The sequence below is a fragment of the Nicotiana tomentosiformis genome, chromosome 3, assembly GCF_000390325.3.
Source record: "Nicotiana tomentosiformis chromosome 3, ASM39032v3, whole genome shotgun sequence".
NCBI lineage: Eukaryota > Viridiplantae > Streptophyta > Magnoliopsida > Solanales > Solanaceae > Nicotiana > Nicotiana tomentosiformis.
In genome coordinates, this window is record NC_090814.1 from 148,329,156 (window position 1) to 148,401,244 (window position 72,089).

Consider the following 72,089-nt stretch of genomic DNA (forward strand, 5'->3'; position numbering starts at 1 on the left):
TCTTATTCGATCCAGGATCCACCTATTCCTATGTGTCATCTTATTTTGCTTCATATTTGGGTGTATCCCGTGATTCTCCGAGTTCACCTATTTATGTATCTACACTTGTGGGTGATTCTATTGTTGTTGATTGTATGTATCAGTCGTGTTTGATTGTTCTTAGTGGTTTTGAGACCAGAGCCGATTTATTATTACATAGTATGGTTGATTTTGATGTTATTTTGGGCATGGACTGGTTGTCGCCCGATCACGCTATCCTCGATTGTCATTCTAAGACGATGACGTTGGCTCTGCTAGGTCTACCGCGGCTAGAGTGGAGAGGTACCTTAGATCATGTTCCTAGCAGGGTTGTCTCATTTCTTATGGCTCAACGAATGGTTAAGAAGGGGTGTGATGCGTATCTAGCCTATGTGAGAGATGTTAGTGTTGATACTCCTACCGTCGAGTTAGTTTCGGTAGTGAGGGATTTCACAGACTTATTTTTAGCAGATCTTCTAGGCATGCCGCCCGACAGATATATTGACTTTGGCATTGATTTGTTACGGGGCACTCAACCCATTTATATTCCACCTTATCGTATGGCCCCAGCGAAGTTGAAGGAGTTGTTAAAGGAACAGTTGCAAGAGTTGCTGGATAAGGGCTTCATTTGACCTAGTGTGTCGCTTTGGGGTGCTCCTGTCTTGTTTGTAAAGAAGAAGGATGGTTCTATGCGAATATGTATTGATTATCGCTAGTTGGACAAGGTTACAGTGAAGAACATGTATCCATTTCCACGTATTAATGATCTATTTGATCAGCTTCAGGGTACCAAAGTGTTCTCTAAGATTGACTTATATTCAGGCTATCATCAGTTGAAGATTCGGGAGCCAGATATCCCGAAGACAGCTTTCAGGACTCGGTATGGTCATTACGAGTTCCTTGTGATGTCTTTTGGGCTGACCAATGCCCCAGCAGCATTCATTAACTTGATGAACAGTGTATTTCAGCCCTATCTTGACTCTTTCATCCTTGTGTTTATTGACGACATTCTGGTGTACTCCTGGAGTCGGGAGGATCATGAGCAGCACCTGAGGACTGTGCTTCAGACCTTGAGAGAGAAGAAGTTATATGCAAAATTTTAGAAGTGTGAATTCTGGATATATTCAGTGGCATTTTTGGGTCATGTAGTATCGAGTGAGGGGATCAAGGTAGACCCAAAGAAGATTGAAGCAGTGCATAGTTGGCCCAGACCATCCTCAACTACGGAGATCCAGAGTTTTCTTGGCTTGGCGAGGTATTACCATCGATTTGTAGAGGGTTTTTCATCTATTGCAGCACCTATGACCAGATTGACCTAGAAGGGTGCTCTGTTCAGGTGGATCGAGGATTGTGAGGAGAGCTTTCAAAAGCTCAAGACTATTTTGACTACAACCCCAGTGTTAGTGTTGCCTACTGGATTGCGGTCCTACACTATGTATTGTGATATGTCACACATTGGTCTCGACGCTGTGTTGATGCAGGACGGTAGGGTGATTGCCTACGTGTCTAGACAGCTGAAGGTGCATGAGAAGAATTATCATGTCCACGACCTTGAGTTAGCAGCTATTGTTCATGCCTTGAAGATCTGGCGGCACTATTTGTATGATATTCCTTGTGAGGTTTTCACTTATCACCGGATTATACATCATCTATTTAAATAGAAGGATCTTAACTTGTGGCAGCGAAGATGGTTGGAGTTGCTTAAGGATTATGACATCACCATCTTCTATCATCCTAGGAAAACCAATGTGGTGGCCGATGCACTGAGTCGTAAGGCGGAGAGTTTGGGCAGTTTAGCATATCTACCAGTAGCAGAGAGGTCTTTAGCCTTGTATGATCAGGCCTTGGCCAACCACTTTGTCAGATTGGATGTTTCCGAGCCGAGTTTTGGCTTATGTGGTTTCTTAGTCTTCTCTTTATGATCGTATCAGAGAGCGTCAGTATGATGACCCTCATCTGCTTGTCCTTAAAGACACGGTTCAACACGGTGATGCCAAGGAGGTCACTATTAGAGATGACGGTGTATTACGGATGCATGGCAGGCTATGTGTGCCTAATGTAGATGGTTTACGTGAGTTGATTCTCCAGGAGGCTCACAGTTCGTGGTACTCCATTCATCCAGGTGCCGTGAAGATGTATCAGGATTTGAGGCAGCACTATTGGTAGAGGTGGATGAAGAAGGACATAGTGGAATATGTAGCTCGTTGCCTAAATTGTCAGAAGGTGAAGTATGAGCATCAGCGACCAGGTGGATTGCTTCAGAAGTTAGAGATTCCTGAGTGGAAATGGGAGCGGATCACTATGGATTTAATTGTTGGGCTCCCACGGACTCAGATAAAGTTTGATGCAGTTTGGGAGATTGTGGATAGATTGACCAAGTCAGTTCATTTCATTCTTGTGGTTACTACTTACTCTTCGGAGCAGCTGGCTCAGTTTACATCCGCGAGATTGCCAGGCTTTATGGCATACCGGTATCTATCATCTCTGACCGGGGTACGCAGTTAACATCACGGTTCTGGAGAGCCGTACAACGTGATTTGGGTACTCGTGTGGAGTTGAGTACAACATTTCACCCTCAGATGGATGGACAATTTGATATCACCATTCAGATATTGGAGGATATGCTTCGTGCGTGTGTGATTGATTTTGGGGGTGCCTGGGATCAGTTCTTGCCACTTGTAGAGTTTTCCTACAACAACAGTTATCAGTCGAGCATTCAGATGGCGCCGTATGAGGCTTTGTTTGGTAGACGATGCCGGTCTCCAGTGGGTTAGTTTGAGCCAGGCGAGGCTAGGCTATTGGGTACAAACTTGGTTCACGATGCCTTGGAAAAAGTTAAATTGATTCAGGATCGACTTCGTACAGCCCAGTCCAGGCAAAAGAGTTATGCAGATCGGAAGGTTCGCAATGTTGCATTCATGGTTGGGGAGCGGGTCTTGCTCCGGATTTCACCCATGAAGGGTGTTATGAGGTTCGGAAAGAAGGGCAAGTTGAGCCCTAGGTATATCGGGCCTTTTGAGATCCTTGAGAGGGTTGGAGAGGTAGCTTATAGACTTGCACTACCACCTAGTCTCTCTGCAGTTAATCCAGTATTCCATGTTTCCATGATCTATTAGTAACACGGCGATTTGTCTCATGTGTTAGACTTCAGCTCCGTCCAGTTGGACAAGGACCTATCTTATGTTAAAGAGCCAGTGGCCATTTTGGACAGGCAGGTTCGAAAGCTGAGGTCGAAGAACATCGCTTCAGTGAAGGTTCAGTGGAGGGGTCATCCGGTCGAGAAGGCGACTTGGGAGACCGAGCAGGATATGCACATCCATTATCCTCATCTTTTCACCATAATTTTTTGAAGCTTCTTGTTATTCAAATTCTTAGTCATTTCAATTATTATTATTATCTCATGCCTTACTTTTCTTTTAAACCAGTAGGGCCCTGACTTGACCTCGTTACTATTCTAGCGAGGTTAGGCTAACACTTACTGGGTACCGTTGTAGTGTACTCGTGCTACACTTCTGCATATTCTTTTGTGCAGATCCAGGTACTGCTTAGCAGACCAGATATCAGTGAGTTAGCCTGTACGCGGAGATTTCAAAGTACATCTGCCAGCGTCCGCAGACCACGGAGTCCCCCCTCTATTTTTATTATGTTGCTTCTCTTATTCTTTTTAGACTTTGATGTATATAAACATTTAGTGTTTTCTCTTAGAAGCTTGTGACTTATTTCTACCGGATTTTAGGAGTTGAAATTATGGATTTGCAGTTTTATATTTATATATCATGTGTTGAGATTGGAGTTCAGTTTATTATTCATTTATTCCGCAAATTGTTAGGCTTACCTAGTCTTAGAGACTAGGTGCCATCACGATATCCTACAGAAGTAAATTGGGATCCTGGCAAAATCGTGGAAGAAGTTTGTCTACAGACGCTTGTATAAAGGTGTATAAAAGTGTATAATAGTGTATAAGATGTGTTTATACACTCATATACACTATTATACAAGATTATACATAATTATACAAAAAATTGACTTCGTCTTCTTCCTTGCCTCTTTTCTAAAATTTAAGTCAAATCTACTACAAATCACTTCAAAATTAAATTTTGAACTCCTTTAGATATTTTCAATCAATTGGAACAACACCTAATCCAAACAACTAACAAACTCAAAAAATCCTATTTTCGAGAGCGAACCTTTGAATGGCCTTCAATGGTAGACTTCTACTCTTCAATTTTCTTACATTGCAACCGGTCATTTTCAGATGAGTTGTTGGTCCAAGTGATATCTAATGTAATTTTGTCTTTATTTTCCTATCAAATCAATGTACAAATAGTACACCATTCCATTTTTCTTTTTACCTCTCTAAGATCCTCTAGACTCGTCTATCTCATATCAATTTTCCTGGCATACTTCTCGCTGCCACCGCGCTTGAAGTGGATCTGTGGCACTGCCAACAATATATACCTATGTTACATCAATTCATGATTTGTCCCTTGTCAGAGAGAAGTAAGGAAATTACATGTGAATTTGACTACGCTACTAATTTGCTTTGAATTGAAGACTGTGCAAATAGAAACATATTGTAAAAAATATAGAAACATGGGAAACGTTTATGGAAGAATCTCCTACATGTATGTTGTACATTTGTTTTTTTTAAAGATTAAGAAGTAATCTGAATGCACATCTGAATATCAAGATGTACATTAAGATTAAGACATATGAATATGAATATGTATAAGCCAAAAATTTACCCTTAGAATATTTAGCATAAAATGGTATTAATGAATGGCATCAGTTGAGCTTGCCTAATACATAGCGAGATTAATGGCCGAGGTGTCAATATAAGTCGTTGTCGAAATATCAATAGAGATCGCAGTCAAAATGTCAACAATGGTCGAGGTCGAGATCGATTATTAATGATAAGACTTGTAACGACTAATTTGTCAGAATAAGGTATTAAAGAGGGAGTATTCTAGTGAATATTCCTGGTGTTTGTACTATTAGGGTTTTCTAAGAAAAATGACCCCCCATATATATATAGAAAGAATGGACAATGATAAGGGCATGTAATATTTTTTCTCATAAGAATACTTTTGAGAAGAAGACTCCCTCTATGATAAAAACACAAAGACTACCTTTTTGTAAAGATTCTCGTTCATATTATTCCCCCATTTTCCACCAGATCCAAGGATTGTTCATGCAAATCTTGGATCTATCTATCATTCACCGTTGTCAGGCATAATATTCACCTTGTCCATTTATTATCGGGTGAATCATTCTCTTTATTTACATAAATGCAATTTATTGACATTTATTGCTAAATATATATCATTTAATGTTCTTGTTGTAAGAGTATTTCATATTTATCATCATCAATCATATGCGAACTCAGTCCCATCTATTGTGCATCCTTATGCTTAATATCTAGGGTCATTATCCTTAACTAGATTTCACCTTTCATTATATAAATTTAATAGTTTAACCGGAGATTATATTTCTTGGCCAAACAATTTGGCGCCGTTTGTGGGGATTTTCTAACTAAGCTTTATAGTTTCTTCCAGATCTACAACCGGCACTGATTGCTGACGTAAAAAAAAAAGAACCCTTTTCTCTCCGCTTTCATAGATCTAACATGGCAGGTAAAAGAGAAGAAAGAATAGGAATTATGAGTGACCTCCCAACCAACCTCGTGGACATCATCCACGAGAGCTCAGAAGCAGTGGACGAGGACACAATAATGGGGAGGTGGATCACCCCCTCCCCATTGCAGCATCACGAAATCCCTTTGCAAGACAGCCTCCACATCCATGGGAGAGGAGGCACCGCCAGCGATAAAGAGGCTCCTTGAAGCCTGGTTAACCAATACACTGACCAGCATCTTCCATAAGCCCGCTCAGGGCGCAGCCACAATGACTGCGAGAACCTGTGCTACGCCACCAGAGAACGAGCAACATGATCAACTTCCCTCCCTCTGCCTGCAACAACAGGTATCACTCACAATGTTGTTAATAATGCAGGTAATGACGCCCTTATAACCATTCTTAAAAGGATGAAAGAAATGGAAAATGAGAACAAGGTACTTCGGGACCAAATGAGAGAGCACCAAGAAAGGGTCGATAAAATACCGGGTGCTCCTAAGTTATTACCGAAGAGAGATGCCGGTCAGTTCATCGAGCAGTTGTACAGCGATGGCTCTGCCTCGCACGCCATACCGAAGACTTTTAAAAAGACACCCTACTTGAAAATATACGATGGCACGACCGACCCTGAGGATCATCTGACCCACTACGTCACCGCCGTGAACGGCAACAACCTCACAAAGGAAAACGTATCCTCTGTTATGTTAAAGAGGTTTGGCGAAACCCTCACGGGAGAAGCACTAACCTGGCACTCGCAACTACCAGCCCGTTCCATCGAAACTTTCGAGGAAATGGCCGATACATTTGTGACGGCCCAGCCGGAGCCAAAAAGGCCGAGGCAAGAGTGAATGATATCTTTGCTATCAAACAGTCGCCAGGAGAAGGACTTAGGGATTTCCTCGCCCCGTTTCAACCGAGTGAGAATGACTTTGCCCAATGTGTCAGAAGGAATGACGGTGGCCGCTTTTCAAAATGGACCAAACAGGAATGTTTCTAAAGTGACAAGAAAATTATTGAGTCGGCTTATGAAATACCCCCAACAACTTGGGATGAAATACAGAATGCATACTGTGCCGAAGTTCGAGCAGACAAAGACGACCTCAATGGGCCAACTCATCGACTGACCTCAGTACAAGCAGAATCCAAAAACGATCGGAGAAGTGATATCAGAAGAGATCCAGAATCCTCACGGACAAACCGGGACTGACATCTCCCATATGTCAGAACCACCGCTATACTCTCACTCCGCCATGAAGAAGGCCCACCCCGGTCAAGAACAGGTACTCACCGGAATGAAAGAGGTATGCCCCCTTTATTATCCGCTCATAATTTTTGCGTGTCACCTACAGAGATTGCCTACGCCCTGAAGAAGCTCGGGTCAAAGGTGAAGTGGCCGCAAAAGATGAGGTCAGACCCGAATACCAGAAAATCAGATGCCCTTTGCAAGTTCCATCAAGAGCGAGGACACAAAATCAAAGATTGCATCGCCCTAAGACAGGAGGTCATAAATATGCTCCGATAGGGGCACCTCAAAGAACTGTTGAGCAATGGGGGAAGAACTAACTTTGCCAGGGGGTGCGAACAATATCAAGGACCGCCGAAGCCACCCTCGCCAGCCCGCACCATCCACATGATCATCGACGATGAAGATGATGCCTCCATCAACAGCGTAAAGTTCACCACGACCCACAAGCTCAAACGGTCGATCACCCATGAACGGTATGATGAACTCGAAGAAAGTATCATCTTCGATAAGTCAGACACCAATAGTTTGGCATTCCCTCACTATGGCGCTCTTATTATTACTTTACGAATTTTAGATACCGACTTAAGACGGATTATGATAGATGACGGAAGCGGTGCATGTATTATCCATCCCCGAGTACTCACACAAAAGAAATTCGAGGACAAGATAGTACCACGCTGTATCACACTAATGGGTTTTAACAATTGGAATGGAAGAAATAGAAGAAGAAATGATAATTAAACTCATATTGCTAATTAAAATGATAAAATCTATGTTCAAATAGCCCAAAATATGAAAAACTACTAAAAACGTAAAATAAAACGGCTTGACAGGATTGGAAATCTGCACTTTTCTTCAGCTTGACAGGATTGAAAATTTGCGGCCGCATAAATCTGAACTGCGGCCACACAGCACGCTTTCTGCAATCCGCAGATTTGTAACTGCGGTCGCATCTTGCTCTTTTGCGGTCTGCACAATTGTAACTGCGGCCGCACAATAATTGTGTGGTCCGCACTTTTAATGGACTTGAATTGCAAATTCTCTGAACTTTGCTCTGACCCAGCTTCTGCGGCCGCATAATTCATGTGCGGACCGCACTTTGCACCAGTCTCTGATGGATTTTCTTTCATAACCTGCGGCCGCAGATGATATTCTGCGGTCCGCACTTCTGACCTTTTGTGCCTTTTTTGTCCTTGAGTTTAGATTACTTCTTCTTGAGTTGGAATTCATCTTGGGAGTTCATCTTCCAATATTCCTGCAATTAAGCATATTTCATCAGTTTTCGGGAACACAATTAAACGCTTTTGGACTAAAACGAAAGCTAAAAAGGCACTAATAAGTAGTCAAAATTCCCACTTATCAACTCCCCCAAACTTAAGCTTTTGCTTGTCCTCAAGCAAATAAAGTGATTCAAACCTCCACAAGTTAAAAGCCATTCCAGCAAATCAAAGTGAGCCACTCACACATTTGGGACCAACAATTACCCACACCACTTATGAATTATCAACAAGGCAACAAGTTAAACTTTTAAGCACAAATAGTTCTAATGTGATACTTGAGCATCAAGAGTTGATTTTATTCATCAAGGAAGCTCGCTCTTTCATGTAGGTCATTGTGGATCCCAAACTCCTCCTCTTCTACTCTCCTTTTGACTATCTCACTTAAGAATTTAGCACTCAATCCAAGGATTTGCGAAAGGTTCACTCATCTCTCTCAAGGGAATGTCGCAAGTACAACTTTAAGTTCAATAGGCTTGCGCCTCATGTAAATCACAACTAATGTAAGCTCACTCGGCTTGAAATCGGAATGCAATGAACGCTTTTGGACTAAGGATGGATATGCTATGATAGAACTGGTTCATCTTTCCTTAAGCACTCCATTTTCTTTTCTCGGCTCATGCTTTGCTAACTCTTTAAGACATTTTATTTTCCTTGGAGGAACTAGAGAGACTTAACATCACTCTTTCTTGATTATGATGTTCATTTTCTCCCTCTTTGATTTCTCCATGCTTTGTATCATTACTTTTCGTTGAATCCCTTCAACTCTTCAACTTACACTTTCTTTTTACATTTTTCTTTTTTTCCCCTTGACTTTCCTTATCATCATTTCTTTTCTCTTTTTGTGCCTTGATACCTCTTTCAAGTTTCTCGTCTCCCCCCAAACTTACATTTTATCCAATTGTTTCATAAGAGTGTTAAGGAAAGCTCGGGTGCGAAGAGAGGGTCACGACAAAATGGGTAAAGGTTTGTAATATGGTTATCAAATGAGAAAGGTTTTTAGGCTCAAATGGGTTGACTAGGGATAACAACATTGGTGGGAATTGAAATACTTCAAACGGGACAAGGAGAGCCTACAATCACTTCTCAAGCCAAGCAAAACTTAAAATTTCGCATAGAAACACATTCGGGGCAAGTTCTAGACTATTCGCACGGGTATTTGGACTTGCACAACAACATCTCACCTCTCACGCAGCTGGATTGTTAAAGAGGATAGAGTCGAGGGCCCACAACGACCATACTCAAGATTTAAAATCACTATGGTTCGATTAAACCACTCGATGATAGCCTAAGTCAACACAAAAGTCACAAGGTCATTAACTAGAGTTATTTCTTTCCAAATAAAAACTTGTTTTTAACCATAAATATGCAGTTAAGTGTGTTGGTACCAAGTGAATTTTTTTAACTCTTCGAGCATGACTCAATTAGGATTTGTTATTCATTACTACTACTATTATTACCTAAACACCAAAAACGGACTCAATCCCTTAAGTTGTCACGCCATCCATCGTTGGGAAGAGTCACCCGGTTCACACAAAAATCACCTTTGGAAAGAACCGTGGTATTAAACAAAACCAAAGGCTTATTATCAACTAAGACAAAAAAGAAGCTATTAAATAAAAAAGAAGCTACTAATTCAAGAAGAAGACAAACATAAAGATAAAGAAGCTATAAAACAAAAGAACTATTGAAAGCTAAACGAATATACATAATGAGAAAGAGGAAGAAAACAGTAATAAGTTAATTACAGGCCAAATGTCTCATAGTTATCAAAATACAGAATCATCAGAATGTGTCATAGAAACTCCACCTCCCCCCCCCCGAATAAAAATAAGCATTGTCCCCAATGCTTAACAACATAAGAGTAAAAGAAGGGAGAGAGTAAAGAAAACTCCCTATGGATCTGTGGCCATCTCTGTGTCCCTAGCAGTGGCACCGACCTCAGCCTCGTTCAATTGGATCTCATCATCCTCAAGTCCGGGAGTGGTTGGGTTGGTGAACATCTGATGGACTGCCTTGGCAGTGTCAGTAGCAATGTCTGGCTCCTCAGACTGGCCAACTGGTTCTATAGGATCTAGGCCTAGGTGGTGCGGGTCCATCAATATATCAAATGGTATGTCTCCGGCTGCTGCAAGTTTGGTGACCTGTCGCCGGAGCTTATCCACTAACTTCTTTGAGGCCTGTGACTTCCGTATCTTCTGCACTTCCTTGAACAGATCTTCAATCACGGACCCATGCTGTACCAGAGTGGCCATAATAGTGTTTTGATTTTCCAGGAGCTTCTTCAAAGTTTCTTCAATTGTGGGGGGAATTTGGGGTGCCGGAATGGATGACTGTGCTGCAACCTGACTGGATATGTCAGCCAGCTTTGTAGTAGCTGTCTGCATCTAGTTGTCTAGAATCTGGGAGACTCGCAGCGCAGAAAGTAGACCAGAGGGCATAGGCACCGGCTTCAAAGCCGAGGTAGAAGGAACTGAGGCTGAAGGTGGAGGCATGACAGTTGCCTGGTAGAAGGCTCAGCTAAAGTGGATGGCATATCAGTTGTCTCTGTACCCACCAGCGATGGCTCATCAGACTGGCCTACGGTGGTATTCGGCTGACCCTTTCTCTTCGGGTTGAGTGCATCCATCAGAGAACATCATGAGAAGGGCTTCTTATCCTTAAACATCATGTCAAAATCTCTAGGCTCTACCCGTGCATCCGTAAGGTACTCAGTGATGGTGTTGGGATACGGATAGGAGGTATCGGCTTGCCTGGCGACCACTAACATGTTAGCCGATATCACGGCACCCACATTGATCGGGTACTAGGCCATAATAGAGGCGACTAGAACTGCGCGTGGAATAGGTAGGTTGGTTTGCTTCTAGCAAGGGTCTAGTCTGCTACATACGAAGGTCTGCCATCCCTTCACCTCGAAGTTTAAGGTGTTCCGCTGAATAGGAACCCCTGCTGTGATCCATGGTGGAGGTGGCCCCGGGGCTGCAAGAATCTCAGCTAGCCATGGGCGAGCTGCGTCACCCATCGCCAGCTTCTCCAAATACTGTGTAGGCTTCACATCTTCAAACCCCAAATAGGAGTTCAGTGTGTGTTGGAAAAATCTCACATTTATATTTATCACTTTTGTCACTTTGGTCCATTTCTTTATGTGTGCCATATTGGCATAGAACTCCCGAACCAAATACTCCTTGGCGTCCACAACAGTCTGGATGAACCACATCCACCCCTTCCTCTCTAGGAACTGTCTCAACACTGTTGGATTGTACTTGTCGAGATCTTTGAGTTGGAATTGTAGCTCAAGAGTGAGCGATCTCACTGGCCACCATCCACGGAAGCTGGTAAAGGCAGCTAGACTTACGAAACGGTCCTCCCAGACCTCTTTCTTCTTCGACCTCTCAAGGCCGGCAACTGTAGTATCACCCCCTCGGCCATCATCCGAAACATCGTCAACAGTAGCCGCTGGTGCCTCAGGGATAGGTGTAGATGAGGGCTCTGAAGCCTGACTGGCACTCTCTGAACCCTCTGAGGTGCTATGTGAGGAGGAAGGTCCATCCCGGAGTTGATACCTTCCCTGTGGTTGTGATTGGACAGCAGGAAGCTCTTGAACTGAGTAACCCTCCGATGCTTCCCGAGATGGGGCATATGAACTAGATTCAGAGGGCTCTGGATGTCTTTCTCAGACTGTTGTAGCTTTCTTGGTGATTATATTTTGGAGGGCGAGGGGTAAAGTGCTTTTACCTCGACCTCTAGAAGGTTCACCCCTCCCCTTTGAAGTAGCACCGCGGTCGCGAGATCTAACCATTTTCTGTAACAAGCAACAGCAGCAGTCAGTTGTAATTCAAATGCACACAAACAGTATCACATAATGTAGAACATGAGTGCAGGGTAGGGAAATGTGGTTCGCATAATTACAAGTGCGGCCGCAGACTTGGTTATGCGGACCGCATAATTTGAACTTGCGGCCGCAGAAATGGAACTGCGGTCCGCACAATTTTGAGTGCGACCGCATATTTGAAGTGCGGTCCGCACAATTATCATTGCGGCCACACATTGGACATACCAAAATGTCAACTCTCTGAAGACATAGAATAGGCTGTTTTGTGGCCGCACACACTTTTCTGCGGCCGCGGTGGGATTTCTGCGTTCCACACAATTTCGAGTGCGGCCGAAAAATTTACTTGACCAAAGACCCTAAAACTCAACTTCTGCGGGCCACACAATTTCTTGTGCGGCCGCAGATTTCATACCTAAATCGATCAGACTTCCTAGGGTTTTTAATTTTTTGCACACATTCAACATGGTATTAACAAGTAAGCATGCAAATCAACTTACCCAGTCCCCATAAAGCAATTAGCAATTGACCTATTACAGATTGAACCCCACATGGTAGTAGAATTAAAATCTATTAACAAATGGCCTAAACTACCTAAAAATTTGTAAATTAATCTAAACAAATTGAGAAATTCTATGTGTAATTGAAGCATACCAGATATGAAGTAATGCAGATGAGTGATCACAGATGTGGATTGAGTGTGGCAGATGATTGAACAGACAATTTTAATGTTTTAGAGTTTAAAGTGCTCAGAGAGGGGGGGAAATGTACAGTAACCCTAAGGTTACTATTTATACTTAACGATCAGACCTGAGGGACAAGGGAGTAGTGCGGCCGCAGAATTCCTTATGCGATCCGCACTCTGTTACCTGGGGCTCAAATGCTCTTGATGATCTGCGGTCCGTAGAATTTATGGTGCGACCGTAGGTTTTTGGTGCGGACCATATATTTTGATGTGCGGGCGTACTTTGTCCATTTCTTTGACAGATCAAACTTCAGAGAGTTTGCATTTTCCATTTCCAATTTGTGCGGTCCACACTGTAATTGTGCGGCCGCAGTTCCCTTCTGCTGTAGCACCCACAATTGTGCGGTCCGCACAATACATGTGCGGTCCACACTTTTTCCACACTTTACCAAATTTTCTGAGCACAGTTCCTGTAAAGCACACTCATTCCTGCAAAACACTTCAAATCTAGTTAGCACAAAACTAACACCTATCTACAAAAGAAGAAAAGAAAAAGAAAAAGAAACATGGGTTGCCTCCCAATAAGAGCCAGATTTAACGTCGCGTCACCACGCAGATTACCATCACTTCAAATGAATAACTGCCACCACGTGGCCATCATCAACTTGTCCCAAATAATGCTTCACCCGGTGACCATTGACTCGGAATACCTCATCATTTTTGGTCTTCAAGTCCAATGCAGTAAAAGGTGTTTCAAAGGGACCACTCCATTTAGATTTCAGCTTTCTGGGAAACATCTTCAATCGTGAGTTAAACAACAACACAAGATCGCCGATCGCCGATTGCCCACCTTGAACTCCTGTTTTGGATGTATTTGTCATGAAGGTGCTTCATCTTCTCTTTGTACAAGGAAGAAATTGCATAAGCATGATACCGGAATGTCACGACTCAAACTAACCCCTGTCGTGATGGCACCTATCATGGAACTAGGCAAGACGACTCATTTCCAAAACAAACCGATATTTCTATTTCAAAGATAATTTCAATGTTATTTAACATAAAAACCTTCGTAAAAGAGTTCCAATCAAAATAAAAGTGCGGAAAGAAAAGCCCGACATCGGGGTGTCACTAATCATGAGTATCTACTACAATCTGTCTAACAATATCAATGCTAAATCAACCTGGAAAATAGCTAAATACAACTAGAGGAAGATAAGAGAGAGAAGAGCAGGGTTGCGATCGCCAGGCAGCTACCTTGTTATCCCCGAGAAAATCTGCAATCAGAACAATCAACAACTGTTACCGTGTCCAGCTATACCTGGATCTGCACACAAGGTGCAAGGAGTAACGTGAGTACGCCAACTTAGTAAGTAACAACAATAAATAAAGACTGAGCAGTAGTGACGAGCAATAAATCATATAACGTTCATATCAAGAAATCTCAGTAAAATTCCACATCCTTTTAAAATCAATATTTGAATCAAAATATCTCGTTTAAACCCAGTTCCAGTAAAAATCATTTAAAGATATTTTTCAACAGTTTTCAAACAGAGAAAAAATGCAAAGGTGAGAAAAATTGATGAAATCATAAACAGCCCCTTGGGAAAACCTCACAATCACTCTTGCCACTCGGGAATACCTCACAATCACTCATGCCTCACAGTCACTCAGCACTCGGTACTCGCCACTCGACACTCACACTCAGTAAGTACCTGCGCTCACTGGGGGTGTGTACAGACTCCGGAGGGGCTCCTTCAGCCCAAGCGCTATATCAAGACAAATCATGGCAAAAATCACCCAGGCCCTCGGCCGATATCAAACATGCTACGGCGTGCAGCCTGATCCCATAAATAGGCAACATGCTGCGATGTGCAGCCCGATCCCATAAATATCCTCACAAATCAGGCCCTCGGCCATACTCAATCATAAACCTCTCAAGCTACTCGGGCATTTCAGTAAAAACAGGACATTTGGCCCAAAATAACATTTATATGCATCAAAATAGAGTCATAAAACTGAGTTATGCAGTAAACAAGTATAACCATGACTGAGTATTAGATTTTCAATCAAAAACAATGAGAGGATAGTAAGAAGAGGCCCCTAAGGGTCCAAACAGCACTGGCACAAGGCCCAAACATGGCATTTAGTGCAATTTACAGAAACGCTTTCTAAAACATGTAAGTATCATATAGTTTCAACAAAATATGCAACTTCACAGTTGCTACGGGACGGACCAAGTCACAATCCTCAACAGTGCACGCCCACACGCCCGTCACCTAGAATGCGCGTCACTTCAAAATAGTAAAATGATACGAAATCCGGGGTTTCATACCCTCAGGACTAGATTTACAATCGTTACTTACCTCAAACCGGTCAAATCTCTACCCCGTAATGCTCTTGCCTCTACATTCGGCCTCCAAATGCTCTGAATCTCTTCACAATTTGTACAATACTATCAATACCCGCTAATGGAATGAATTCCACAAGAAAAGCTACAAAATTAGACCAAAACCCGAAATTGACTCAAACCCGCCCCTCCGGACCCATGTCTCAAAATCCGATAAAAGTTACAAAACTAGAAAGCCCAATCACTCACGAGTCTAACCATATCAAATTCATCAAAATCCGACATTGTTTGGTCCTTCAAATTCTTAAATTAATTTTCCAAAAATTCCAAGCCATAACCTCTCATTTGTACTAATTACATGATTAAACAACGGAAAAATCACCATATATACGAGTATTAGGGCTCAAGCAACTTACCTCACTGATAGCCCTTCAATCACCCTTCAAAAATCACTCCAAAATCCGACTTGAAAATGGTGGAAATGAACCAAATTCGCGAAGGGTTCTATTTATGGTTTCTGCCCAGGTTTTTCGCACCTGCTGAAAATTTCATGCTTCTGCGCCACCGCAACTGTGGAAGAATCCATCGCAGCTGCGGAACTCACTTAGGAGCCCAGCTTCCGCATCTGCGGTCCAAAACCCCGCGCCTGAGAAGGCGCACCTGCGTGTTTCCTCCGCTTCTGCGAAGCCTGTCCAGCATCCCCCTTTCCGCATCCGCGCCCCAGGTTTCGTACCTGCGGGCTCGCAGATGCGACCTCCAACTCTCACCTGCACAACCTGCCTAGCCCAGCATTGCCCGCACCTGCGAACTCCCTATGCGCACTAGCGGCCTCGCACCTGCGACTCTTTCTTCCGCAGGTGCGAAAATAGCTGTAGCAGCAGCTTCAGCTGCATTTTCCAACTACGACAAATCCGTTAACCACCCGGAATCACCCCGAGGCCCTCGGGACCTCAACCAAAAATACCAACAAGTCATGTATCAACCTACAAACTTAGTCGAACCTTTGAATCACTCAAAACAATATCAAATCATCAAATTACCCTCGGATTCAAGCCTAAGAACTTCTAAATTTCCAAATTCGGCAACCGATGCCGAAACCAACCAAACCACGTCCGAATGACCTCATATTTTGTACACACGTCACAAATGACACTATGAACCTACTCCAATTTCCAGAATTCCATTCCGACCCCGATATCAAATTTTCCATTCCCGACCAAAATCGCCAAATTTCCAACTTCGCCAATTCAAGCCTAATTCTACCACGAATCTCCAAATTTCATTCTGGACGCATCCCTAAGTCCAAAATCACCTAACGGAGCTAACGGAACCATCAGAATTTAAATCCGAGATCGTTTACACATAGGTCAACATCTGGTTGACGTTTTCAACTTAAGTTTCTACTTAAGAGACTAAGTGTCTCAATTCACTCTGAAACCACTCCGATCCCGAACCAACTAATCCGATATAACATAATATAGCTGAATAACACAAAAAAGTAAAAATGGGGAAAACGGGACTATAACTCTCGAAATGACCGCTATAACTCTCGAAACGACCGGTCAGACCGTTACATCCTCCCCCTCTTAAACATCCGTTCGTCCTCGAACGGGTCTAGAAACATACCTGGAGTCTCGAATAGGCATGGATATCTGCTCCGCATCTCCCGCTTAGTCTCTCAGGTGGCCTCCTCCACCGGCTGACCTCTCCATTGCACCTTCACTGAAGCTATATCCTTTGACCTCAACCTTCAAACCTACCGATCCAAAATAGCCACCGGCTCCACATCATAAGTCATATCACCCTCCAATTGAACCGTGCTGAAATCCAAAACATGGGACGGATCTCCAATATACTTTAGGAGCATGGAAACATGAAACACTGGATGCACACTCGACAAGCTAGGTGGCAAGGCAAGCTTATAAGCTACCCTCTATCCTCTGAAGCACCTCAAAAGGCCTAATGAACCGGGGGCTCAACTTGCCCCTCTTCCCAAACCTCATAACACCAACCATAAAAGACACATCACGAACCTTCCTATCCGCATAGCTCTTCAGCCTAGACTGCGCTGTGCGAAGCCGCTCCTGAATCAATTTCACCTTATCTAACGCGTCCTGGACCAAGTCTGTACCTAAGAGTCTAGCCTCACCCGGCTCAAACCATCCAACCGGAGATCTACACCTCCTCCCATATAAAGCCTCGTACGGAGCCAAGTGAATACTTGACTGATAACTGTTGTTATATGCAAACTCCGCGAGTGGCAGAAACTGGTCCCATGAACCCCCAAAGTCAATGACACAAGCACGCAACATGTCTTCCAATATCTGAATAGTGTGCTCGGACAACATGTCCGTCTGAGGGTGAAAAGTTATGCTCAACTCAACCTGAGTATCCAACTCTCGCTGCACGACCCTCCAAAACTGCGATGTAAACTGAGTGCCCTTATCTGAAATGATGAAAACTGGGACACCATACAGGCGAACGATCTCTCGGATGTAAATCTCAACCAACCGCTCTGAAGAGTAAGTAGTACCAACTAGAATGAAGTGTGCGGACTTGGTCAGCCGATCCACAATAACCCAAATAGCATCGAACTTCCTTGAGGTCCGTGGGAGCCCGACTACAAAGTCCATGGTGATTCGCTCCCACTTCCACTCCGGAATGTCTAATCTCTGAAGCAAGCCACCCGGTCTCTGATGCTCATACTTAACCTACTGACAGTTGAGACACCGAGCCACAAACCCAACTATATCCTTCTTCATCCGCCTCCACCAGTAGTGCTGCCTCAAATCCTAGTACATCTTTGCGGCATCCGAATGGATGAAATACCGCGAGTTGTGGGCCTCCTCAAGAATCAACTCTCGAAGCCCATCTATATTAGGCACACATATCCGGCCCTGCATTCTCAGCACGCCGTCATCACCAATAGTCACATCCCTAGCATCACCTCTCCGAACCCTGTCCTGAAGAACGAGCAAGTGGGGGTCAACATACTGACGCTCCATGATACGGTCATAAAGAGAAGACCTGGAGACCATACAAGCCAATACCCGACTAGGCTCCGAAATATCCAATCTGACAAGCTGGCCCGCTAAGGCCTGAACATCCAACGCCAAAGGTCTTTCTGCTACTCGAAGGTATGCTAAACTCCCCAAACTCTCCGCTCGGCGACTCAAAGCATCAGCCACCACATTGGCCTTCCTCGGATGGTACAAAATAGTGATATCATAGTCCTTAAGAAGCTCCAACCATCTCCACTGACACAAATTAAGATCCTTCCGCTTTAACAGATACTGCAGGCTCCGGTGATCAGTATAGATCTCACAATGAACCCCATACAGATAATGGCGCCAAATCTTCAAGGCGTGAATAATGGCTACTAACTCAAGATCATGGACAGGATAGTTATTCTCATGGGTCTTCAATTGGCGCGAGGCGTAGGCAATCACCCTACCCTCCTACATCAAAAGACAACCAATGTCTATCCTCGAGGCAACACAATACACGGTGTAAGAACCTGAAGCTGATGGTAGAACTAACACTGGAGTTGTGGTCAAAGCAGTCTTGAGCTTCTAAAAGCTCTCCTCACACTCATCCGACCACATGAATGGAGCATCCTTTTGGGTCAATTTGGTCAAGGGCGATGCAATAGATGAAAATCCCTCCACAAAGCGACGGTAATAACCCGCCAAACCAAGAAAGCTCCTAATCTCCGTGGCTGAGGACGGTCTGGGCCAACTCTACACTGCCATTATCTTCTTCGGATCCACCTGAATACCCTCACTGGATACCACGTGCCCCAAGAATGCTACTGAATTGAGCCAAAACTCACATTTGGAGAACTTTGCATGATGCTTCTCCTCCCTCAATCTCTGTAATACAATCATCAAATGCTGAGCGTGTTCCTCCTGGCTACGAGAGTACACCAGGATGTCATCAATGAATACAACAACGAATAAGTTCAAATAGGGCTGGAATACATTGTTCATCAAATGCATGAATGTTGCTGGGGCATTGGTCAGCCCAAAAGACATCACCAAGAACTCATAATGGCCATATCGGGTCCTGAAAGCTGTCTTAAGAATATCTGAATCCCGAATCTTCAGCTAGTGATAACCGGACTTTAAATTAATCTTGGAGAACACCCTCGCTCCCTGAAGCTGGTCGAATAAATCATCAATACGAGGCAAAAGATACTTGTTCTTGACTGTGACCTTATTCAACTGCTTGTAATCAACACACATTCTCATGGAACCATCCTTCTTCTTCACAAATAGAACCGGTGCACCCCAAGGTGACACACTAGGACGAATAAACCCCTTATTAAGGAGTTCCTGAAGTTGTTCTTTCAATTCCTTCAACTCTGCCGGTGCCATACGATACGGTGGAATAGAAATGGGCTGAGTGTCCGGCACCAAATTAATACCAAAGTCAATATCCCTGTCAGGCGGCATGCCCGGCAGGTCTGCAGGAAACACATCCGGAAAATCATGTACTACTGAAACAGAACTAATAGTAGGAATCTCTGCACTAACATCCCTCACAAATGCCAAATAAGATAGGCAACCCTTCTCAACCATACGTTGAGCCTTCAAATATGAAATCACCCTGCTTGGTACATAATCTACAGAACCGCTCCACTCAACCCTTGGAAATCCCGGCATAGCCAACGTCACCATCTTAGCGTGACAATCTAGAACGGCATGACATGGGGATAACCAATCCATACCCAATATCACATCAAAGTCAACCATACTGAGCAACAATAGATCCACTCGGGTCTCCAGACCCCCAATAGTCACCACACATGACCGATACACGCGGTCCACAATAATAGTATCGCCCACAGGAATAGATACACGTACAGATGAAACTAAAGACTCACGGGGCATATCCAGAAAATGGGCGAAATACGAGGAAACATACGAATACATGGAACCAGGGTCAAATAATACTGAGGCATCTCTGTGGCAAACTGAGACAATACCTGTAATCACACCATCTGAAGCAATAGCATCTGGTCTGGCAGGGAGGGCATAGAAACGGGCCTGGCCACCCCCTGATCTGCCTCTCCCTCTAGGGCGACCACTAGCTGACTGACCTCCACCCCGAGCTGACTGGGCGGGTGGTGAGGTAACTGGTGCTGCAGTCGGAGGCTGACTCCTCTGCTGAGATAGACCTCCATGACGACGAGGACAATGCCTCCACATATGCCCAAGCTCCCCACACTCAAAATAACTCCCTGGCGCTGGTGGCGGAAACTGAAGGGAACCCCTAGCACCGGGATGACGGGTAGAAGAACCTGGCATGGAAGAGCCCTGAACAGGTGGAGCACGAGATGGACTCTGAGCTGGAAGGGCACTAAGTGATGAGTGGCCCTGATGAGAACTGTGAGAACCATGGTCAGATGATGCACCCTGATGAAATGCCGAGCTGACTGAGCCTGTCTGAAATGACGACCTCTACCGTGCTGGAACTGACTCCCAAAAGGAGCACAAGGATTGGAAATCTACAGCCGCATAATTCTGAACTGCGGCCACACTGCACTCTTTCTACGGTCCGCAGATTTGTAACAGCGGCCGCATCTTGCTCTTCTGCGGTCTGCATAATTGTAACTGCGGCCGCATAGCTCTTCTTCTGCGGCCACACAATAATGGTGCGGTTCGCACTTTTAATGGACTTGAATTGCAGATTCTCTGAACTTTGCTCTTACCCAGCTTCTGCGGCCGCACAATTCATGTGCGGACCGCACTTTGCACCAGTCATTGATAGATTTTCCTTCATAACCTGCGGCAGCAGATGATATTCTGTGGTCCGCACTTATGAGCTTTTATGCCTTTTTTGTCCTTGAGTTCAGATTACTCCTTCTTGAGTTGGATTTCATCTCGGGAGTTCATCTTCCAATATTCTAAGCATATTTTATCAGTTTTTGGGAACACAATTAAACATTTTTGGACTAAAACGAAAGCTAAAAAGGCACTAATAAGTAGTCAAAATCCTCATTTATCCACAATGCAGTTGAACGAACATCTGGCGAGATTACACTCCCCGTCCTGGCGGGTGGCGTCACTCTAGAGACCACATTCCACATCATGGATCAGGACACGGCATACAACGCCATAATAGGGCGACCGTGGATACACACCATGAGAGTTATACCCTCCAGCTTGTACCAAGTCATCAAATTTCCAACTCCATGGGGGATATTCAGCATATGCGGGGAACAACGTACATCTCAAGAATGCTACTGCATCGCCCTAAACTGCACGACCACTCAACAAATGTCAGACAAAGAGAAGGAAGCATAGCAATCAACAGGGTCGAGGTCGGTAGACGACGACATCAAAGACGTCATCAAAGACCCCGATGTTGCCGAGGCCGCAAGATCGACTATAGAGGACCTCGACCCCGTTCAGTTAGATGTCAACGATCTCAACAAGAAAGCCTGCATCGGCTGCAAACTCCAAGAGCCAGGTAAGTTTCGCAAATTCTTAATTGCTAACGCGGACCTGTTTGCTTTTAGCCATGCAGATATGTCAGGTATACCAAAAGAGATTGCCACACACAGATTGAACGTCGATCCACTCTATCCCCCGGTAAGGCAAGTTCGACGCAAGTTCAATTCCACAATCAATGACGTGGTGCACGAAGAAGTGGAAACATTATTGGAAAATGGCTCTGTTAGAGAGTCGGAGTACCCCCAATGGGTCGCCAACGTGGTCATGGTAAAAAAGAAAAATGGAAAGTGGCGGATGTGCGTGGATTTCACTAACCTGAACAAAGCTTACCCCAAGGATTCGTTTCCACTGCCTCATATCAACCAACTCATCGATGCGACAGCCGGACATGAGTTGCTGAGTTTCCTGGACACCTACTCGGGCTACAACTAGATCCTTATGGAGGAAGCAGACCAAGAAAAGATCACCTTCATCACCCACCAGGGGACGTACTGCTACAGGGTCATGCCTTTCGGACTGAAAAATGTGGGGGCAACTTACCAGAGACTGGTGACGAAAATGTTCAAAGAACAACTCGGAAAGACGATGGAGGTATATATCGACGACATGCTGGTCAAATCCAAAAAGAAAGAAGATCACATTGATCATGTAAGAGAAGCCTTCATCATACTCAGGCAATACGGCATGAAGTTGAACCCCGAAAAGTGCGCATTCGGCGTGGCCTCAAGAAAATTCTTGGGTTTCTTAGTGTCGCATAGGGGTATCGAGGTCAATCCTGACCAAATCAAAGCCATCGAGGGTATACCAGAGCACTTGACCACCAAAAAACAAGTCTAGAAGCTAACCAACCGTATCGCCGCCCTATCAAGGTTCATCTCGTGATCCTCCGATAGGTGCCATTAATTCTTCGGCGTACTTAAAAAGGAAAACGGTCTCCAATGGACCTCTGAATGCGTCCAAGTATTGAAGGAGTTTAAGGTATACCTATCCTCACCACCGTTGCTCTCAAAACCGGAACCAGGACAGCCTCTCCTCGTCTATCTCGTTGTATCCGAAGTAGCTGTGAGCACAGTCCTAGTCCAAGAAAATAAAGGCAAGCAATCTCTCATCTATTACATTAGCAAGACACTAATCGACGCCGAGACGAGGTACCCCCACCTTTAAAAACTGGCTCTGGCCTTAGTCGTAGCTTCACGGAAACTTAGACCGTATTTCCAATGCCATCCCATCTCGGTCGTCATGACTTTCTCCTTAAGAAGCATTTTACACAAACCCGAACTTTTGAGCAGATTGGCCAAATGGGCCATCGAACTAAGCGAGCACGATATCACATATCGACCGCGAACGGCGATAAAGTCTCAGGTCCTCATCGACTTTGTCGCCGACTTCAGTGCGCACATACTGCCCGAAGTCGAAAAGGAAGCCCTCCACCTTTCTCAAACACACGACCTCTGGGTCCTATACACTGACGACGCATCTAATGCGTCGAGGTCCGAGCTGAAACTCGTACTTGAAGTCCCAACAGGTGAAGTGATTCGCCAGTCCATAAGGTGCCCGGACATGACTAACAACGAGGCCGAGTATGAGGCCGTAATTGCAGGACTAAGACTAGTACTCAAATACGGGACAAAGCGGCTAAGGCTGCGCTGAGATTCTCAGCTCATGGTCAACCAAGTCACAGGGACTTTCCAAATCAAGGAGCAGAGGTTACAAAAATACCATACCGAAATCTGCAAACTACTACCCGAGTTCGATGAATGTCAGCTCGACCAGATTCCCCAAGCACAGAATATCGAGGCAGACGGCCTCGCCAAATCGACAGCAGCCACCAAAAACTTCACAACCGAAGATCAAAGTAAGGTCCACCTCCTCAATTCGTTGATAGACCAAATCAAGGTAAGAAACGTAAACCTTACTTGGGACTGGCGCAACCGTATTGCTACATATTTGCAGGACGGTATACTCCCCAATGATAAAAAAGAGGCCAAGAAACTGTGGATGCAAGCAGCCAGGTATAGCATCGTTCACAACGACCTGTACAAAAGGACATATGGCGGCCCCCTAGCGAAATGCTTGGACCCAAATCAGACGCGGCGCGTCCTTGAAGAAGTGCACGAAGGCCACTGCGGAGCTCATTCCGGCAATCAAGTGTTGGTTAGGTGCCTCATACGAGTAGGATATTACCGGCCCGCCATGAAAAAAAAAGCCGCAAATTTTGTGAAAAATTGCGAGCGATGCCAGAAGTACGCTCCAATGATCCACCAAGCAGGCAAACAACTACACTCAGTGACTTCCCCTTGGTCGTTCATCAAATGGGGAATGGATATCGTGGCCCCTCCCGGCCGGACGAGGTAATGTACGATTTCTCTTGGTTTTAATTGATTATTTCTCTAAATTGGTGGAAGAAGGAGCATACGCCCAGATACACGAACAGGAAGTAATCGCCTTCATATGGAAAAACATCATATGCCGCTTCTGTCTTCCCAAAGAAATCAGTTGCGACAACGGACCTGAGTTTGCTGGAAAGAAGGTCGCCGAATTTTTTGAAAATGGCACATCAAAAGAATACTGCCAACGCCTTACCACCCCACAGGCAACGGGCAAGCGAAATCCTCCAACAAGTCAATACTGAACATCATAAAAAAGAAACTAGAAGACGCCAAGGGACTGTGGCCGGAGGTATTACCAGAGGTACTCTGGGCCTGCCGAACAACGCCAAAAGTGAGCACCGGGGATGCAGTAATACCAGTCGAGGTCGGGGAGCCCAGTCTAAGGTATTTCCGCGAGAGCGGATCCCAGAACGATGACAGTAGAAGGCAAGAACTGGACGAGATCGAGGAACGAAGAGATATGGCTTATGTAAGAATGGTAGCCCATAAGCAACAAGCAAAACGCTACTATAACAAGAGGGCAAAGATCGGGCCACTTAAAGTCGGGGCCTACATGCTTAAAGACAAAACACAAGCAAGCAAAGACCCGCGAGAAGGAAAACTGGGAACAAACTGGGACGACCCCTACAAAATCACGACAGCAGCAAGCAAAGGGTCATTCACACTAGAAACAATGGAAGGAAAGCGACTACCAAATAACTGGAACATTACGCACCTCAGGTACTTCAACTTTTAAAAGGACGAGGTCCCCAAAGTCGCACTCTTTTTCCCTCGCTCGAGCTTTGTCCCAATTGGGTTTTCTCGAGGAGGTTTTTAACGAGGTTATGACGGGGATACTTTAGAATTGAAGCGCATAGATGGAAAACACCGGACGGTCAGTTCATTGCTCAATCTCTCACTATATTTCTAGCTCGACAAATGAAGGGACTAGATAGACCGGGACTGGGACTGAACTACCAGCTAGCGCCCAGAAAATATGTAAATCTCTCCAAAAGTATGAATAAAGCGCAAGTACATGAAAGTTTATCTCTACTCTCCAAGTAAAAGTTACAGTCGACCTCGTTCGAATTAACACCTATTCGCCACGACCTCAATTAATTAAAGTTTACATTCGACCACGTTCGAATTAACACCTATTCAGCCCACGACCTCAATTAATTAAATGTTACATTCGACTTCGTTCGAATTAACACCTATTCGGCTCACGGACTCAATTAATTAAAGGTTACGTTCGACCTCGTTCGAATTAATACCTATTCGACCCACGACCTCAATTAATTAAAGGTTATATTCGACCTCGTTCGAATTAACACCTATTCAGCCTACGACCTCAATTAATTAAGGGTTACATTTTACCTCGTTCGAATTAACAATTATTCGAACCACAACCTCAATTAATTAAAGGTTACATTCGAGCTCGTTTGAATTAACACCTATTCAGCCCACGGCCTCAATTAATTAAAGGTTACATTCGACCTTGTTCAAATTAGCACCTATTCACCCCCACGGCCTCAATTAATTAAAGGTTATGTTCGATCTCCTTCGAATTATCACCGATTCGGCCCACGACCTCAATTACTTAAAGGTTACATTCGACCTCGTTCGAATTAATACCTATTCGGCCCACAGCCTCAATTAATTAAAGGTTACATTCGACCTCGTTCGAATTAACACCTATTCGGCATGCGACCTCAATTAATTAAAGGTTACATTTGACCTCTTTTCGAATTACTACCTACTCGGCCCACAACCTTAACCAAATGAAGGCTACCTTCAACACCGTTCAACCCACTCAAGTCTGTTACAACAAAAGGAAATCAAGCAATAAAATCAGAAAAGCGCACAAATTCGAACAAAGAAAAGAAGTCAGGTACAAACAACAAAACTAACACTTCATTAAGAATATCTTTTACAAAGGTTGCTCGCCTACAAAAAGTTCACATGCCCGCGGCTAAAACAAAAAAAGAACTAATCACCACACGGCTCAGCAGCATCACCCGCTTGATCATTAAGACTGTCTTCACCCACCTCATCGTCATCGCCAACGGGATATTCACCCTTGTACCAGGCATCATGTTCAATCTGGTCCATGCTCGCACCATCCTCGTCATCACCAGCTTCCGGCGTAGCGGGGTCATAGCCACAAGCAAACCGAGCTTTATGTGCCTTAGTACGTGTATTCTCAAAGTCTGCTTCTGAAATAGCCCTCGCCCCTATCGGATCCCTGAATATATCTAGGTGGGCCTCGACGTGAATCCATTCCTCTTACAGATTCCGAGGAACATCAGGAAAAGCAGAAGTGCGGGATAAAGACGGTTGAGCCAATAATTGTGCCTTTTCGGCCTCGAGGGCAACAACTCAAGCACCAAAACCAAGAAAAGTCATGTTGCCATCTCGCTTAAAGCATCACTATGGTAGAGGCGCAAGATATCGAAATGGTAGAGGCGCAAGAAGCGACGCATAGCGTCGGGAAAAAGCGCCATAATGACGCATGATGTCATGATGAAAAGACGCAGCCTCAAAGCCTGCAACTTACGAAAAGTCATGTTACCATCTCGCTTAAAGCATCACTATCCAACTTGCTCGCCCAATGTCGCGACCCAATTTCTCCTATAGGCCGTGATGACGCCCAACGTTGCCGCTAGGCAAGCCTACAATGAACTAACTCTGTGATCCTTTCCTTTGAAGAGTTGAAATAGTTGATTTTTAGTTTGTGCATAGATAAGAAGTAAGAATTTAATAAAAATGAAAAAAAATCAAGATTTTTAAAGCAAGTGAGATAAGTAAAATAACCCAAAAACCATCAAGTGTCTACTAGCATGAACTACCAAAACCTAGTGTCACAAGTGTACGAGCAACTAGTAGAATATATAAAAGAATACTAGTCTACTGTCTGAAGTGAAATAGACAGAAAATACAAGCAAAAGAAAGACTCCGGCTGCTTCAGAACGGGCTAAGAAGGCAGCTCACCGTGAAGTCTCGTAGTAGTCAAGGATGCGCGCCGGACTAATATCCAGATGCACATGCCTCAGATCCTGCACATTTAGTGCAGAAGTGTAGCGTGAGTACATAAACAACATGTACCCAGTAAGTATCCAGTCTAACCTCGAAGAAGTGGTGACGAGGGGTCGACTTTGACACTTACTATGGGCTAACAATAAAATGTCACAATTATAACTAAGCATGAGTGACAAACATATAGTTGAAAACTCAATAACAAGAAATAATAAACAATCCTTTCACTAATAGTAAATCCCAAATTTATTTCCATCATTCAACAACTTATATCTCAAGCCAATGAAGCAATATCAATTATAATTAGTTCCAAAGATTTATTACGCGCAATTTATGTCGAGTTCGTACGACCCGATCCAACGTAAAAATATTTAAACCGTGCACTGCCAAGGGTCGAATGGAGAATTTTCTTAGTAATTGGAATTCATGAGTTTTGTCAAGTGAAATTGATGACGAAAATGGAGAAGACATCAATAATAGAGGAAATCAGATAAGGGAGAAAGAAAAAGGGAAAGAAAAAAAAAAGAAAGAAAAGAGAAAGGTAAAGAAAAGAAAGCACTAATAAAAAGGAAATAGTGTTTGTAATACACTTTAATACAATTAACGAAAAATCTAATTAGTTTAGGTGGGTTCCGTTTCAAAAAGGACATATATGGGCCAACTGTGTAACTCTAAGGGCATATATGGGCCAACTATGTGACGGTAAAGGCATATTTGAGCTAAAGTATTAACGAAAGGCAAATGTGCTCAATTTCGTATAGTACAAGGGCATATTTGGACCTTTCCCGTATAGAAAATCAACGTTCACTCATTATGACCTTCCATTGTGATTTCAAAAGAACTAGTTTCCACATATGAAAATACAAAGGAACAACATTATACACTTGAATTTGAAGTATACAAAAAATATAGGAGAGCCACGGACTACATTCCTCTAGAACTGTGCGTGCAGTAATAATGCAAATCCCTGCCATAAATCTTAAACGATTCCCATCGTTGAAAAGCATGTCATCCAACATTCACAGCATCAAAATTTTCCTCATCACCCTATAAATTCTAGAGAAGCGTATATCAAAATAATCCACAAACAATACCTCTGTAACTTGACAAAGTAGAAGGTGATCAAATTTTCTACTTACCCAAACTTCTTAGTAAACCTAAACTTAGATATACAGGAGATGAGAATTTTCTGCACAAACTACGAAATCTTGCAAGGAAGAGAAGGAAATTGACTTTACAAATTTGTTGAGGTGAGATTGGGAAGAAGAACAAGAGAGTAATGGAGAATGACAATAAAAAGCATGGTGGGGGAACCCCAAAAGTAAAGAAAGTTAGTCAGGAGCACATAACTCGCAGTTTCAACTTGCCTCTTTCTCGATGAAGTATGCTTAAAATTTTGGAATGTCCGCACTCTTCCATGAGGTTGCCATTGTAATTTGACGAGTCGAAGTGAGCCAATTCACATAAGAAAAGTGTTGTTTTGATGATGGGTAGTGGCCAATTAGTGCGGGAACTCTGTCCAATGAAGTTGTTGGTCTTTATACAAAAGAAGCGCATTTGAAAACATGGATTCTAAGAAACTTTCAAAAATTGAAGAGGTTGGAAAAAGAATTGCAGAAAAGTGCAAAGGATTGCCCTTAGCTCTAAAGACATTTGTTCGCCTATTAAGCTCCAAATCAAAGGTTGGAGAGTGGAGATTTGAAAAGTGAAATATGTGAGCTTCCACATTCACTTCTCAACAAATTGAAAGCCTCATATTTCACTTCTTAAAATGTGTTTGCTCTTCAATCTCTTATTCGGAACTTAATAAACTAGTAATTGTCTTAAGAACTAAAGGAACCCTTTGCACTTACCTACAACTTTTTTACCTACCACTTCTAAGTTTCGGATGTTACTTAGAATCATTTTTTTTGCAATGCGAATTACTTTAATATGGCCAACAGACTTTACTAGGACAGAGCTCTACCACACGTCATTAAGGCAACACGTTTCCAACCTCTTCAACTTCTGAATATTCTGAGTCGCCTCTTTCTCGACATTGTTACTCAGAAAATGGGAATACCAACTCTATTAAGTGGATTGTCGTCATAGTTGATGAGTTTAAGAAATAATATTAAAAATAAAATAAAACATTTGTGTATAAACTAATTTGGGCTCAAAGATTTTTTGCCTAAGAATAAGAAGATATGAGTCTATAAAAGATAAAAGTAATACAAATACCAACATCCTTCAGACAGAGAAATGAAACTTCTATAACCATAAACAAATCCAACAGATATGTATATGAGATGTATCAGTTAAGAGCTAGCAACATGGCAATGATCAGGCATGAAACCTTTTGGAAACTATTAAGTTCCCTTTGTAACCACATAATATAAACATTAATATATTTTATTAAAAATAACATCAATGTCAAACAACTAAAAGTCATATATTTTTTATATTATGCATCCAGTAGCACAGGAAACACTGAATAGATATGTACAGTTTCTGGATATAATTTATTTGTCAGGAAATGAAGCACAACTAGAAGAGATAATTTTTTTATATTATGCATCACAAACTAGAAGATGCAAAGCTAGAGCATGTAAATGAAAGCCTAAACAACCTAAACCTCCAGAGGTTTTGTGAAACTGCATAAATAAAGATAATATACAGGGACATCGACATGAAAATAAGAAAGAAATCAAATATAGAAGATAAGCAATTGTAACACAAGATAATTATCACATCCAATCTGGAAATAGTAACTTACTCTTAAGCAAAAATCACTACGCATCAATCCCAAATTTTTTAGCTAGGATCAGAGCTGTCTAACTCCACAACCAACAAATGCGAATTGATACCCCGAGAGTGTGACGGCGTGTCCAATTAATATAAACCCTAGTATTTCAACTACTTCGCCTATCTTGGGCCGGACCTACAACTCCCAGAACCGACGAATTCGGGTCAATCCACATACCTCGTTGATGTAATAGCCCATAAGAATATCGGTTGTTATTTGAGATTTTTACCTCCTTATACTACATATGAAATTTAATTACCCTGTTTAATTAAGTTTTAACTTAATTATACGATCATATATAATTTACCAATTATATACAAATTAATTTTAAATGAGTATCCTTTGATTGTAGCCCTTTAATTTAGTAAATCCCTAAAAATCATCACAATTCCTTAATTACCCAAACAAACCACAATCTTTCTAAAGGATTTTCTTCTTTCTCTCTTTGAAATCAACCCTCTTTCTACACCGATTTCTACAAAGTTTTTTCTTCTAAAGCTCATAATTTTCTCTAACAATGGCGATAAAAGGGATTAATTTTTTATCGATTTGAATTTCGCCATGGTTGGAGTTTGGAGCTTTTTCGGGCTTCCCCTTTTCTTGTTGGTGTTCTGATGGCAAGTTAGCAGTATATGTATATTAATTATTTGGTTGTATTGTTCGAATTAAAATTGTAAATCAATAAATTTTGAAGGTGTTTGACTCTCCACCATTGACAGCCATTAAAAAGTTGCGAAACTTTGAATTTGAATTCGGATTTTCAAAAAATATTGTTTGTTTGGATGGGGTGCTGCCTCAAATCCTGATACATTTTCGCGGCACCCGGATGAATAGAGTACCGCTAACTGTCAGTTTCTTGGAGAATCAGCTCATGCAAACCATTTACATTAAACACACATAGCCTACCTTGTATCCGTAATACATCGTCATCGCCAATAGTGACTTCCTTGGTATCACCATGCGGAATCGTGTCCATAAGGACAAGCAGATGGGGATCATCGTACTGACGTTCTCTGATATAATCATAGAGAGAAGACTGATAAACTACACAAGCCAAAACTCGATGCGGCTCTATAACATCCAATCTAACAAACTGGTTAGCCAAGGCCTGAACATCCAATGCTAAAGGCCTCTCTATTACCGGTAAGTATGCTAAACTTCTCAAACTCTCCGCCTTCTCAAGGCATCGGCCACCACATTAGCCTCTCTGGGATGATAGAGAATAGTGATATCATAATCCTTAAGCAACTCTAATCACCTCCGTTGCCGCAAATTAAGATCTTTCTTTTTAAGCAGATGTTGTAGACTCTGGTGATCGGTATAAACCTCACAATGGACATCGTACAAATAATATCGCTAAATCTTCAAGGCATGAACAATACCTGTTAACTCAAGTTCGTGGACCGGATAATTCTTCTCATGTACCTTTAACTGTCTGGATGCATATGCAATCACCCTACCGTCTTGCATCAGCACTACGCCGATACCAATAAGCGACGCGTCACAATACACAGTATAAGACTCTGAACCTGTAGGCAACATCAATACTGGGGCTGTAGTCAAAGCTGTGTTGAGCTTCTGAAAGCTCTCTTCACACTCATCACACCACCTGAACGGAGCATATTTCTAGGTCAATTTAGTCAAAGGAAATGCAATAAACGATAAACCTTATTGCAAACGATTGGGAATATTTATGGAGTTTATATCTCAATTTTGAGGGTATTGGGTGAAGATTAGATTTGATTTGGCTGGATTTTTATATTGAAATTCGAAAAAGAAGCAAAGAACACACCACATACAAAATATATACAAATTATATACAAAATATATACAAAAGACATATTGTATAAAATTTATATAAAAATTATATTTAAGTTGTATGATGTTGTAGTTGTATTTAACTAGGTAAGAATGATGTATGAAAGTTGTAGATAAGTTGAAAATAAGTTGTATACTGTATAATTAGTTGTTTGAAATTTATTTTTAGTATGTATGTAGTTGTAGATATATAAATTTTCATATTAAATTTGTATAAAATTTGTTTTTATTTTGTATGTTATTGTACCATACATTATTCTTTTCTTAAAATAGGCAATTATGGCAAACAGAAAGAAGAGTTGCGCTAATTATGGCTTAAAATATGTAACGCACAACTGGAAGGAGTCTTATTTAGATGAAAAGACAATTTGAACTTAGTTCCCTTCAGTTACGCCATTTTCAAGCAAAGTATCCCCTAATTTAAGGCACTTAAAATTGATTGTATATAAATTGTAAGAAAAACTTGTTTAGAGCGGGTAACATATAAAATTTGGACAATTTTAGTAAATAAGTTTCAACTATTGTATAGGAAGGAAAAAATCCCTTGTTATTTTTGTTAGGAAAGTGAGATGTGAATGTTTTACACTTCTACTAACAAGAATTAACTTAAATAGCCGCCTACCCAAGTGCTTAACTTTAAAAGACATATATATAATATACATATAATTCACATATAATATATGTATAATCGTATATAATTATTGTATGATCTATATATATTGGCTATAAAAAGTAAACAATAAAATTTCCTGGCTATTTGTGTAAAGATCGTTGGGATCTTTACACAAATAGCTAGCAGATTCATTCTTTACTTTTCCAAACAGGTGAACATGGATTATACACTGATTGTACATATATTATATATGAATTATTTATACATTATACATCCATCGGCTATTTTAAGTTTAAATTGTTGTGTGGACGGGTATTTAGGTTAATTGGTGATTTATTCATAAAATAGCCACTTTTCTGTCATTTGTAATTGAAAAATAGTCACTCATTTAGGTAGCCCGGTGCACTAAGCTCCTACTATGCGTGGGGTCCACGCTACAAGGGTCTATTGTATGTGGTGTTATCCTGTATTTCTGTAATATATTATTTTCACGGCTTGAAACCGTGACCTCCTGGTCACATGGCAGTAGTCAAACTCAATATTGTCTTTAAATTTCACTCGTTTAATTTGAATTTCAATGATAGCGGTTAATTTTCAAAGATAAAGCCGAAAAGTAACAAGAGGATGTTATTTCTACATTATCAAGGGTAGAGTTTATTAACCAAATGGACCCAAGGTGTTGCATTTGAATTTTAGGGTGCGTTTAGTATGAAACAAATATTATTATTATTTTTGTAAAAAAATAAAAAAAAATTCTATGGTTCTATTGATGGTAGTGATATCTCTTTTTGTCTTCTTGAGCCGGGGGTCTTTCAGAAATAACCTCTCTACTCTCCGGAGTAGGGGTAAGGTTTGTGTACATTCTACCCTTCCCAAACACCAATTGTGGAAGGTTTGTTGTTGTTGTTGTGAAAAAAATATTGCACTTGATTTCATGCATAATTGGCATATGCCATTTTTTTCGTAGGAAAATATTTTTATTGCAGATTTGTTTTTTTAGAGTTCAATATATCGAAGCACTTTATGTTTTATTTAAGTAAAAAGATGAAAACATACTTATTAGGTAAGTGTTAAGAACTTTAAGACAACTGTTTACCCTCAAAATCGGATAACAACTGAATTTGTACATGGTTTTAAGGATACGTGATCTAACTCGATACAAAATGAGAAATCAGATTAAAATTGGAATAAACAATGAAAAAGTAAATGCAAACCAAACAAGTTGAACAATCTTAGCCTTGAAAGGTTAGCCACCCTCAAGCCATAAATGCTTTTATCGATGCCGGAACAAGATAACAGGATAATAAGAGCTAAAAATAATAATATATTAATTTGTGATGTGTGTTCTAGTGTTCTGAATGAATTATCAGACCCCCTTTATATAGGAGAGGAGTCCTACTCTAGGTACATTTCTATAAAAGGTAAAAATCTCTTGATTTGCTGATTGCCAATTCCTTGCTGATACGTGTCGAGATTCTCGCTGTAATACCTGACCGGTCGCAAATATTTCGGTCTTCTGTTAGTTATCTCCGAGCCTGTTCAAGGCTATGGTCGACACCGAACTTAATGTTCCTCGAAAGTAGGCTTTCCGACCTTGGGTTCTAGCTCGACCGGGCTCGAGGTCGATCTTCAGTTCTTGGTCGCCACGTTCCAAGCCTAATCCACCAAGTTGTAGTCGAGCTCGACTTCGACCGTATACAGATAGTCCCCTCATTTTTCGGAGAGTAGACGACTAAAAACAACATGAACTTCCGATCCTGACTTCTATATTTTGTGACAAAAACGATAAAATGTCAAAACGTCTCGTCAGTCAAGTCTTAATAGCATTAAATGCGTGTCAGTTGTCGGTCGGCCACTCCCAGATGTGAACAGTCGCTGAGAGACTATAAATACCCCCTCATTAGTTCATTCAAACTTTACTTTCAAACCTTCTGCCCTCGTACCTTAGAAATTTCAATACTCCCAAGCATCAATTTTATGGTTACTCTGAAATCATTTTATAAGAACTTCTGTTTATCCCAAACCATCAAGCATACTCTTTTAACTTCCTATTTTTCCTTCATTTCCAAAAAAAAAGGGCGAAGACCTCATAATCCGTTCCCCAAAAAGAAACTCCCTATGCCTCGCGACCGACTGAAGAGGAAAATGTTTCGTCTGCTGCTACTGAGGAACCGACACCGGATCCTCCCCCTGAAGATGTTCGTTCCTGTGGGGTGTCCGACCGGTGCTGATTTCAAGGTCGAGAAAACCTCCTCGGTACTGGGTCGGTATGAACCGGTCTCCAGATATATATATATATATATATACTCGATCACCGATAACTTCCTCTCCCAGGTCAAGGAGGATTGCAACTGGGTTTATAAACACGTGGTGGTTCTTACGCCCGAGGAAGCAATTACTACCCACGTGGAGGATTTTTTAAAGTGTTTACACTTATCCATTTACGTTGGGCCCCTTGGATCCGGTCATCATCGCATTCTGTAAGAGGTACGAGGTGACCCTTGGTGAAATTCATCCTTCTTTCTCGAGGATGGTAATTCTCCTCCGCTTTTCGTAAATAAAATCGAGGGGTGTGCCTTCACCATCGATAATCTCATACGTCTGTACAGTCCTCGACTCTATCGAGAGGGATTCATAAAACTTGTTCGTCGGGCCAGTAAGGCCCCATTCTCGAGCATCGACGAGGATCGGAACCGAGGCTGGTTAGGCCGATTCGTTCGAGTGAAGACCTCGGATTTAATATCGGCTGAGGGTATGCCATTTCCTGAGAAATGGAACATGAAACGTAAGTATAACCTTGCCTTTAAGATTTCATTTATCGCTTTTACTTTTCCTCCCTTCTCATCGATGTTTTGTGGTGGTGCAGCTATTGCTCAAATTCGGATGCAGTTCCTCGACTCAAGGAGTAGGTCGAGGGCATCGTGTCGCAGAAACCATACTCCGAGCGTGCATGGCGCGAACTTTCGAAGGGCCGATGGGAGGCCCGTTCACACGGTGAGAATTTGTTCTCGTGCGGAGGAACACTTAGGTTTTCCCCATGTTGCTGAGCCCTTACTCATTTTCCTTTTCTTTGTAGGTCCTCCCAAGGATATTGTAATGAGGCCTTCATCTGTTGGCGAGGATGTCCCCTTCTCCAAAATAGGGCGAGGAAAAGAAGAGGAAAAGAGATCCGAGTTCTCCAAACTCGGAGAAGAAAAAACTGAAAAGGAGGCTGGTGCGTAAATCCAAGGAAAGCACCAGTGCCCGGGAAATTCCATCGGACTCACTCGATCAATTGAGGGACGAGTCCGAAGAAGAAGAAGCTTCTGAATTGATGACCCGCGTGAGAAGCGACATCGAACTGCCTCAAATCAGGGTGGCTAATAAAGGGGCAGTGGTCAAGGCCTCCGAGACGGAGAGGGGCGAGGCCGTTTTGCCCCGAGCTGGGGAGGTCGACAAAAAGACCACGACCGGTGCTTCTCGAGCAAAGGATAACGCCCCGAAGGATGCACTTGGGGTGATAGATCTCTCCGAGTCGCCTCCATTTACTGATTCAATGATCAACGAGCCCTGGATGCTGAATGGACGCCCAAATGAGGGGCCCCCAAGGGGCGGCAGACTCTTTTAACAATTTCTTTGATGACATAGATTCTATTGCCTCGGAGGACATTACCAGGTTGGGTGACTTACCGGTGCCAAAGAAGATACCATCATCGGGAGCCATCGGGCCTTCTTCAAGTCCGAAATTAGTAAATCGGTTCCCAGCTCCGAGTGCAGATCCTGATCGGAAGCGGTCAATCATTATGTCTATCCCGGAGGATGCTCGGGTTCTCTCCTCCCCCGTGGGGGTTTCTATTTATCTTCGGTGCCTGGTGACCGAAGAGGATCAAGCCAAGATGGACGAGGTGGAAGTGCCCTGCATGTTCAACGAAGCACATCAGGCGTTAAATAGGGTAACTTTGGATGCTTTTTTTATGGTACTTAGATTAATTCTTAAACTATCGTAACATTTTTCATTGTGCTTGCAGGCCTCGATGCTTTATCACGATATTTTTCTCCAATATCGGGAAGAGTTAAACCATCACGAGACCGAGAGCTTACCGAGAACAGGGATGCTTACAAGTTTCTCAGTAAGAAACTCCATGCTGAGCTAGAAGCGGCTTGGAAGGAGCATGCCGACCTGGTCGAGCAGGTAAGAAGATTTTTTGAAGTTAGTGACGATGAGTCAGACACAATGCCTAACGTTCCGAACCCGCAGGTTCAAAAGAAACTTGACCAGATCGAGCAGCTCCAGGTGGAGGTGGATACAGTAAAAGCTGAGGCCGAAGAATGGAAAAGAAACATGGATCGTTTGGCCTCGGAAAAGGAGACTGCCCGGGCACAATTGGCTTCGGTTGAGGTCTAGCTCCAGGCTTCAAGGAAAAGGCCTTGGTACATGCCAAAATTATCGAGGAGCTCCAGTCTCAGCTGAGCTCGGCGGTCTCCGGTCAAGAAAATCTGGCCAAGGAGCTTGAGGCGGCCAAGTCAGAGGTCACTGTAGTCAAGGCCGAGGCTGATGAGAGGGTGGCCCAGCATAAGGCCGATGCCGAGGCGGCTCAGAACCAAGTGAGAAATATAGTGGAGCATACGAAGTGGCAATCTCGAAGGGAGGCCCTCGAGGGAGTTCATGCTCGGGGTTTTGACTTATTGCCTGAAATCGAGAATGCAAAGGTATTTGAAGCCAAGGCCAAGAAGTTGGCTTATCCCGAGGAGGAAGATTCTGACGGTTCTAAAGATTCGGGTGAGTCCGAAGGCGATGGAGACCCCAAAGGTGATGATGCAGCCCCCGACGAAGAGTAGGCCACTACGGATCCCTTCAGATGTTTTTGTCTTTGCTTTTCGAGGTCGTTCGGCCTTTGTAAAAAAATTATCGTGGCTATTTGGCTCTTGTAAATGGAATTTTGGATATGAATATATAACGCTTTTTTCCCACTTTCACAACTTTTGTATTTTTCCCTTTGCTTTATTATTTGTATTCGAAAAGATCGAAATGCCTTAGCATGAAATAATTAGGTTATGTTCGAAGGTTCAAACAAACATTGCTTTTAACATTATTCTATTTTAAGGCATCGTGGGGATTCGGTATCACCGAAAATATTTTTCTCGAAGTAGTTCAGATTATAGTTTGACGAGGGTAGCCTTTAAAACTGGTTATGAAATTTTTTGAAGACCTTGTTTTTGTTACGGGTCTCGGATGTCTCCGAGCCATGTTAATATGGCCGTAGACTTTTTAGTTCGGGTGTCGCCCAGTGGGATTGCTATCTCGAGTTATCCGGGCTTGCCTAAGATAACATTCCCCGAGTGGGGGCGGTCGTGGCCTTCGAAATTCGGGCGTTGCCTAATAGGTCTTATGCCCCCGAGGTCTAATAGCTTGGACCGACCGAGTTTGTTTTCGGACGGCAGTCCCCGAGTGAGAGAGTGATTGTTCGAACTCGGGTTAAGGCGGCCCTTGGGCTCGATACCTTTAGGGGATGAGATATAGGAAATTCCTTAAGAAATGCAAGAAAAATATTTAAAGTACAAGATGTTTGCAAGGAAGAGACTTCTTTTTATTCTTGTGCATAATAGTTATACATGTGTACATGCTTTGTGCCAGGGTTCGAGCAGTCTATGTGGTCACGGTTCATTTGACCTTTTGGCCCTTACAATGAATCCTATCGATCAAGACCCTTCAATCCTGAAGTCTCTTTCCATAGTAAGTCGATATCCGAGGGTAATGCCCCCTAGTGTTCGGGGTTGATCGAAGAGAGGCCTCGAATGCTGTTGTGATCATCGTCACCGATTCTTAGCCGACCTTCAATTCTAAATTAGCACGATTTACTGGTTGCCTCATTAAAAACCTTGCCGTAAACCCCATTTGGGATAAAATCGGTTCAAGGAAAAAATAGTGCAACACGAGCTTTCAGACCTAAAATCTTATATCGTCCTTGTTGGCTACCTGCAAGCGTTAGTTTAAAATGTAAATAAAAGAAAGAACATGGCCATACCTTAGCAGTAATATCGCTTCAAGTGAGTTATATTCCAGTTGTTCGGCAGTTGCTCGCCGCTCATTGTTCCGAGTTTGTAGGATCCTTTTCCGGTGATCTCGATAATTTGGTACGACCCTTCCCAATTCGGTCCCAATTTCCCTTCGTTCGGGTTTCGGGTGCTCAGTGTGACCTTTCTTAGTACCAAGTCCTTGGTATTGAAGTGTCAAAGATTGGCCCTTCGATTGTAATATCTTTCGATCCGCTATTTTTTCGGCTGCCAACCGGACAAGGGCGGCTTCGTGCTTTTCATCTAAGGGTGGCATGTAGGCCGGTTAGTACCGGGCCCGGCCCAGGACCGCAAGCCCAAATGGGCGGTGGGCCTAAACGGTCCTAACCGGATAGGACCGGGACCGTGGGGAGGTGGGCTGGGTAGTGGGTCAGTCCCATAGGTGAGGCCCGCGAGATCGGGACCGGCTGGGAAGTGGGTCGATTCAAGCGGTCCTAAACGGGCCTATCCGGGCCCAACGGCTAATTTCTTTTAAAAAAATATCTACCATATTATAGCCGTTATGGCATTTAAAATATGGCCGTTTTACCTGCCAAAATGGTCGTTGGCTATTTATAAAATAGCCATTTAACACCCTCCCCTCCCCCCCTCCCCAACTTTGTTTTAACCCTAAACTTTTTATAATTATATTTTTTCCCTATTTTCAACTATAAATACCCCCTCATTCTTTCATTTTTCTCACAAAATCATCAATCTCTCTCAATCTCTCTTATATTTATGATCCAAAAATAGATCGGGAAGAATTGGCAAAAATGGTTACTGTTATGTGCTTACCCTATAATTGATTTAACATCCTAAATTTTAATATTCAATATTTAATATCGAATATAGCTTTATTGTAAAGAGATATTCAAAGCAATGCGTTATAATATATATTATAACGCATTGCTTTGAATATCTCTTTACAATATTTTTGTCTTTAAATTTGAATTAAAATATTTAGATGACAATTCTATAATATAATTTACAAGGAATTGCCTTAGATATTTTTATTACTATTTTTTTTCTCTAACTTCTATAAAATATTTTAAAAAAAATAGAAAGTATCTGTTGGGCCCACTTAGGCCTGGGACCAGCCCACTTAACCCTGGACCGTTAGTTCATGGTCCCGGTCCTGGGCAGGTTCCAACAAGAAGCCCACGAAGCCCGGGATGACTTAGGACCGGCCCGCTTAGGACCGGGCCCGCGAAGCCTACTTATGACCGGGACCGGCCCACATGCCACCCTTACTTTCATCTAATAGCTCCAGGCTCGTACTCATAGCCTCGTCGTTTGATCCCTTTATTGCATATCGAAATATGATACTTGGTTATACGACCTCGACCGCTATCAAAGATTCGGCGCCATAAATCAAAGAAAACGGGGTAGCCCCGGTACTGGACTTCGAGGTCGTACAGTATGCCCATAAGACTTTGTGTAGTATTTCCTTCCATTTTTCTTTGGTGTCGGTTAACCTCTTTTTAAGATTTTGGAGTATGGTTTTGTTGGTAGATTCAGCTTGTCCATTCCCACTAGGGTGGTAGGGAGTTGACATGATCCTTTTGATCTTGTGGTCTTCAAGAAATTTGGTTACTTTGTTGCCGATGAATTGTTTCCCATTATCGCATACAATCTCGGCAGGCATTCCGAATCGTCATATGATGTGGTCCCAAATGAAATCGATGACTTCCTTTTCCCTGACCTCCTCGTACGCCTGGGCTTCCACCCATTTAGAATAATAGTAGGTCATAAACAATATAAATTGAGCCTTACCGGGTGCCCATGGAAGGGGGCCAACGATGTCCTTTCCCCACTTCATGAACAGCCATGGTGACAAAACCAAATGCAACAGATCGTCGGTTGATGAATCATCAGAGCATGTCTTTGGCATTCATCACATTTTCGAACGAACTCCTTTGAGTCTTTTTCCATGTCGATCCAGTAGTAACTGGCTCTGACTATTTTTCGAACCAGCGATTCGGCGCCCGAGTGATTTCCACAGGTACCTTCATGGATTTTCCTCAAAACATACTCAGTATCCCCCCGACCCTAGACATATTACAAGTGGGCCACCGAATGTTCTTCTGAACAGGGTTTCATTTTCGAACAGGCTAAATCGGGTTGCCATTGTACGCATGGCCCTCAATTCTTTTGGATCCGAGGGCAGTTTACCGGTCCTGAGATATTCCACGTACTTATTCCTCTAGTCCCAAGTTAGGCTCGCTGAGTTGATCTCGACGTGGCCTTCTTCCACCACCGATCTCATAAACTGTACGACTTCTCCCAAGTTGAACTCGTCGTCTTCGACCGACGACCCCAAGTTAGCAAGGGCATCAACCTCGATGTTTTGATCCCGAGGTACATGTTGCAAAGTCCATTCTTTGAATCGATGTGATGTCACTTGTAACTTGTCCAAATATCTTTTCATTCGTTCTTCTCTGACCTCGAATGTTCCATTAACTTGGTTTACCACAGGGAGGGAGTCGCATTTGGCTTCGATCACCTCTGCCCCCAAGCTTTTGGCTAGTTCAAGGCCTTCAATCATGGCCTCATATTCGGCCTCGTTGTTAGTTAATTTCACAGTCTTAATAGATTGTCTAATTATATTACTTGTTAGTGGCTTTAGTATGATGCTAAGTCCGGACCCTTTTGCGTTTGAGGCGTCATCCGTAAAGAGGGTCCAGATTCCCGAGAAAGTTCCTGAGTTAACCAATAACTCTCTTTCGACCTCGGGTATTAGGGCCGGGGTAAAGTCGGCTACAAAGGCTGCCAAAATTTAAGACCTAATGGCGATCCGAGGTCAGTACTCAATATCGTACCCACTTATTGCTACGGCCCATTTGGCCAACCGGCCCAAGAGTTCGGGGTAATGCATAACGTTCCTCAACGGTTAAGTAGTTACGACACATATGGGGTGACACTGGAAGTATGATTTTAGCTTCCTAGAGGCGCTTAGCAAAGCGAGCGCCAGTTTTTATAGGTGAGGGTACCTAGTTTCGGCCTCACCTAAGGTCCTACTAACATAGTAAATTGAAAATTACGTACCTTGCTCTTCCCGAACTAGGACTCCACTTACCGCTATCTCCGAGACCGCCAAGTACAAGTACAGTTGTTCGTCTGTCTTTAGTGTCTGAAGTAGCGGCAGGCTCGATAAGTACCTATTGAGTTCCTCCAAAGCTCGTTGGCATTACGGGGTCCACGAGAAGTTGTTGTTCTTCTTCAATAGTGCGAAGAATCGGTGGCTCTTGTCTGATGACCTTGAAATAAATTGCCCTAGGGCGGCTATGCGCCCGATTAACCTTTGCACGGCCTTTACATTGTCCATGACCGTGATATCTTCGATGGCTTTGATCTTATCAGGATTGATCTCGATTCCCCGATTGAATACTATGAATCTGAGGAATTAACCCGACCCAAACTCCAAACGCATATTTTTTCGGGTTCAGCTTCATATTGTATTGCTTCAGTATGCTGAAGGTTTCCTACAAATGTTTTAAATGGTCCTCTGCTCGCAGGGACTTAACTGACATGTCGTCAATGTAAACTTCCATTGATTTTCCTATTTGTTTCTCGAACATCCGATTTACTAGGCGTTGATATGTGGCGCCGGTATTTTTTAATCTAAACAGCATTACGTTATAATCTTTGGTTGTACCCGGGTCCATCCGTATTTGGTTGTACCCGAAATAAGCATCGAGAAAACTGAGGATCTCGTGGTCGGCCGTGGCATCGATCATACGATCGATGTTGGGCAAAGGAAAAGAGTCTTTGGGACATGCCTTATTCAAATCTTTGTAATCTACACACATTCTTAGTTTATTCCCTTTTTAGGGACTACCACTATGTTTGCTAACCAATCTGGGTACTTAACCTCCCGAATAGACCCTATTTTAAGGAGTTTAGATACCTCGTCCTTGATGAAATCATGCTTGATCTCGGACTGGGGTATCCTCTTCTATTTGACCTGGTGGAACTCCGGGTCTAGGATTAGCTTGTGAGTGGTTATCTCTGGCGGGATCCCTGTCATGTCAAGGTGGGACCAAGAGAAACAATCTTCGTTAGTTATAAGAAAGTGAATGAGTTTTTTCCTAAGCTCGGAGCTTAACCCCGTGCCCAGGTATACCTTTCAATCGGGCAAGCGTTCTCGCAATATGACTTGTTCCAGCTCCTCGACCATCGATTTAGTGGCGTCGGAATCATCGGGGGCTATAAAAGATCTGGGAACCCCATAATCATCATCCTCGCCTTCCTTTTGTTTGTCCGAATCTGCCGAGGATGGTATCAGTGATTACTATTTGGCCCCGTTTCTGACCATCTGGTTTGGATCCTCCGATGTTGAGACTATAGACGCCAGTATCACCTCCTCGACCGCGAACATTTCCTTTGCAGCCAGTTGTTCACCGTAAACTATTTTGACTCTGCTAGGTGTTGGGAATTTCAGTGCCTGGTGCAGTGTCGAGGGAACCGCCCTCATGTTGTGGATCCATGGCCTTCCGAATAAAGCGTTGTACCTCGTGTCTCCTTCGATCACATAAAATTTAGTTTCCTGGATGGTCCCGGCAGTGTTTACTAGTAATGTTATTTCACCCTTAGTGGTCTCACATGCCATGTTGAATCCGTTTAGAACTTGAACTGCAAGCACAATTTGGTCTTGTAGACCGAGCTGCTCCACGACCCTCGATCGAATGATGTTAGCCGATCTACCTGGACCAATTAACACACGTTTAACCCGAATTTTATTTACGAGTACAGATATTACCAGTGCATCATTGTGGGGTTGTACGATACATCCTCGTCGCTGAAAGATAAAGTTCCTTCCGGTATGTAGTCTTGAGTTCGTTTCTCCCTAGCGATGGATACTTTGGTGTGTTTCAACATCGGCCCATGTGGGACATAAACCCCACCGATGATCATGTTAATGACGTGCTGAGGTTCTTCTTGTTCTGCTTGTTTGTTTGAATCCCTGTTCCTGAAATGATTCTTGGCTCGATCTCTCAAGAATTCTCGAAGGTGCCTATTGTTGAATAGTCGGTCTACTTCCTCTCTCAGCTGTCGACAATCTTCCGTTTTGTGACCGTGAGTGCCATGATATTTTCATATCTTGTTATGATCCCTTTGAGTTGGATCAAATTGTAGGGGCCGAGGCCATTTGGTATCTTTGATGCGCCCGATAGCTGATACAATGGCTGCAATGTCGACATTAAAGTTGTATTATGATAGCCTCAGCCCTTCTTTAGGCCCGACGGACCTGTCAAAGCCATTTTTGGTCATGAGTCCCCAGTTGCTTTGACCTCGGTCATTTCTCCTTTCGTTTCTCATGGAGTTCTGCCCGAACCCACTGCTTTTCCAATCTCCATTATATGGCTGGTACCAATCCCTATTTGGCCTCGGTTCACGATCGATGTCTCTCTTGACTCTATCGAGGGTTCTGACATGATAAACAAACCCCGAAGGGGCCCCGAGTTGATCATCTTCGACTCTGATTTTTAATTGATACCGGTTATGCACGTCGGCCCATGTAACGGCCGGGTATTCTATCAGGTTCTACTTCAGCTGTTGTGAAGCCACCGAGCTTCAAATATTGAGTCCCTGAGTGAAAGCTTGAACATCCCAATCATTAACGACCAGCGGCAGATCCATTCGTTCCATTTGAAATCGGGGCACGAATTCCCTAAGCATCTCGTTATCCCTCTATTTAACTTTGAAAAGGTCCGATTTCCTGGTCTCGACCTTGATGGCACTAGCACATGCTTTTACGAAAGAGTCTGCAAGCATAACAAATAAGTCAATAGAATTAAAAGGTCACATACTCATTTGGGTTGGTCGTTCCGTTATACTTAGGTATTTCGGGCATACAGAATTTTTTGGGGATCATCTTCAGAGCCGCGCTCGGAGGAAAAAGTTTTTGCATGAACTTCCTTGAATCCAGTCCTTTCAGTATGGGAGGTGCTCCTGGGATTTGGTCTACCCTGGAGTTGTAGGTCTCCACCTTTTTGTCGTTAGCTTCGATTTTCTTCTCCCCTGATTCTATCCGCTTTGTCAGCTCCTCGAGTATCTTTATAATCTCGGGGTTAGCCCCCAATTCATGTTCATCCCTGCGGGTGACTTCCCTGGGCGGATCGGGCTCACCCCCGCTCGATGCACGGCTTTGGTTCTGTAATTGAGCTATCGCCGCATGTTGAACGTTCAATATTTCGAAGATCACCCGTAGATTGATCCTGTCTCCTTCAACGTTTTATGTGTTTCGAGTAGCCGATCGGGCTCCACCACGAACGTTATTTTCGGGGTCGGTAGGCAAGTTTGCATCGATAGCTATATGTGAATTAGCGTCAATCGGGTCTGCGATCGGAATTCCAATGGGATCAATAGGTGGTACCTCGTTTCTGGGCACTATGTTGTTATTTTCACCTTGATGACCAAACTCGTTGTCAACATGCAGGAGTGCTGATATTGAGAGTTCGGCATTTTGTATTTTAGCCTGGAATCAAAGACACTTCGAAGAGCAAGTGTAAAGTAGTATGTGTTATGGAGATTTGTATCAAATGACTACTATTATCCTTAGCCTCACGGGGGGCGCCAAACTGTTTACCCTCAAAATTGGATAACAATTGAATTTGTACGTGGTTTTAAGGATACGTGATCTAATTCGATACAAAATGAGAAATCAGATTAAAATTGGAATAAACAATGAAAACGTAAATGCAAACCAAACAAGTTGAACAATCTTAGCCTTGAAAGGTTAGCCACCCTCAAGCGAGAAATACTTTTATCGATGCCGGAACAAGATAACAGGATAATAAGAGCTGAAAATAATAATATATTGCTTTGTGATGCGTGTTACAGTATTCTGAATGAATTATTAGACCCCCTTTATATAGTAGAGGAGTCCTACTCTAGGTACATTTCTATAAAAGGTAAAAATCTTTTGATTTGATGATTGCCGGTTCCTTGCTGATACGTGCCGAGATTCTCGCCGTAATATCCAACCGGTCGCGGATATTTCGGTCTTCTGTTAGTTATCTCCGAGCTTGTTCGAGGCTAAGGTCGACACCGGACTTAATGTTCCTCGAAGATAGGATTTCCATCCTCTGATTCTAGCTCGACGGGGCTTGAGATCGATCTTCAGCTATTGATCGCTACGTTCCAAGCCTAATCCACCAAGTTGTAGTCGAGCTCGACTTCGACCGTATACAATAACCATGAATTGGGCTTAGCAATGGAAACAAAAAGAAAAAGGAATGAATTGGAAAAAGAGGTGATAACAGCTTGAAGATCAAGCAAAGACTGGGCATATGAATATTTCAGTGGAGCATATGATTAAAGAACGAAACTATCAAACAGTGCAAAGACTGAAAAGAGGTTTTGTCATTTCACACTGTATATACGTACAATTACAAAGCCGCAAAAACGGGTCAGGGAAGTCAATACGAGTACTTTCGCGTGCCGCCCCTGCTATGTTCGCCAAATCTATAAAATATCAACAAGCTCAAGTGTGTTATGTTTGAAAAAATTAATATTTGGAGTTAAGTAGTATTCTGCTTGCACAATGTGTGCTAACCCATATTACGTTTCATGGGGATTCCAAAATAAGGAGATAAAGAGCGCGCAACAGGCATAAAACAAATCCCAACCTATATATTCTATGGCAATATGCAAAATTCCATTTTATTGTTGTTCTTTATCTCAAGTACATTTCCGTTTTTAATAATCTCCATGAAAAGATTATTGTAATTTCTGAGCAAATCGAAGGAGAGTTGAGGAATGAAAAAATTTATCTAATATATATGCTTATATCCTTTTTATTATTGATGACAAATTTAACCCACATTGAGTAATTACGGAAACAAAATATAAATAACGACTGCAATGGCCCTAGCAATGACTCTTCTGAGTGAAATTTTTTCTCTTGGCCCAACTTGACGTGCCAAAGGAAGGTAAAATCTCTTCTTCTTTTTTTTCTTGACTCTAATCTTTTGTTTTTAGAAAAAAGTCTCTTGAATAATAGGTTATCTCCTTCGCCAAACAAAGAGAAAAAAATTCAATTTTCTTCTAAAAGTCCTTTAGTTTAAAACTAATTTTAGTAGTATCAATAATTCTACCTCGTCAGATTCTTATGCGGATGAAAGGAAGTAGAACATTAAGGATATTTGAATTCATAATTTGATGGGACTTTCATTGATGTGGTTCTAATTATGACCTGCGTTTAATTTGATAGTGTAATAATCAACTTATCAAAAGGTCCTTTTCTTTTTCTTTTTTACTTTATTTCCTCGGTTTCAAAAGCTCCATGATTAGAGGTTGCAACAAATAACAAAAAAGATAGATGTTGTCCAAAAAGCGAATTGATTAATTATTTAGCACTAGCTGGGGCATATACATTTCGATTTCTGTAGTAAAAAGGCAAGGAAACAGAGAAAAGATGGTTGAAAATTCAAGAGGAGTAATTATTATTCACGTAAGAGGGGACTATTAAATTTACAAATACTTTTGCAACAGTGACATAACTACACAAGTCAACTAGATTATAGCAAGGCCATTCAAATCTTTTGAAAGTGTTTTAGGATTGGTGAACTCGTAAACAAATAAAGAAGGAAAGATAAATTAAAAGAGGGAGTTGAATTTTTTTGTGCGTGATTAAAACTCGATATACTTTACAAATGCTAAGTGCAGTTACTAGCATAAACAATTCTCACATTAATACATAATGAGTTCCCGATATGTATCACATATTTTACTCAAAAATTGGCAGACAAAAAGTGAACTATTGAAGGGCGACAGAGAAAGAACCAGAAAAGATAGTAGCAAGACCAATTTTGACTGGTGGTTGATTGGGAAGCGGGACGTTGGCACTTTGGGCTTGCCATATCAACTTAATTATTGTATATTCAGGATTTACATCAAATCAATTAACTTAAAATATACTACTTTTTATGCACATATTTATTGCTTAAGCATCTTATTATTATTTTTTTACATTAAGATTAAATTGCATCATCACTTGGTGTAAATATTAATCGATTGCAAGTAAGACCGGAGCTAGCAATGCCAGTTATGGATTCGGTAAAACCTAATTACTTCAGTCCAAATCGTGTATTTATTTAATAAAGTTTATTAAAAAGATATAAATTTTTAATTTAGAATCGAATAACTTAAAAAAACTAGAATATTACCCATTAGCTTATCAAATTCTGGCTCTACCTATGAACTGCAAGTAATTATTGACAATAATCATGTTAGTGTCCCAATGGGGCATAAACTAATTTTTAGGTTAAGTTAGATTCAAAGTTTATTTTCTTTAATCACGATGTCATAATCAGACCCATCTAATTCATCGTTTATTCGATGTTTGGTCTCCATCTTATATTGTAAAAGTTCAATCCTAAACGTGGTGGGATGGACTAATTATTTGTATTGAGTTAGGACCAAAATTTATTTTCTTTATCACATCAAATATAAGTAGTGTGTCGTTCCACTTCTCTTTTTACCTTTCTCTAAGATCCTCTAGCCTCGTCTATCTGTATCGCTTCTGTGATACTACCAACAATATATAAGTACGTATGTTACATCGATTTATGACTTGTCACTTGTCAGAGGTAAGTAAGGAAATTACATGTGACATTTGACTACTCTACTAATTTGCTTTGAATTGAAGGCTGTGCAAATAGAAACATAATGTAAAAAATGTAGAAACATTGTGACTGACAGATTGCGATACAAGATAAAAATGGGAAAGTTTTACGGAAGAATCTCCTGCATGTATGTTGTATAGTTTGACTAAAATAACTTTACACATGCATGCAACTAATGGCTTTAATATGTTCACTCTACAGTCTACAATAATCGTACTTTAATCATTCTCCATTTCTACCGTTGCTTATATTCATACGAGTAAATAGTGAAACCTGGGGTCGAGAATGATAAAAATTTCAATTTTCCTCGTAAAAAACACATTAATTCCCTTATTTATTATTGTTCATATACAAGAAATGAAAGCGCATTTACTGACTGAAATCAAAGGACTACTACCAATTAAAGCAAGCATTTTGCATTCTCTCAAATGTACAATTATTATGCATATATACATAGGCGGAGCCAAAATTTATAATTTATGGGTTCGAAATTATAGTTTTTTTAAATTATTGAGTTTTAAATTAATAATTTATATATATTTAATGAATTTCTTAATAGAAATACAAGTTTGAACCAAAACTACTAGGTTCGGTTGAACCCTTATTTCATGCTAGCTCCACCCCAGTATATATATGTATATGTATTGATTTAATTTTTATATATAGCATGATTTTATCTGTTGCACCAAAAAGTTGGTAAATAATTCAACTTCTATATTGTGAGCCGTTAGTTGTAGTTCTCTTTGAAAGGACTCGATAGTATAGTAAAAAAGAAAAAACTACAGTGATTCTATATATTCGTACTTTTTATGTGAATAATAGCATGTTTGGCCAATCTTCTAAAATTTACTTATTTTGATATGTGATTTTTTCAAAAGTGTTTTCCAAAAAAATATTTTTGGTGAGAAACAATTTATATTTGGCTAATTAATTTAGAAAACACTTTTGAGTAATAATTAGTGTTTGTCCAAACTTTTAAAAAGTGTTTCTAAGTGTATTTTTTCCAAAAGTGATTTTCAAAAAAAAGCTTCCAGATAGAAGGTATTTTTTCTGCTTCTCAAAAACTATTTTTGATTCTACTTAAAAGCATTTTTTTCCTTAAAAAAGTTAGGTCAAATACCATAACTTTAAAAAAAAAAAAAAAAAACTTTCGACAAAAAATCACTTTTGGAAAAAAAAAATAAAATTGACCAATAGCCTGTTTTTTCACAAGAGTACTAGAGTAATGGACACGGGCGGAATATTAGAGAAATCACGACATCCGCTAGTCTTGTGACATTAGGAGGGAAGACCAAACTAGCAGGTGAGGATGGGGAAAATAAGGTAAGGTAAGATAGAAAAAAGAAAAAGGTAACAAACAGCCTTATGGGCATCAAAACTGATCCCACCTTGGGATTGAAGCCCACATCAGGGGTCAAATAGCATATCTTTTCCCTTTACTTTTTCTACTATATCAACACCTTCATTCATTTGTCCCTCTAATGTATACTCCTCCGTTTTAAATTACTTTGAACCTATTTGATTAAGCATAAAATTTAAGAAAAAAGAGAAAATTTATAAATTTATAGTATAAAATGAGATACATATATTTAGTGTCGTTATAAATCATTGCATAAAGTAAGTTGTTTCCAAATATGAAAAGGAGTTATTCTTTTTGACATTGACTAAAAAAGAAATAGGTTCACATAAACTAAAACGGAAGGAGTATAAAAAAAAGTAAATTTAAATATATGTGAACATATATTTAGTCAATTTGACTAATCTTTAAAACTAATTTGGATTAGATTATTTTACTATCTTAGAATTAAAATTTAGATATTTAAAAATTATAAGAAAAATATTATAATTTATAATTCTTCTTGTCGTGCCATGTTTTCTCTCGAAAGCGGGCCTCGACGTGTGACAACTCTTTTAAATAGGTAAAAGAGAAGAGTCGCTGCATAACGATTTTTAAGGTGCGTTAGGGCCCCTATTATGCAGATAACTCTGTTTTACTAGTCAACGCCACCAAAGATCGAGTAAGGGCTCAAATTATCTCAAAGAGAAGGTGTTAGGCACTCTTCGAGGTCCACAACTATGGGTCCCGGCCGAACTTAAGACTATGTGGATTATAATTAGGCGAGACGATCAAATAAACGAAGAGAATAAAAGGTAAAAGAGTTTTATTATAACACAATGAGAATTGGTACAAATCTTAAGGACTACAAGGATACAACTATAACGGTCTATATTAGATGACTAAGTGAATAAAGGAAAGGGGGTCCTAAGTTTTTTAGCCTAAAGGATTACCTCGTGCAACATAAATAATACTTCGCAACTCCTTTTAGATAAGAATTGCTCATATTATTCAGCGGGCACAAACTATCATCTTCTGCTACCCGATTACTATGTTAAAGTTGTTTACCTAAAGCGTTCTAATTCAGTTCTAAATCATGTCCTATGTGTGTACTACCTGCCCCATGCCTATAGTCCAGGAGACTTTGGACCTCTATTTGGGGTGGTTCTAGACTTACTTAGGCTGCTCAAAAATGATAAAAATAGGCGACAGTTAAAATAAATAGGACTACATATAAAGACAATAAATGGCTCAAGTTGGCTTCCACATGTAAGCAACAAATGCACGCATGTAAATTTTACATTAGGCAGTAGATAATCCCAGAATTGAGGTAAATTATAGTCATTAAGCCTTATAGACATGGTTTCTATGTGACTTTGATTTTAAGCGCACATGTAGTGCTGATTATGTTGGAACGATGAATTTACAGATTATAGGTGTTACAAATCCTATAGGCATAATCTCTAAATGAGGCAATAAAGCCGTTTGAAAGCTTAAAATAATTACCCGTGTTTGATTTTATTAGCATACTTTTTAGGCAATCAATATGATAGAAATAGCAATAACAATAGCTAATTAATCAATTAAGATCCTATAGACATGATATCTAGATGAGGATCAGTAGGACATAAGTTAATAATAATCCTATAGGCATGGTATCTAATAAATATGTTGCAGTTACGCAAATTTAGCGAACAATTGTTGACACCGATTTCCTATAGACATGCTGTCTAATAATGATTAAAAATGGGTGTGATACGTATCTGGCCTATGTGAGAGATGTTAGTGTTGACACTCCTACCATGGAGTCAGTTCCTATAGTAAGAGATTTTCTCGATGTATTTCCAGCGGATCTTTCGGGTATGCCACCTGACATGGATATTAATTTTGACATTGATTTGTTACCGGACACTCAGCCCATTTCTATTCTACCATATCGTATGGCCCCAGCAAAGTTGAAAGAATTAAAAGAACAGTTACAGGAATTGCTTGATAAGGGCTTCATTCGGCCTAGTGTATCGTCTTGGGGTGTTCCTGTCTTATTTGTAAAGAAGAAGGATGGTTCTATGCGGATGAGTATTGATTACCGTCAGCTGAACAAGGTTACATTGAAGAACATGTATCCATTGCCACGTATTGATGACCTATTTGATCAGCTTCAGGGTGCCAGGGTATTCTCTAAAATTAACTTGCGTTCAGGCTATCATCAGTTGAAGATTCGGGAGCCAGATATCCCGAAAACTACTTTTAGGACTCGATATGGTCATTATGAGTTCCTTGTAATGTCATTCGGGCTAACCAGCGCCCCAACAACATTTATGCACTTAAATGAATGGTGTATTTCGGCCCTATCTTGATTCTTTCGTCATTGTGTTTATTAACGACATTCTGGTGTATTCCCGGAGTCGGGAAGATCATGAACAACACCTGAGGACTGTGCTTCAGACTTTGAGAGAAAATAAGTTATATGCAAAATTTTCAAAGTGTGAATTCTAGCTTGATTCAGTGGGATTTTTGAGCCATATAGTTTCGTGCGAGGGGATCAAGGTAGATCTGAAGTAGATTGAAGCAGTGCAGAGTTGGTCCAGGTCGTCCTCACCTACGGAAATCCAGAGTTTCCTTGGTTTGGCAGGGTATTATCGCTGATTTGTAGAGGGTTTCTCTTCTATTGCTGCATCTATGACCAAATTGACTCAGAAGGGTACTCCGTTCAGGTGGACCGAGGAATGTGAGAAGAGCTTCCAAAAGCTCAAAACAGCTTTGACTACAGCCCCAATATTGGTGTTACCTACAGGTTCAGGGTCTTATAGTATGTATTGTGATGTGTCGCCTATTGGTCTCGACGCAGTATTGATGAAAGATGGTAGGTTGATGGCCTACACATCCAGACAGTTAAAGGTATATGAGAAGAATTATCCGGTCCACCACCTTGAGTTAGCAGCCATTGTTCATGCCTTGAAGATTTGGCGGTATTATTTACACGGTGTCCATTTTGAGGTCTACACCAATCACCAAAGTCTGCAACATATGTTTAAACAGAAGGATCTTAATTTGCGACAACGGAGATGGTTGGAGTTGCTTAAGAATTATGATATCTCCATTCTCTATCATCCCGGGAAGGCAATATAGTGGCCAATGCCTTGAGTCGTAAGGCGGGGAGTTTGGGCACCTTAGCATATTTACCGGTAGCAGAGAGGTCTTTAGCCTTGGATGTTCATGCCTTGGCCAACCAGTTTGTCAGATTGGATATTTCCGAGCCGAGCCGAGTTTTGGCTTGTGTGATTTCTCAGTCTTCTATTTATGATCGTATCAGGGAGCGTCAGTATGACGACCCCCATTTGCTTGTCCTTAAGGATACAGTTCATCACGGTGATGCCAAGGAAGTCACTATTGGGGATGACGATGTATTACGGATGCAAGGCAGGCTATGTATGCCTAATGTAGATGGTTTACGTGATTTGATTCTCCAAGAGGCTCACAGTTCGCGGTACTTCATTCATCCGGGTGCTGCAAAGATGTATCAGGACTTGAGACAACATTATTGGTGGAGGCGGATGAAGAAAAACATAGTGGAGTATGTAGCTCGGTGTCTAAATTATCAACAGGTGAAATATGAGCATTAACGACCGGGTGGATTGCTTCAGAAGTTAGAGATTCCAGAATGGAAATGGGAGCGTATCACTATAGATTTCGTTGTTGGGCTCCCACAGACTCAGAGGAAGTTTGATGCAGTTTGAGTGATTGTGGATAGATTGACCAAGTCAGCTCATTTCGTTCCTGTGATGACTACCTACTCTTCTGAGCAGTTGGCTCAAATCTATATTCGCAAGATTGCCATACTTCACGGCGTACCGGTATCTATCATCTCTGACCGGGGTACATAGTTTACATCACGGTTCTGGAGGGCAGTACAGCGTAAGTTAGGTACTCGGGTAGAGTTAAGTACAACATTTCACCCTCAGACGGACGGGCAGTCCGAACGCATTATTCAGATACTAGAGGATATGCTTCGTGCGTGTGTGATAGATTTTGGGGGCGCTTGGGATCAGTTCTCACCACTTGCAGAGTTTGCTTACAACAACAGTTATCAGTCGACCATTCAGATGGCTCTGTATGAGGCCTTGCATATTAGGCGATGCCGGTCTCCAGTGGGTTGGTTCAAACCGGGCGAGGCTTGGCTTTTGGTGCAGACTTGGTTCAGGATGCCTTGGAAAAGGTTAAATTGATTCAGGATCGACAGAAGAGTTATGCAGATCGGAAGGTTCGTGATGTTGCATTCATGGTTGGTGAGCGGGTCTTGCTCCGAATTTCGCTTATAAAGGGTGTGATGAGGTTCGGGAAGAAGGGTAAGTTGAGACCTAGGTATATTGGCCCTTTTGAGTTTCTTGAAAGTGTTGGAGAGGTGGCTTACATACTTATACTACCACCTAGTCTCTCTGCAGTTCATCCGGTATTCCATGTGTATATGCTCCGGAAGTATCACAACGATCTGTCTCATGTGTTAGACTTCAGTTCAGCTCAGTTGGACAAGGATCTATCTTATGTTGAGGAACCAATGGCTATTTTGGACATGCATGTTCGAAAGGTGAGGTCAAAGAACATTGCTTACGTGAAGGTTCAGTGGAGGGGTCATCCGGTAGAGGAGGCAACTTGGGAGACCGAGCATGAGATGCGCAGCTGTTATCCTCATCTTTTCACCACTCCAGGTATAATTCTAAACCCGTTCGAGAACGAATGTTTGTTTAAGAGGTGGAGAATGTAATGACCCAACCAGTCATTTTGACTTTTAGAATCACGTTCCCCTAAATAAAACTCCCCGTATTTGCTTTTATAAATTTATGACTTGCGGGGATGGTTGGTTCGGGATTTGGAAATGTTCGGGTTGAAATCGGAACACTTGGTTCCTTAAGCTAGCCTTAAAATATTAAGTTTGACTTGGGTCAATATTTTGAGAAAACGACCATGGAATAGAATTTTGATGATTCTAACATCTTTGTATGGTGACTTTGGACTTAGGAGCGTGTTCGAAATTTTATTTAGAAGTCCGTAGTTAAATTAGGCATGAAATGGCTAAAATAGAAATTTAAGTTTGGAAGTTTGACCGGGGAGTTGACTTTTTGATATCGGGGTCGAAATACAGTTCTAAAATTTTTTGTAGCTCCGTTATGTCATTTATGACTTGCATGCAAAATTTGAGGTCAATCGGACTTGATTTGATCGGTTCCGGCATCGTTTGTAGAAATTGAAAGTTTCAAAGTTTATTAGGCTTGAATCTATGTGTGATTCGTGTTTTAGTGTTGTTGGATATGATTTGAGGACTTGACTAAGTTTGTATGATGTATTAGGACTTGTTGGTATATTTGGTTGAGGTCCCGAGGGGCCCGGGTGAGTTTCGGATGCTTAACAAATCATTTTTGGACTTGGCTTAATAGCTAAAGTTCTGGTTTCTGCAGGTTCTGGTTTCCTTCTACGCGATCGCGTGAGAAGGTATGCGATCGCGTAGGGTTAATTGGGACTGCTGAGTTTTTGTTCTATGCGATCGCGTGGGCAAAGCCGCGTTCGCGAAGAGGAATTGAGGCAGCTGGGGTTCGCGAGCATTGTTCTATGCGAATGCGTAGGCCTGGAAAGCTCGTGCTTCGCGCTCGCGTGTGTTATGGTGCGGTCGCATAGAGAAGTTTTGGGGCAAGTGTATTTCGGTCTTCGCGATCGCATAAGGTTATTTTGGCAGTGAAAAATGTTGTGCTTCGCGATCGCGAGACTTGGTCCGCGATCGCATAAAAGAGAGGTCTTGACAGAATGTTTAAGTTCTGAACCATTTTTAACGAATTAGAGCTCGGATTGAGGCGATTTTTGGGAGATTTTTAGAGAAAACATCGGGCGTAAGTATTCTTAACTCAATCTTGGTTAGATTATCCGAATCTATCACTGTTTTTAACATTTAATTGGTGATTTAAGTTGGAAATAAATTGAAATCCCTCTTGGATAGAATTGAGGATTTAATGGTCAAATTATTATCGGAATTTAGTCATTTTGGTATGGTTAGACTCGTGGTTGAACGGGCATTCATATTTCGTAACTTTCGCCGGATTCCGAGATGTGGGCCCCACGGACAATTTTTGAGTTAATTTCGAATTTTATTGAAAAATCTAGTATTTTCTTATAGAATTGACTCTATAATTTTTGTTGACTGTATCGAATTAATTATGACTAGATACGAGTCGATCGGAGTCGAAAAATCGAGGAAAAGGCATACTACGTGATTAAATTGGAGCAAGTCGAGGTAAGTGACTTGTCTAACCTTGTGTGAGAGAAATTTCCCCTAGGATTGGTATTGAAGTGAAAAATTAAAATATGTTGAAAGTTGTGTATACGAGGGGACGAGTGTGTACACGGGCTAAATGTGAAAGATTATATTTTTAAATTGTGTAGATCGTTGTTGCATATTAATTAAATTAATTTACCTTGTTATATTCTTTATCATTGATTTAAATGTTTATACTTTAAATTTGCTTGACCTTTTCATGCTAATTATTTTACCTGTTTAGTTGAAACTTGGTTTCTTTTATTCTGTGCATTATTTGAAGGTTGATTTTCTTTAAATTAAATATTATTAATATGAATTATTTGACATTTTAAAGTTAGTATTGAAGCAACGTATTAAAATTTTGAAATATTATTTTGTTGAGTTATTTATTCCTGAATATTTTTGTGAGATTTTAGTACTCATTGTGATGGAGCCGTGAGCTCTTTATTGTGGAAAAATATTATTGTTGAATTATTTTTGTATGATCCGTGAGCTCTTTATTATGAAAAAATATTGTTGTTAATTTATTTTGGCAAATTAAAATATTTGGGCACTTGAGGGGCAAATTGTGATATATTGTGATGTTGATACGCATGCGCTGGTATAAGGTTTGGGCGTTGAAACGCATGCGGTGAGATAAAAGTGGCTTGATATGCGTGGCTGGTAGGGAAAACTACTAGAAGTCATGCGGTGTGATAAGGATAGCTAAAACGCGGGATACTATTTCGGAAAAAATGTTTTCCTTAAAATAAATTGTGAAGGCTCCCGCGGTGATATAAGAAAATGAGATATTGTGAATTTATTTATGATTTGGGACTACGAGGCGGTACCTCGGGAGTGCCCTTGTTGATATTGATTTATGACCGCAGTTACCTATGATTATTGTTGTGATTTTCTTGAAGGTAAAAAGAATTCTGTTTTGTTTCCATGAGGTATTAATTGCCATTATTTGGTGTAATTAAATGGTGACATACTATTTGATTTATTTTTATTGTCATTTTATCTAATTATATTGTTAAATATTTTACCATGCCATTATTTATTTTCCAGTAGGGCCAGACCTGACCTCGTCACTACTTTACCGAGGTTAGGCTAGACACTTACTGGGTACCACTGTGGTGTACTCATACTACGCTTCTGCACATCTTTTTGTGCAGATCCAGGTACATCTTATCAGACCAGGCATCAGTAAACTAGCTGTACGAGGAGACTTCGAGGTATATCTGCCAGCGTCCGCAGACTCTGGAGTCCCCTTCTATCATTATCATGTTGCTTCTTTATTTGCTTAGGACTATGATGTATAGAGACATAGAGAATAAATTCTTAGAAGCTTGTGACTTATTTCTACCTGGTTTTGGGAGTTGTAATTATTTGAATTGTAGTTTATTTATTTCAGATATTTATTATTATTTCGCATTAATAGATTTACCTAATCTTAGAGACTAGGTGCCATCACGACCTCCTACGGAGGGAATTTGAGGTCGTGACATAGGCGTAGTAAAACAGGTTGAGTTTGTGATTCCCTATAGGCATGGTTTCTACTAGTGTACATGGAAATTAAATAGCATATATGGCAAGTTGAATAAAATAACAAGTAAGTTAAACACAAAACATGCCAGTTAAGAGAATCAACAAGACTTAGAGGACAAGTTGGTATTACAAGTTCAAACACTTAGCAAGAGATAACACATTGGCAGGAAAACATATTGAGAGTTAGGGGAATCAGGTTTTCTGAGATTATAAGATCAACATATAAGGGTGCACAATGCCACACAAATTCAGAATAGAGCATTAATCTAAAGGATTTCAAATGTCAGTCTAGTACAATGAAAGTTCTAGCATGACAGTTCTAATAAAGTCCCGGATAGCATATCAACATACTCATGGTACATCTTGGCCAATATCATGAAAAACTTAACATGATAGGGAATAGATAATAGTACAGAAACTTATGGCATAAAAAGGGGTAGATTAGCTACTCATTAACATACATATAAAGGAAAATGGGATGTTTATCTAAAATCTTAGGTGGTGCTGAAGATAAGGATTACAAATAGCAAGGAAGCAATATTACAACATGAAACCCATATAGTTATGGCTAGCATACAAAGGACAGTCGATTAAACACAAGACTCAGCACTAAATGATTCATTCAAAGTAGAGGGAGGTTTTCATAGAGTTTTAGTAGTATCCAAACCAAGGCATGAAGGGGATTCTATAACTAATAACATATAGTCATGACAATCAGATTTAAAAGAACACATAAGATAGGCATGCATTGAAACTCAAAACTAAAACATGTTCAGATGCTAAAAAAATACAGAGGTACATAACTGATTCCAGAAGAGAACAAGGAAATTCAACATAGAACTACAGGATATAGTGAAGAACACATATTATCCTAACGCAAACTAAGAACAAACTGGAATCTATCACATGTACTAAAATGCATTCAACTATCAAAGAATACAAAATGACATGGGAATATCATAGCAATACAATATCAAGGATTCACAACTAACGAAGGAACTATGCTCACAAAATTTTAAACGTCCTTAATACCTAGAACACATAGAGATATACAGAAGAAAGAGTATTGAACATTACCAGAGTTAAAGGCACTAATCAGTAGCAAAATTATACGAGCAAAAGAATAAAGATTTTAGGATACTGGTAGCAAGAACCCCAAATATCCGATGCTTCAGAGTTCACAAGAGCCTCGTAAGGGCCCCGAGTAGTTCTTGCACCGGAGGAGGTTGATAATATTATGGCCTTGGCTTTCGGCAGGCCAAAGAGCCAAGTATTTTCAAAGAAGATGAACGAGTGAGGAAAGTATATTGAGTGCAATAGCAATGAAAACCTTTTTTCTGTCCCTTGAAGAGAATTGGGGAGGGGTTTATATAGTGTTCGGTTAACCAAAATCAGAAAAGAAAAACATCAATCGAATCACAAAAATTAGGAAAAAGTTACATGCGAAAACGATTTTGAATTGGATTAGGAGAAAACCCAACAAACCCTAGTTGACAGAAATCAAAGATTGGCCGAGGATCTTGGTGAATAGGAACCATATAGCCTTGCTATAAATGTATATAGACGAAATATCGCCTGGATCCTTACGATTAATACTAATTCCCTTGATTCGAAGATTTGTACTTGCCAAAATAGAGAAAGTACTATGTAATACCGTAAAGAAGCAACCGGTAGCGAAGGAAAATAAATATGGTAAGTAAATAACGGGTGAGTCCCATTGTTAACGGGATTAGGAGAGGGATTGGTGAAGGGCGACGATTAGGGTTCTTCAGAGAAAAAAAGATGGGGGGAGGGGGGGGAGAGGGGGAGATTGAGGGGTTCAAAGGCGGCGAAAATGGGGTTAGGGTTAGGGTGATGGGATATAAGGAAGGTGGTGGAATTATTATGGACCGTTGATCATTTGAGATCAACGGCCAGGATTGGAATGGGAGTAGGGCGGGTTCAAAATGGGTCGTGACCGGATTTTTTTTTTAAAAGGGTTGTTTGGTTTGGGCTGCTGAATGATGTAATGGAGATGTGCCAGCTGCTTTGGGCCTGGTTTTGGTCCGAAATTAACCTAAAATTTGGCTAAGAGTTAAATACACGAAATTGTTTTAAATAAAAATAATTAATAAATAATAAAATATTACTTATGCAATAAAATGACTAAAAATAATAACTTAACATTTATAAAACATAAAAAATGCTATTGTAGCATGAATAATATAATAATTGTAATTATGCATAGCATATAGGCTATTATTATAAAATTACATAAATAACTAAAATATAGATATAATTATATGAAATAATATAAAATATTTTAAAACATGTATGTGAGTGTAAAATAACAAATTTGGATGATTACGCTATTGCAAATAATTTAAGAGAATAATTAGTAAATATTCAAGTAATTTAAATGCAAGAAAAATCAATTTTTTAAAGCTTTAAAATTATAAAACATTATAGAAAATGCTTGTATAAATCTTGTAAATTAAGTAATGATGCAAAAATGATATTTTAAAAGTATATATACTTATTTAAAAAATATGAGGGCAAAATTCGGTACCAACACTTCTCATATCAGTATGGTGAAAAAATTACATATTAAAACGTTGGTCAAAGTTCATGTAGTTTAACTCTCGACAAAGGAAAAGTATTGACTAAATAGGAACGAAAGGAGTAAAATTTATATATCAAAGGTGTAAATAAAATATAAAATTATAAGTTAATTATAAATAAATTATTATAATAAGTATTATTCAACAATCTAATAAATCTGGTAACTGAACAACTATAATAAGTTGTAGTATTATTTTTTTTGGTAAATAAAAGAAATTTTATTACCAAATAGAGTTTTGTATATGAAAGAAAAAGAACTACATATGCATCTTCAATCTGCAGCACATCATCTCAACAACTACTCAACCTCCAGCTAGCTACCTATTACAGATCGCATCCCTAAGGTCTTACTAGCCTCTTCTGTATGGAGCCTCTTAAAAAAAACCATTTGAATAATTCTTCTAATAATGGTTCTCGCACTAGTTTGCTTGTTTGATAAATTCTTTGGTTCCTTTTAATCAAATGTAATAAACACAAGCTGCCAAGACCATCCTATACACTTTTGCAAATGCATTTTCACCTCTAGCATGGTTCAATGCCCATCTTAGTTCTTCTTGCAACTCCTGATTCTGCCTCGAGATTCCCTTCCATTGTAAGAGTTTTTCCCATACCTGAGCAGAGATACTATAGTGAAAAAAGTGGGATATGCTTTCAGCTCTTATGCCGCACAACGGGCATTCTTGATTGGTGATGATTCCCCACTGCAGTAGCCTATCTCTTGTATATAACCTCTCATGAGCAGCCAATCTTAGTATAAAGATCCATTTTGGATAACCATAATTATTACAAACTATTCTTCTCCACTGCACCTTATTGAATTTCTACCAGCTATGGAATTGAAGAAATGATAGAGCGAGAGGTAAGCTTGCAGAGGAAGAAAATTTTCTTCATTTCTCAATCAGAAAAGAGATTAGAAGATAATGTCTTGCTTACAGGTAGTACACTAATTACTTCTGTTAATATAATCAACTAACTTAAACAATTGCTAACTTTTACTATTTACACTTTGGTCCCTCAATCTTCTATACGAGCTAATTCTTCACCATGGCTCAATACTCCCCCTCAAGGTAGAAAGTAGAAAAATATTCTTCACTCCTAGCTTGCTAAGAAGATGATGATGTTGTGCTTTGCCAAGTCCCTTTGTCAACATGTCTGCTATATGATCTTTGGTGTTTACACGAATAATTTTAATAACCACAACCTTGACTTTCTCCCTAATAAAGTAACAGTCGATATTTATATGCTTTGTACGCTCATGAAACATTGGATTTGCTACTATTTAGATTGCAACCTTACTGTCACATATCATGTGCACTGGCTGATTAAGGTTGACTCCCAATTCACCAAACAAATAAATTAACCGGACCACCTCAGCAGTAGTATAAGCCATGCTCCTAAACTCTGCTTCTGCTGAACATCTTGCCACTGTCTCCTATTTCTTAGATTTCCATGAAACCATTGCATCCCCATAAAATACTAGATAACGTGTAACTGACCTTCTGGTTTGAATACAAGCTCCCCAATCTGCATCACAATAAGCAGTTAAACTTCCATCACTAGTAGAGGGAAGCAATAATCCTTGTCTTGGTGCACTTTTTATACCTTACCACTCTCCTTGTTGCCTCCAAATGTGATTGTTTAGGGGAGTATATAAATTGGCTAAGTGTTTGCACAACAAAAGATATATCCGTCCTCGTCATTGTGAGGTAAAGTAGCCTTCCAACTAGCCTCTGGTATTCACCAAAATCTGTTAAGGCTTCATCCTGACTTCCATATTCTTGTGTAGATGTCTGCTTATCAAACTCTATTGATGTCAACTTCTAATTTATTTCTAGAGGTGTACTTGCAGGTTTGGTTCCTGATAACCCAAGCTCTGAAATAAGCTCTAGGGCATATTTCCTCTTACTCGTGTAAATTTTCTTTTCTGATCTTGCAAATTCAATTCCCAGGAAGAACTTCAGCTCTCCTAAGTCTTTTATTTTGAAGAACTTCTGCAAATTCTCCCTCGTATTGTTGATTTGTGTGTTATTACTTCATGTAATTATCAAATCATCTACATATATCAATACCAAGAGCAAACAAGCATCATCCCTTTTGGTGAAGAATGGGTAATTATAGTGGCTTTGTGTGAAGCCCATTGCTTGCAAAGCAGTAGTTAATTTTATGTTCCACTGTCTCGAGGCCTGCTTAGCCCATATAGGGACTTGTGTAGCCTGCATACCTTAGACTCCCCCTGCCTTGCAGTATCCTTAAAATAACCAGGAGGCACCAATATGTACACTTACTCAACTAGATCACCTTGTAGAAAGGCATTATAAACATCCATCTGATAGAAAGGCCACCTAGATTTTGCTGCCATAGCAATAACAGATCTGACTATCACCATTTTGGCAACAGGTGAAAACGTATTAGTATAATCTAGGACTTCCTTTTATGGGTATCCCTTTGCGACTAATTTAGCTTTGTACCTTTCTACCTCTCATGTAGCTTTGTATTTAATCTTGAATACTCATTTGCATCCAATTGGCTTGTTTCTCGGGTTGTAAGAGTACTATACCCCATGTGTGGTTATCTTCTAATACCTGGATTTCTTGTTACATGGTATCTACCCACTTAGAATCCCTAGCAGCTTCAGCAAAGGACCTGGGCTCTACTTCTGAGGAGTAAACTGCAAAGGCATTTGGAATATACAGGCTTTGGATGAGTATTAACACACTGAGTTTGATATTGGATAAGTGCAAGCTCCTTTGCCCTTCTATTGGAGGAGATAATCATGCATCTATATGGGTGGGCTGAATATTCTAGGAGGTCTTCTGGGTACAGAATAAATAGTAGTCACATGAGGATCTTCTTCTGGTAATACTGGATTGGGAGCAGAAGATGACTCAACTTGTGTGTGATCAACATGAGCCAAACAATGAGGTGAAGTGAGGTACTGAGATTCTTCAGCTAAGGGTGCATCCAAGGGGACAAGTGATACTCCACATTCTGGAATGGAGTTATCAGAAATCTCAGCAGTCGGAGTAGAACTAGTGTGATCTTCTAAAGTATCAGCATGTAACTGTGCAGGTATAGGATAAGCTTCATAATCAGAATCATCCATATATGGACACTGCTCTATAAAAGGAGTTATGGTGTCTGATGTTGTTGGTGATTGCTTATAAGGGAAGGTTTCTTCTTGAAAAATGACATCCCTGCTGATAAAAAAAACATGATTAACAAGATCAAACAATTTATAACCCTTTTGCATCAGTGAATATCCTAGAAAAACTGCAGGAACTGCTCTAGCTGAGAACTTGTCCCATTTCTTCATATTAGCAGCATAACAAAGGCATCCAAAAACTTTGAGATGATCAAGTGAAGGACTCTTGTTGAATACCAACTCAAATAGACATTTTCCACCTAGAGTCCTTGTAGGAATTTTGTTAATCAAATATACTATTGTTAGGATACATTCATTCCAAAATCTCAAGGGTAAGTTTGCTTGGAATTTCAGTGATCTTGTTGTATCCAAGATATACTTGTGCTCTCTCTCTCTCTACGACCCCATTCTGTTGAGGGGTATAGGGACATATGCTTTGGTGTATTATTCCTTCATTGTTCAGCAACTCCTTCAAGTGATTATTAAAGAATTCATCTCCATTGTTTGTTCTAAAGGTTTTAACACATGAAGAAAATTTAGTTCTAATCATACCAATGGAGTATTTTAGTGCTACAACTGACTCATCCTTGGAGTTCATAAGACACACACAAGTATACCTGCTGAAATCATCCACAAGCATCAAGAAATACATTTTACCATCATGACTAGTCATTCTAAAAGGACCCCAAACATCTGCATGTATGAGTTCATCAAATGCATCACTTTTATTATTGCTAATAGGAAATGGCAACTTTGTTTGTTTAGCTAAGGGGCATACAGTACAATGTTCATCACAGTCAACAATTTTTGCATTTCTAAACATAGGTATTCTCTTCATAGCATCTATAGGCACATGACCTAGTTTCCTATGCCACAAAGGACCATTTATTCTATTTATAATTTGTTGTAAAGAAGTAATAAGGCTAATTGGCAATCCTGCTTCACATTTATTCTTGATGGTCTGGTCCAACACATACAATCCATGCTCCACTCTATCAATCCCCTTCACATTTCCATTGCAAATGTCTTGGAAGACACAACAGTTAAGAAAGAAGGCATGAAAGAACCCTAGATCTTTGGTGAGTTTATACACTGATAGCAAATTATATATAAACTGAGGTACATAAAGCACATTTGTTATTACCAATCCACTAAATATGTTGGAAGTACCTAAGTGAGTAATCACACTTGTTTCTCCAGTGGGCAATAATACCTTCCTCATATTACTCTTAGGCAGCTCCAAAAAGTCAATATAAATATGTAGACTAGCTACCATATGATTTGTTACCCCCGAGTCTATTATCCATCTATTTTCCCTGACCATACTGAGTAAGGACAAAGGTATACCTATGATCTTAGCATGCGATGCTGTATCAATAGAGGTATTACTGATCTTGTTCAGCATCTAAAGCTGCTGGTGGTACTGTTCTTCTATGAAGAAGTTTTCTGCATGTGTGATGCTTGAGTTACCCTTTTGCTCTTGCACCTCTTGTAGTCTATCAATTTGTACATTGTGTGTTGTAGTTGAATTCCTTCCAAATAGCTTCCTCTAGGATTTGAAATCTGCCAGGTATCTAATGAGCTTGTAGCATCCATCTCTAGTGTGACCCTTCATTCTACAGTAATCACAATATAATTGGTTTTTCTGTTTATAACCTCCAGTACCCTTGTCCATTGTTATGAATCATTATATTAGCTCTATGTCCTGTGTTATAGGCCATTACTTGAGCTCATATATCTAAGTTACTAAGTCCAATAACTTTGGCTCTCTGACTTTCATCCTGCACCACCATTGCATATGCTTCATTAATGGTTGGAGTTGGAACCATTAGCATTATTTGCCCTTTTGCTTGTGCGAAAGATTCATTCAATCCACTCAAAAACTGCACCAAATGTTGTTATTGAATGTGTTCTAGAAACATTCTTGATTTAGAACAAAGACAATGAAGGAGTGAAAATCATAGCATCATATTCGTCCCACAAATCCTTTAGCTTTGAATAATAAGTGGAAACATGTGCTAGGCCTTGCTTCAATGCTATAATCTCATGATGTAGATTGTAGACCCTAAAAATATTTCTTTTGTCGAATTTCTCCTTCAAATCCTTCCACACATTATACGCAGATGACATATATGCTACACTGCTATAGGGTTCCTTCGTCACATCATTCATTATTCATGATAATACAAATGCGTTGCATCTCTCCCACTGATCATGTAGCTCCTTCCTAAAATTTTCTTTCTTACAAGTTCCTCCGATAAATCCAATTTTATTCTTCGTGAAAAGCTCAATTTTCATTGATTGTGACAGCAGATTGTAATTTTCAGTTCCTATCAGTTTGAATTCGATCAAAAGCTTCACTGGCGTATCAGAAGGTCGTAAGTACAACAAATGTGTGTGATCTAGCACAGTTTCATCATTCGTTATACTCGTTCCATACTTAATCGCCATCTCAGCTCTAAATTGATAAAACCCTAGCTTATGGAATCAACAAACAATCTGTAATTGGACTAAAAAAAAAAAGAGTAAACGCAAATCACCAGATGAGAATCAAAGATTTGCGCCGCTAAATCGTGGCTCTAATACCATATTGAATTTCTACTAGCTATGGAATTTAGGAAATGATAGAGCGAAAGGTAAGCTTGCAGAGGAAGAAAATGTTTTTCATTGCTCAATTAGAAAAGGGATTAGAAGATAATGTCTCGCTTACAGGAAGTACACTAACTACTTATGTTAATATAATCAACTAATTTAAACAGTTACTAACTTTTACTATTTACACTTTGGTCCTCCAATCTTCTATACGAGCTAATTCTTCACCCTGGCTCAATATTAGGAAAGGAAAGTCACCTCTCAAACGAAGATACACCTTTCTTATGGAGAACTCAGACATACTCTGTAACTCGGCTTCCCCTATACCAACCTGTTCTAAGCAAGTTTTCGCCTTCAGTATTTTCTGCACCACCCAAGAAGACTGTTTGGCCACCGTGCCCCACACTTGCCCCTATTTGATACAGTAGCTATGCGCCCATTTGATGACCTAGAGTTTTAATATTATATTAATTGTGTAAAATATCGTTATCTAAGTTTATGTAACTTAAATTCCTGAATGTATAAATTTCATTTCTATATAGACAACAACGGGCTAAATTGAACATACACCTTAGTCAAATGCCAATTCCTATCATTGAATCCAATGCCTTTTATTTGGTGCCATCAACATTAAATGAAAACAAGACATATCATGACATACAAATATTCATACCGATAAATTGGGAGATCAGATTTATGTCTCATTATAAACGTTATTCAGTTATATGGAAATTTCGGTAGACATTGATATAATCTACTTACAACAAAAATCAATAAATAAAACACATAAATCTATTTAAAAATATTTTTTTATTCAAATTATAACTGATCTGCAGAGTCGTTATATGGTAAAAACTGGTCAATTTGATTGGAAATAAGGATATCCAAATGTCATAAAGAATGCTTTGTGCCGGTCGTTTACATGTGCCTCACCTACTCGACAAGAAGTATAATTGAAATTTTGTCCTACATTACATGCTTATGCAGAACCCACTTCCAATAATATAATATATACTAAAATATAATATATAGTAAAATATTATCATGTCACGTCATTAAATATTTACTACTACCATATAGTATTACATTAACGCACCGGCCGCGGCCGGTCATCACTCCTTACTCATTATATCAAATGATTATAGAGGGGAATTGCAATAAAAGGTACCATCCCTTAAATTTATAAAGAGCATGAGTTCGTTATCAATTTAATTTGGACGTCACTGTCCAAAAGAATTATAATAACACAAACATGTTTTCACAGCATACCATTTATAAGATCATGAACAAAATCAATATAGGAAAGAGTGTAAGTGAACAGAAACGTGGTCCAAGTACTAACCAACAATAAATACACAACATATATATAGAATGAAAGTTCAAAAAATTCAGAAAAGCAAAAATCCTTCAAACAAGAATTTAATTTTACTCATCCGAGTGCTTCAAAATGCACTTTTTTGTATAAAGATGTCACTGTCCATAACAGCTGGGTAACAACAAAAGAGACTATCTAGCTAGGGTTTCCATTCCCAGTTCTAGATATCTCTTTATTCTGTTCAAAAAGCATAAACAAAATAATAATAATAATACAGATTTAACAATTACAGCCATTAGCATTCAAAAAGAGAGAGAAGGATGAAAGAACCTGCATTCTGCGGTACTATATATGCTTAGGCAAAGTAAATGGTTCTGTGCTAGCTTAAGGATATTTCTGAATTAACTTTGCCATGTTTTGTGATTCTGAGACTGATTCTCAATCGTCGTAGTATTAACTAGACCAGCTATGTTGAAAATATCGCTATGAGAAAGAGGTCTTAAACCCAAGAAATCTTTTGTCATATCATCATTACCATCATTTCCTTTCTTCGAATTCAAAATCCCAATGCCACCAAATTCATCTTCGAAATTTGACCCTTCAAATCCAGTAGTATTAGCAGAAGAAAACGAAGTCATTATAAAAGAAGTGGGAGATGGTGCACTTGTTAATGGACCTGTTACAGGGACTGTAGCAACAGCGGCAGCAGTAATAGTAGCAGCTTTATTCCCATATGAAGCTAAGCTATTGAAAAACCCAGTAGTGAGGTCTTCACGTGAGGACAAATTTAGTCCAAAATCAGTTGCGTTGTTGCTAACAGACTCAGCAGCTGCAGCAGACACGTGAAATTGGTGGGGTCTCATTAGCATGGTTGGGCTCGGGCCTGTGGCTGCTGCAGAGACAGTACTGGATTTGTTACTCATAGTCGCACCCATCTGTGCTGCCTTCTGCAGCAATGCTGTTGCAGAAATATGCGGAGAGGGTAGTGACCCTGTTGAACTGAAATTAAGACTAGGGTTAGGGTTTAAGTCTTGGCCGTGGTTCGGCGTGTAGTCCTGCTCGAACCTAGTGGATTGGAAAATCGACGAGCTTAGGTCAATGGGTTGAGGTGGTGGCGGACCAGGTCCAGGACCACCACCGCCAACCAACGGCTGGCAAGTCATTAGCCACGGCGGAATCTCAGGCCTCAAGTTGAAACCGGTTTGTTGCTCTTTCTTCAATGAAAATGCAGCTGGAAATTCATGGCTATTAAACTGAGATTGTTGAGATGGAAGAATTGGATTTCCTGTTATTGCTCTTGCACTCTCTTCTGCTAAAGCGTCACAAAATGCTCTGTGTGTGATGAAACTATCCCTCCTAAACAAACAAAAAATAAACAAAAAGATGAAAAAAACAAATATACTGACTACTGAAATATATGCAAAAATATTAATAATGCTACTCAATTACTGATGACTCTTTATGAATCATGTTCAAACGCCTTTGCTTTAGACCTCCAAGAATTAGAAACAAAATTCAAGATTTAGAGAAAAAAATATAAATTAAAGAGAATGAAGATGGAAAAAGAAATAAAGACAATTTTTGCATTGTAAAGGTATATGAATATTACTACTATGTGACTAGACTCTAGGGTGTGCTTTTTTTTAAATAGACTTTTTTTCATGACTTTGTGTATATGCTTTTAGAAAATATTGTATGATTTATTCCATGTTTAGTTACCTTGAGAAAAGAGTTCCACAATCACATCTATACTCTTTAGTACCACAAGTTTTAGAGTGAGCTTTCCAGTCAGATTGAACTGCATATTTCTTTGAACATTTCTCACATTTCCACTTCTTCTCACCATGTTTTCTGCAAAAGTGTTTCTTGATTCCAGTGAGATCTCCAAGTGCTCGAGATGGGTCGTGGTGAACACAACTTGGCTCTGGACAAACATAAACTTTCTTTCTTATTTCTTTGCTTGTTCTCTGCTTCAGTTTCCATGGTAAATTGTGTCCTCTTCTGTGAAGCTGCAAATTCTGATCTCTTTGGAATCCTTTGTTGCAGATTTCACAAACAAATCTATTGGTTGCCATTAGTGTCTTTGGTGATAAAGCTATCACTTCAGCACCAGGGTCTGTTCCAAAAAAGGGATAAAAGTTAAAAAGATTTTGTAAACAAAAATAAGGAAAGTAAACATCCTTTATTTTACTGACCTGGATTGCCTGGTTGGTTTCTCTTTTTCTTGATTTGATGTTGAGCTTGAATTTGTTGATTTGGAGGAGCAAAGTTATACTGAGGGGGATAGATTCCTCCGGTAGTATTATTATCATTTCTATTGCAAGAAGATACACTTGCTGCTTCACCAGATGCAGATGTTAAATTGGACATGTTTTCCTCTACAACAACAGGTTGATTTTGTTGATTCATAAAACCTTTTATCATCTTCTTCTTAGTTTTTCCTTCTTCAAGGTAAAATCTACCTGTTGATTGTGAAATTTAATATAAGTACAAAGATCTTTCCTTAAAATCAGTATAAATATGTTTGAGATCTAAAGACAAAAACAAACTTGGAAAAAAGATAAAGTATTAGGTGATATATAATGGACAAAATAAAGGAAAAAGAACACAGAATTGGTTACTTTGAGTTGTTTGAACCTGAAAAAACTTCAACTACCTTGTGGTTTCTTCTTCCTTTGGCATCAACCCACCAGACAAGTCTTGTTTTTTGTTCAAACCCCAAAAAAATATAAAACAAAGAGAAGAAGCAAGCTTAGGAGTTAGGAGGGAGAGAGCACTATTCTCATTCAAGTTTTCAATGGATAGTCTTGCTAAAATCAAGAAAATCCAATAATAACCATGCATATAAGAACAAATGAACTGGACCAAATTTCTTACAACTGTTAAGAAAGAGAAAGAGAGAAGAAAGAGGAGAGAGATATGGATGAGAAGAGGGAATCCTCTCTGTAATCCTCTCCACCCGATGAAAGAAGGAGACCACTCTACGGCTAACTCTGACGTGCACTTTCTGTCTTTTCTTTTGTTCTCTTCTTAAGCCCAGAAAAAATCTCTTCTTTCTTTATTGTATTTCTGCCTTTTAACAAAGTTCAAAAAACAAACTTTAAACTTTTTACTAGTAGTGTGGTAGGATATAAGAGATACTTGCACCTTTAATGTGAGGTTTAGAGTTCAAGACTTGAAAATAAAAAAAATTTCAATAATAACATTTCGGTTGTAAATAGATTACGAGTCGAATTAATCGGGACCACTGAGTTCTGAATAGCATATGGTTTTAAAAAAATTATGTCAAGAACACTTTTGCTTATTGAACCACCTTTCCCTTATCTCATAAATAAAAAAAAAGCAATACGGTGCACTAAGTTTCCGCTATGCACGAGATCCGAGAAATACCGAATCACAAAAGTATATCGTACGCAATCTTACCCGGTATTTCTACATGAAACTTTTTTCTAATTAACTCATTAAGTTAAGTGGAAAAAGCAAACCATGTAAAAAGAGAGTTTGATTTATAAGATTTTGAAATGAGAGAAAAAGTGAAGGACAGAGATGGAGATGTTGATTTTGCATACTATACTATACATTTTAGCATCATTGGTAAGAGTAGACCCCTCCTCTCAATGCAACTTTCTCTTATTTACATTGACATGATTGAGTTATTGATTAACTCTTAATACTAACATGCACACTGTTGCTTAAAAGTTTACTATTTTTTCTTCTTTTTAAGTAGCTTCTACTTTCTACCTTTCACTTCATTATCATTCATCCTTAATTTTTTTTTTTTTTCAAAAGACAAACGTTGCAGAAATTTCTGACATACTGCAGTCCATTTAGAGTATTTTTCAAAAAAGGAAATGGAAATGGTGCGCTGCCTAACTTTGGTAAAAAATAAACACAAGATACGAGTAAAATATCGGATATGAGATAAATATTTATCGTCGAACTTTATCCTCCTCCTTCTTCCTCTTTCCCGACTTAAATCCTAAAATTGTAAGGTAATTAACCTATGGACATTTTAGCAGTTCTTACTTCTTGATTAATTTCAAAGATCCCCATAATATTACCAAGAACATTTCGAAACCAGTGTATGTATTGAAATACGTCTATAATTTTTTTTTTACTTCACGGATCCCGGCGGAAGTAAAAAAGATATCAACCTGGAAAACTGAATAACTTTCTCGGGGTAAAAAGACTTCACCCTGAAAAATCTATTGCAATTTCATGACTAACAATGTACTATATCATCAGTTTCAATGTACTATATTAAGTTAACATGCACTATATAACCACCGGTAAAACAATAAATATAGGGTGAATTATCGGATTAAACTATATTCTCCTGTCTCAATTTATGTGACGGAATTCAAATTGCAAGAGTCAAACCTCTTAATATTGATCGTAAATTCATAGAATCTTTTAATATTTTGAAACAAAATTCATAGATTTGAAAACTACGTAAAAAGTATTATAAGTCACAATAAATTAACAATTTAATATATCTAGAAGGAATATGAAAAAATTACAATCAAAGAAAAACTCAGACTCTCGAAATCGAACTACGCCACATAAATTGGGATGGAGGGAGTAAGAATTATTCCTCAATCTTAGAAGCCGGGACTATGTGTTTAGGGATAATCCATGTAATTAAGGATTAGTTGGGACAATTCCCAAAAATGAAAGAAGACATATATGCCAGCATATATATGAAGCAAATCCTACATAAAAAAAATATAATGTGCGTGCAAAAAATTATTCAACATGAATTATCATCTGCAGACATTCAACATGAAGTTTCATCCATAGACACTTTTATCAGTTAATGTAGATCCATATGCCAATAGTATACAAAATATATAACAATAACAACCACAAACTAAGCGTAATCCCATAAATTGGGTCAGGGGTTAGTGTGTACACAGACCTTGCCCCTACCTTATAGTGATAGGGAAGTTATTTCCGATAGACCCTCGACTCAAGGAACAGTGAGGATAAAGCAATAGTAACAACAATGTAATATGGTAACGGACACAAACGATACAACATGTAATAATAAAAAATCAATGAATAGGAAATACAAAAATAGTGCTAGTACTACTGGCCAATAGTATACAAAATAAAAATAAAAAATATTAGAAATGCTCTATATTGTCTACTGGTTTATCTTTATAATGATTTTGTGAGAATTCTACCGTCACGCACATATGGTAAAACTCAGTGTGGTAAATTCAGTATCTAAGATTATTTATAAAATAAAGACAGTCTATTGTATACAGATCCTACTTTCTTTAGAGGGGAAACATAGGAGTTTATTAAGGGAATCAGAAATCAGCTTAGTTTCATGATCTCAAACAATGAAATTTTTTCTCTCTCGGTACATCACTACAATAGAATTGTCCTGAACTATTTTTCACCTACAAGAAATAAACTAATTAGCATCTACAACTACAAGAGTTATGAGTATAAATGAGCCTAATAGCTGTACTACAACTATAATTG

General features: G+C 40.2%; 3 protein-coding genes across 11 annotated transcripts; 1 reads left to right on the plus strand and 2 right to left on the minus strand.

The window, feature by feature from the left end:
* Positions 1–13,691: 13,691 nt before the first annotated feature.
* Positions 13,692–29,858, minus strand: LOC108948669 (uncharacterized). Of its 8 annotated transcripts, XM_070197820.1 has the most exons (4): positions 29,654–29,849; positions 28,266–28,965; positions 26,854–26,918; positions 14,030–26,408 (listed from the first exon to the last, which is right to left on the minus strand). In XM_070197820.1, exon 4 carries the CDS (start codon positions 20,342–20,344, stop codon positions 19,142–19,144), a length of 1,203 nt encoding a protein of 400 aa, XP_070053921.1. In that variant the 5' UTR covers positions 20,345–26,408; positions 26,854–26,918; positions 28,266–28,965; positions 29,654–29,849; the 3' UTR covers positions 14,030–19,141. The 8 variants fall into 8 exon arrangements, 3 of the variants coding, with proteins under 3 accessions (XP_070053921.1, XP_070053922.1, XP_070053920.1); XR_011415059.1 differs by lacking the exon at positions 14,030–26,408 and adding an exon at positions 13,692–13,962 and having other exon boundaries at positions 28,266–29,771; XR_011415060.1 differs by lacking the exon at positions 14,030–26,408 and adding an exon at positions 13,692–14,012 and having other exon boundaries at positions 28,266–29,771.
* A 5,010-nt stretch (positions 29,859–34,868) lies between these two features.
* Positions 34,869–36,932, plus strand: LOC138908656 (uncharacterized). The gene is made up of 4 exons (XM_070199337.1): positions 34,869–35,019; positions 35,191–35,328; positions 36,122–36,442; positions 36,505–36,932. The coding sequence occupies exons 1-4, from the start codon at positions 34,869–34,871 to the stop codon at positions 36,930–36,932; spliced, it is 1,038 nt and encodes a 345-aa protein (XP_070055438.1).
* Positions 36,933–66,687: 29,755 nt separating this feature from the next.
* On the minus strand, positions 66,688–69,678 carry LOC104117107 (protein indeterminate-domain 7-like). 2 transcript variants are annotated; one of them, XM_009628092.4, is made up of 4 exons: positions 69,253–69,678; positions 68,792–69,058; positions 68,316–68,712; positions 66,688–67,952 (listed from the first exon to the last, which is right to left on the minus strand). In XM_009628092.4, the coding sequence occupies exons 2-4, from the start codon at positions 69,018–69,020 to the stop codon at positions 66,998–67,000; spliced, it is 1,581 nt and encodes a 526-aa protein (XP_009626387.1). In that variant the 5' UTR covers positions 69,021–69,058; positions 69,253–69,678; the 3' UTR covers positions 66,688–66,997. The 2 variants fall into 2 exon arrangements, with proteins under 2 accessions (XP_009626387.1, XP_009626389.1); XM_009628094.4 differs by having other exon boundaries at positions 69,234–69,678.
* Positions 69,679–72,089: the final 2,411 nt, after the last annotated feature.

Coding starts and splice junctions, on each gene's coding strand:
- LOC108948669 (XM_070197821.1), bottom strand. CDS start 20,344: ATGCCAGGTTCTTCTACCCGTCATCCCGGTGCTAGGGGTTCCCTTCAG.
- LOC138908656 (XM_070199337.1), top strand. CDS start 34,869: ATGCCATTTCCTGAGAAATGGAACATGAAACGTAAGTATAACCTTGCC. Junction 35,329..36,121: donor AAAAACTGAAAAGGAGGCTG/GTGCGTAAATCC, acceptor TTGTGCTTGCAG/GCCTCGATGCTTTATCACGA. Junction 36,443..36,504: donor ATGGAAAAGAAACATGGATC/GTTTGGCCTCGG, acceptor GTCTAGCTCCAG/GCTTCAAGGAAAAGGCCTTG.
- LOC104117107 (XM_009628092.4), bottom strand. CDS start 69,020: ATGATAAAAGGTTTTATGAATCAACAAAATCAACCTGTTGTTGTAGAG. Junction 68,713..68,791: donor AAACCAACCAGGCAATCCAG/GTCAGTAAAATA, acceptor TTTTTGGAACAG/ACCCTGGTGCTGAAGTGATA. Junction 67,953..68,315: donor TGTGGAACTCTTTTCTCAAG/GTAACTAAACAT, acceptor TTGTTTGTTTAG/GAGGGATAGTTTCATCACAC.